The sequence below is a fragment of the Haliotis asinina genome, chromosome 1, assembly GCF_037392515.1.
Source record: "Haliotis asinina isolate JCU_RB_2024 chromosome 1, JCU_Hal_asi_v2, whole genome shotgun sequence".
Lineage (NCBI taxonomy): Eukaryota > Metazoa > Mollusca > Gastropoda > Lepetellida > Haliotidae > Haliotis > Haliotis asinina.
Window position 1 is genome coordinate 101116833 of NC_090280.1, and position 72089 is coordinate 101188921.

The 72089-nt window shown below is 41.4% G+C and overlaps 1 pseudogene; it reads left to right on the plus strand.

Annotated features, from left to right (window-relative positions):
* Positions 1 to 334: 334 nt before the first annotated feature.
* LOC137285164 (stromelysin-1-like) lies at positions 335 to 18320 on the plus strand (annotated as a pseudogene).
* The last annotated feature ends 53769 nt before the right edge of the window (positions 18321 to 72089 follow it).

The window sequence follows — 72089 nt, forward strand, 5'->3', positions numbered from 1 at the left end:
TTTTCCGACAAATATGTAACCCCCGCTTCAGATAACAAAGAATCATTTCCCTGGTTTATCCTGTTTGCTAGGTTGTGCCTCGGAAGAATTTATATAAATGTATTTTCTGTTATGATACTTTTAACGTAAATTAATGAAAGAATTACAGCAAATACTTATATACGACGGTAATCACACTGGCGAATAGTCTCGGCTTATCTTATATCCAGTATGGCGACGGATACACGCTGTTTCCTTTAATATGAAGAGCTTAGCTTCCTATACTTGAAAATCGTAGGTCTCATTGTTCACACTGCCATGTGTATCTATGAGTTTAAAACCTTCAACCATAACACTGGTGGACTTGGTCATGCTCCCTGCAGCAGTCCTAGTTCTCCTCTGGGTGGGGCAGGGTGTGGCACATCCCCATAATGGATCATGCGACATGATGCCGCTGAATCGGCACAGACCACGAAATACCCTTGAAGCAGTGGTAAGAAGTTATTTCTTTCAAGGCAATGAGAAAGGTTTCATTTTGCTTGAATCAGTAATTCAAATATGATGACTGGACAACATCCTGTAGGTGAATGCACGTGTTACCAGTTTCCAGTAACACGTTACCAGTTTGGTTGAATGCAGTGCAGAAAACACTGGTCATTTAATGATCCAGTGCTCCTGGTACATATCGGTGATGCTCATGATCAAATGGTTCTGGCACGTATCCATGACAATCATGATCAAATGGTTCTGGCACGTATCCATGACAATCATGATCAAATGGTTCTGGCACGTATCCATGACAATCATGATCAAATGGTTCTGGCACGTAACCGTGACAATCGTTATCAAATGGTTCTGATATGTAACAGTGACAACTGTGATCAAATAGTTCTGGCACATATCCGTGACATTCGTGATCATTTGGTTCTGGCACGCTAGGCTGAAATAACTCACCTTAGTATAGCTACTCATTTCGATTAGATAGGCTGGACAGCAGTTGTGTGTTTAATTACCTTAAATGTAACATTTATAATGCGACAATGCGTTTGCTGCTGTTGAGTGTGTTTATTTTTACGCCACCTTTAGCAATATCCTACCAATATCCCAACGGAGTACACTAGAAATGTGATTCACACATTGTACCAATATAGGGAAGGGAACCTAGGTCTCCGGCATGGCGAGCGAGGGCTGTAACCACTAGGCTACCCCGCCGTCCCTGTTTCTAACCAGCAAGGTATATTGAGAAGAAATACGCTAACACCAACTAGTTGTTTACTTGATAGCATGAGAATGTATGAACGTTAACCTGGTGGGAAATTTCTGTTGGACTGACAGTAATATAACAAACAGCTGTCAATTCACTGGGAAGTCGTAAAATGTCAGCCACAGCAAGTGTACGGTGTACGTAATAACATAATACGACTACCATTTTATCACACAGATTTCACAACGATTGAAAACGTGCCAGTTAGTAAACGCCTAATATCACAGTAATCTCTTTAACTCTTGTCAGAGACTGTGGGAAGATACGTCAGATCAGGTGAAGAAACGTCACGTTACACAAACGAACAGATTGATGGGTACCGTTAGCTGTGTTAGTGCAAACTGACAAAGATGTTTGTGTTAAGTACCTGAATTAACTCGCATATAATGCATAGCTCCTACTTAGCAGTCGCGTCACGGATATTTTATTCCGAACAAATCACACCGCTTTGTCAAACTAAGTCAACCCTTTCTCGCATGAAGACGTGACTGCGACATATCGATTTCACAGCCTCTATACGTGTCAGTGTAAAGAGCAACAGCGGTAAACAGATTTTAAGGTCTAGAATATAGATTGTATGCTTGTATTTCATGAATCTTAACATTTTACAGGAACTATTTATAGTTGTCGTCCTTTGGGAATAACCATTAATATATTATACCAGAAAACCGGGAAGCGGTCAAGGGTGTGATTATCTCCTTTGGGTTCTTCTTGTGGCAATGATGGACAAAGGATTCAATTACTAGGGTAAGGCAAGCGTAGAACAGACAAAACAAGTACCATCAACAATAACGATGGTCCCAGTGGCCTTGTAGTGCTATCTTATAGTTGAGAAACATTTCTCAAGACGCTCATCGATGAACAGTTCTTTCAACTTACAGTAACACACAAAAAAATTAACTGGATAATTTTTCTTTATTTCCGTTACAATATGCTAATCTGTCTTGTGTGTCAGGACTGAAATGCCAGTACACTAGTCTATCTGCATGTCCAAAGTGTCGGGGTATTTAGGTATTGGTTCTTCCTAGAACGGTGAGTCAGGATATTTGCAACCTATAAAGCTGACGCCATTCAGAGAGGCAGATGATTTCAAATGTCATTATAAATCCGTCACTGACATATAGAAATCTGCCTGTTAAACTGTTCCCAATTGGTTTATTGGCTGTTTCTTAATTTGTGCGTAGGAAAAGCCCCCAACATTGTTTGCCCTCGATAAGGGGTGCACAATGAAGCTCGCTGATTCTCACTCACTGAAATGCAGCATGTTTACAACTTTGCAACTTTACAAATACCACGTAAAAGATTCCCAATTGCTATCATTATTAATTTTGATTGTGGATGTGATTATATGTTTCGAATAATCACTCACGTTATATCAGCTTTGACAACACTTAATAGTCGTATATCGCACATGATAATATGCCTTGAGACAACGCGATGAGGGATATGCTATCAGGGGGCACAGGGATATTTTGGTTCGGATTCTTCCAAAAGCACCAAATGTGGCGCAGAGGTAGTTTCAGACATACCCAACTGATTTCTGACAGGCGTCAAGACAGCCGCAAACTATTTGACAAAACAACAAACACAACAAAATGGCCGCCACCCCGATTTAAGAAAATTGTACATAATCATGTTTTATAGCAAGTGAAAGACAGCAAAAAGAGCTTTTAACTTTGTGTGAATGATATTACAGAAGTTAAATGAAGAATATGATCTAGAGGGTGGAGCTAAAAAAACAAACATGTATTTTTAACATTCATTTAAATGTCAATAATACGAAGAAATGAAAAAGAATATCCTATTTTTTTCTAAGAACATGACTTTTTTTATAGTGAGTGAGTGAGTTAATATTTGACGTCAGGTCGACAATATTGCAGCCATATCGTGAAGAGAATAGTTAACACAGAAAAGTGCTATATGTTTATTATAAAAACTTGTCGACGAAGGACAGTGAAAGAACTAGAATATCACAGTTTAGCTTAGAACTAGTGTGGAAAGTTAAAACAGTTACTAATATCACAATCTGGACAATACAATATGAAAACAGGTTATAGATCGCCAACAAAAGAAGGTAGATCACCAGAATAGGGACCATGAGGACTTGCAGTACTTTTGTTACCTACATGGACCCTAGCTGGATTTACACCATCCCTCCAGGTGCTGGCAGTTTTAAGAAACGTTAGCCACAATAAAAATACAAGAATACTACGTCTAAAAATCCTGGTAAGTTTAAGTTTACCTCTCAGGACGACAATAATTTTACAATGCTTCAACCTCCTTTGAGGGCTAAGCCACTAACAATCTCAGTTATTACTCTAAATTTCCAATAATAAAATATTTATCTATTTACAAGTCAGTTAACAAATATAATTCTTTTTAAAACGCAACAACTAAATGAGAGCTGGTGTTAGTAAAAAGATCCTTCTTAGTTCGTGATTTGAAATACTTATCCCTTGTGATGGAGAATTCAACACAGTCAAACAAGACATGCTTGACCGTGATTCTTTCATCACAAGGGATACAGAGCGGAGGATCCTCACCTAGGTATTCATGGGTATCTCGTATCATCAATACGCATGATGACGTTTTCAAATCTGGACCGACAACCCAATATAAGGGGTGTTTTGCATATAATATAGTTACACCTACTTGGGTGTCCCACTTCTTCTGTAGTAGATCACGGATCTAAGATCTAATGGTAGCTTTGTAAGCAGTGTATGAAACAAGAATCGGTGTCACTGATTTGTTGAGTGCTGCTTTAGCGACTTTTTTATAGTTTCTCATCGGTTAATGAAGAAAATGTCATTTTAGAAAAAAATGCAACATGGTTCTAGTCATGTTCTGATGTTTTACTTAAGCGCAGTAAGTTGTATGATCATAGTAGTGCATAGTTGGCCATCTTGGTCATGGAGACGGTGCAATCAGAACTGTCAACAGTGATGGATATTTTACCCTTACTAATCATGGAGATGAAACAGGCATCGACCCCTTCTTCACTGGCTCTCCAACCCTCAGGACCATCCTCTAAGACAATGGCCCTACCTAACAATAAATAAATATGATATGTCAGTACTCAGAATGACTCTGACTATCTGTGTATTGTTATGTTTTCATCGTTTTCATTGTAAGTGAAAAGGAGGCTAGAAATGTTGATAATTACCGTTGTTGTTTTGCCTGATTTGGCTTCTGTTATGGCGTCACGGAAATTTTGACGATTATAAAGTATTATTATAAAGTATCAAATCTTTCCATTGTATCTATTTTTAATTTCCTCTTTCCTGCTATGAAACTCTTCCCATGCATAAAGGTACTGAGCCATTCAAAGCAAGCCGGTTTGAACTTTTTTATAAAGTGCTGCACACTGTAAAATCGGAATTCTTGTTTGTTTACATTTCACACCAAGTATGTTTCGTTTCACTTTATCTAGAGCAGCGTTTCAGATTTTTTCAGATCACTGGTAATATCATGAGAAACTGATATCAGTGGTCGTTAGCATGTTATATTTTAAATCAAATAATCATAGTAATTATCCGATTTTCAGAATTGAAATCATACTGTACACCAGTATAATGAATCATGATTTCGTATTGTGTGAAAAATGGTGGGTCTCTAACGTTCTGCACAGTTAGAAAACAACATGCCTGGGAAATCTTAAAAGCATGACGTTTGCATTGTTACTGAAACTGTACTTCTATTTTGAAATACTTTGGGAAGATACGCAGGTGCCTGTTTGGTTTCGCTGTATACGTTACTATGCAACAAAGTACCTTTTAAGCGATGTACGACATGGATTTAGGACCCCGTGGTACGACATGGACACGACGTCTTTGTGAAACAGTCGTAAAGGAGGTCAGAAGAGGGTCGTAAACAAGGTAGTATGGGCCACGACCTCCTAAATTTAGGAGACTTTTTAGACACGCAGCCCAGGGTAAAAGCGTAAGGGGTGGTCTACGACCTGCTATAGGTAGGACCTGTAAGAGGGCTTTGTGAAACGGGCCTCAGGTCCCGTTGATATCAGCGTAAAAGAACACAAAACCTCAACAGCCAAAGCAGACAGCATATCAACCCTGTCTGATCACCAGCAGACATTCCCTACCCATGAAATAAGTTTGACAAATTAGACATTCTAACCAACAAATCAAGACTTCACAAAAAGAAAGCTACTGGAAACCATCGAAATCCGCGTCCATAAGATATGATCAACAGAGACCAAGGACACTACATACCATTAGTCTATGTTGCACAATTATATATTGTTGTTAATGTTAATCTGCTCTTTGTCAAAACATACTATGTGTATAACTCTCATCATCTGGTAGTATCGAAACGTCGCTCCATGCGATAAATAAGACGTTGTCATCCAAACAGCTGTATGCGTCTTCTTTGCGTCGCCAACTTCTAGAATGACGATCAAACAAATGGTGACCAGTCGATCCGAACCACTGGTTAACCGACTGCCGAGGATGCATGCTTTTTCTCTGGAGAGGGGTATAAATGATTTATTCTCCCTCCAAGATATATATCCAGCATGGGAGGTGAACGACCGTACACCGAGCTTATATGGTAATGTATTCAAGCTTACTTCAACCAATCAGAGATGGACGCCGGGGTGTCGACTGTGTTCGTGATACTTGTGCCAGCACGAAATGTCTACACGATATGTTAGGGTATTATATGAATATGGCTTTTGAATATTTCAAATACTTATATTCTTGAGAATTGTGTGCGAAGATCATCCACCGACCTAATACTGGCCTTTGTGTTGCCTCTGACGTCCATTTGATGTTATTGTGGCTGATATGCGACTGTGGTATCTTCCTCACATCACATTCTTGTTTTGGTCAATTGTAGATTTGAAAGTTCGCCCTTTCTTTGTACACAACCTCCCTGGTATGATAACTTATATCACTCCCGCTTGTGCCTTATGTTAAATATCATTATGATATTCATTCAAGATATGGTGAATTTACTGACATCACGCAATGTTTCTACCTTGCATAGTATAGGTTTATGTTTGTATAAGGTATGGAAATTGATAGTCAGCACCATTAACCCATAAACATTTAGCCATGCAGTTACTCCTGGTACAGCAATGCCCCTGATCCACTGTAACTTTTCAAATTCTGTATACTATATGTATGCGTTTAAGTAAAGTATGGAAATGAGAGCCAACATTGTTAATCCATAAGCACATAGGTTTGCAGTTACTGCTGGTATATAGTCATGTCTCTACCCTGCTTAGTGAATCCCTGCACATGTATTCATATTAAGAATGGAAACACTGACCCACTACTATTAACCTGTTTCCATACTTGTGGCGGCTTCGTGATTATATATTCACCCACTTAGCATATATACATATGTGTATAATGTATGTATTATGGGTCGAAGGCCTCTCTATTGACTAAATCTGTCTGTCTGTCTGTCTAAAACCAGAGTGCATGGTACATGTAGGTATATATACGTGTGATACAATGCTTCAGGACTGGCTCACTCGGTATGGATACATCTCAACAAACACAGCCTGGTCTCAAGGTCCACTGTCTGTTGAAGCACTGGATGCAGCCATAGCTCTGTTTCAAGAACTGGCGAGAATACACATCACAGGTTGGGACTGTCTCTCCATTATTCGTGCAACATCACCCTACCCACATGTGTGCCTTTCGAAAACTGAAACTGTACATAACAGAATACTGATATGATCATTTGGTGGGTACAGTGGTGGCCTCACATGGATATAACAGTGCAAGACCAACGCCATCAAATAGTGTATTAGAATTCACTTGACAGTTCGTTTTACCCTTTCAGACTTCGTACACTAACTACAAGGACAGGTGTTTGAATGTATGCCATCGCACACTCACTGTATGTATTGTTCTACATCATGTCACCGAATAACAGCTGCATGAATAGATAGTTGCTTCAAATATGTCATTGTTCATCACGGCCAGGGTATATGTCGTCGTACACCCACTGCAGATTTGGGTATAGCAATATATGTCAAGGAACATACGCTGTATTTATTGTTGTTACCTAATAGCGTCGGTTACCATCTAGATGGATAGATGTTTCAGCTAGTTTCAGCCATAACTCGGAAGAGTCGTTTCAGCTCTTAACATCTGCAACATTTCCACTGCCTTGCCACTGCCTTGTCCTCAGGTAAACTTGATGAGTTAACACTGGAATGGATGGGGAAGGAGAGATGTGGCGTTCCAGATGTTCTGAGAAGGGAACGACCGGGCAAAAGAAGATACGCTCGGAACAAGCCAGGTAGGTAAGATTAAACCCCTTTCATCTCGTTCCGGTATTCTGATGATCACGAGGTCCGTTGTCTAAAGTGCAGCAGTTTCAATTGCAGTTTGTGTTCCCAATGTTGCCAGGACCATGCCGTAATAGACCTCACGTGCCAAACTTTTTACTGAAATCGGACTCAAATTTAGTAACTTTAAAACAAGTGTTCTTATTTCATACAAATGCAACATTTTTATGAATGCAGATATTTCTATTTCTACCGGTGTGTATCGCTGTGGGAATACATCGTAGTGTTACAAAACCAGCCTTATTCTTCAGCATCATGAGCACTTCTGCTCCAGGGAACCTAGAGCAATAAAATTCTAAAATAACACGAGACATAAAAAACAACTTAACCATAAAAATTCTGTATACTGGGGAAGGGAAAGGGGGGGGGGGGGGTGCTTCCAGTTAGTGAAAGTAGCCAAATAGTTTGAAAATTAAACTAGATGGTCATGTTTCCGCTAAGTTTCCAAAGATGGCGGAAAGCATCCGGAAAGTTTTCTGTAATATTAATATGTTCCTCTTCTTGCTTGGAAACAAGCTGTTTTAATTTCACAGGACCTGCAACACACAAAATATCTCTTTAACTGTTAAATTGGCAAACGTGACCAGTAAAGTTACCATTTGACTTTTGCGAATCTGTTTGAGATTGTACAATGCATGCAGTAGCAATCCAGTGGTTCAAGCATTCTCTCATCACGCGGAAGGCCCGGGTTCGATTCTTCCTCTTGATATTGCTGAAGGGGAGTAAAATTAAACTCATTCACACTTGGCAAAGGTATGTGTAATGAATATCCAAAAATGTTAAGACGATGTGCTGCATCCAAACAGCATCCCTTCTGACGGCGTCAGTATCCTGCTTAACTAAATATTAAAAGTTATTACGAAAGTATTCTTCCCAGTCATAATATGGGACCCATGAAGGTCCCGGGGTAGAATAGGCCTTCAACAACCCATGCTTGCCATAAAAGGTGACTATGCTTGTCGTAAGAGGCGACTAATGAGATCGGGTGGTCAGGCTCGCTGACCTGGTTTACACATGTCATCGGTTCCCAATTCCGCAGATCGATGCTCATGTTGTTGATCTCTGGATTATGTCGATTATTTACAGACCGCCGCCAAATAGCTTGAATATTGCGGCATTCAACTAAACTCACCCACTCACCAGTCGTAATATGGAGAGAATGGCCATGCTCTTCACGCCGCAGACGTGCTCAAGTGACCGAGGTGTCGTAAAATGCTGTCTTACAATCGTCCTTCTCAAACATTGCTCAGTGTCGTGTTTTCTTTAAATATTCACAGTTCTGAAATGGAAGAAACATAACCTCACCTATTTCGTGACCCAATACACACCTGATCTTCGAAGCGGTGACGTTGACCGTGTGCTGGCAGAAGCGTTTCAGGTAGGCTGTGTTGACGGACGACATGTTTGACACTGAATGTCAAAATCATTTGTGAAAAGATAAGTAGTTAAAACACATATCTGACCATTCTTTGTAACAACGTGAGATGCAGTTACCGGAATTTGAAGGTCAGGCTTGCTGGCTTGACATTAGTCTTGTCACCGTGTCCCAGTATCTTAGATCGATGCTCGTGGTGTTGATCACTGGACGGACCCGTGTATTTACAGACCGCCGCCATGTAGGTTGAATATAGCGGAGTGCGACATTAACCCCAAATCAACCAAATCTTAAAGGATGTCTACAACGGACTGTTTGAAGCTTTAAAAAGTTTGGTGCTCTCAGGCTGTAGTCAAATCCTTTTGAGGCGAGTAGATGAGACGAGGGTCACGTTGAAACAAACCTCGAATGTCCCTCGAGTAGTTCTGATATCGGCATAAACGCTTCCGGGAAGATCTCCGTTAGCTGTTTGGGCACGACATATAAAAGACGGGTAACTCACATACTGACACTACCTCCGGTATGCCCTGTACAGCCTTCAGTATTGTACGAGCGTTTCATACAACAATACACACCTAGCACCTGTCAACATCTCCAGAACTGAAGTGGAAGAATCAACCCTGACCAATCTCCGGTGACGTCAAGCAACTATACTGCCTGTAACATTACACGTGGGACAGTGTCATTCCTGGGATTAATACAAAATCCATGGGACTGTAATATCAACCTCCCTCGACTTTGAATTATGACATGTTTTCTAAATTGATAGATGTTTGTCTTGCTATCACTGAATGCGATCGTTGAGTTCCAAATTGTACAGTGCCGTTACCTGCATTTACCTACAATCTTTCACTTACTGGCCTGACGGTTTTATCCACCAGGGCGGATAGTGGCAGCGCACGTACAGGACTTGGTTAGTACATGTAGGGCCAACTTCAACAGTAAATACCAAATATTGACGTTATATCTAGATGATATGTCTAGTCTTCTGCAAGTCTGATATTCCAACAAATGGGGATTTATTGAAGATTGTTAGTCCGAATTGTTTGCCAAAATGTATTTTAATTTATACTGACACAAACTCCCTTCTACGTTTTATGAAAATACAATCCGAATTGCTTCATTTTATCATTATAAACAAAGTTAATTCAAAACAATAAAAACTATTTTCTGTAGATGAGTGAGTAGGAGTGTGTTAATATTTGTCGTCACATCGGCAATATTTCAGCCTTATCGTGACGAGAGCCAGTTAAACACTGATCAGGAATAATTGCATAATATCTGTTCCTGTATGGATATTCAGGTGTGGGCGGATATAGCTGTTCTGACCTTCACTCGTGTTTCCTCCCCTGATGCAGTGGACTTTGAAATCAAGTTTGTTCACGACGTGCACGGAGACAACAATCCTTTCGATGGCGAAGGAGGAGTACTTGCACATGCGTTCTTTCCACCTACGCACCCCAGTAATCTGATTGGAGGAGACACTCACTTTGACGAGGCAGAGACTTGGACAATTCTGTTGGATGACGATGCTCCTGGTCCGTATAAAATATGTTGGTTCTGATTAGAAGAAGTAATACATATTATAGGTTTTCAACACGTATCCCTAATATGAGTGAGTGAGTGAGTTTAGCTTTACGCCGCACTCAGCTATATTTCAGCTATATGGCGGCGGTCTGTAAATAAAGTTTGGACCAGACAATCCAGTGATCATAAACATGAGCATCGATGGCATGTGTAAACCAAGTCAGCGAGTCTGACCACCCGATCCCGTTAGTCGCCTCTTACGGCAAACATAGTCGCCTTTTATGCATGGGTTGCTGAAGGTCTATTCTACTCCGGGGACCTTCACGGGTCCCCTAAATTGAAATCTATACTTGCGTGCCTCAACATGAACAACATTGTGAGGCCCTAAACGACCACACCTATATGTGAGAGGTTATGTGACCTTTACTTAGTTATAATAGTTTCTTTAAGGTTATAGTTTGATTTATTTTGAGCTGTATATTAACTATCCCATAATTATTGAAATAGTGAGTGAGTGAGTTTTAGTTTTACGCCGCACTCAGTAATATTCCAGCTATATGGCGGCAGTCTGTAAATAATCGAGTCTGGACCAGACAATCCAGTGATCAACAACATGAGCATCGATCTGCGTACTTCGGAACCGATGACATGTGTCAACCAAGTCAGCAAGCCTGACCACCCGATCCCGTTAGTCGCCTCTTACGACAAGCTGAGTCGCCTTTAATAGCAAGCATGGGTTGCTGAAGGCCTATTCTACCCCGGAACCTTCACGGGTCAATTATTGAAATAACTGTCTGACGTCTATGGTATAAATCGCAGTCAAGAGTGTGACATACTTCAAGTTAATAGACAGGTAACGGTACTGTGTGAAACATGTCGTTTACCTGTAGGAAAGTCAATCATCCGTATCTTTACAATGCACGTACTTGCCTGTGTCATTCATCTCATACTTTTGCATTGCAATTCCACAGGGCGACGATTGTTCTGTGTAGCTGTACACGAATTTGGGCATGCTCTTGGTCTTGACCACTCTGACGATACCGATTCCATCATGTGGCCATGGGCACAAGGCTGTGGCAATGGAACGCTAGGGTCTTCGGATGTTGAAGCCATACAGAGATTGTACGGTAATGTTCACTGGTTACTTTGCGCAGATACATCCTCTTGCTGTCGATCACTGGTTTGAGTCCATTATTCACAGACCGCCGACATAAAGCTGATATATTGCTGAGAGCGGCGTAAATCTAAAGTCACTCACGCACTCAATTTAATGTAGTGCGTCTGTTACTGTTGTCACATCCGTATCGTCTCTCTCTATGTATTTGAGTGAAACACTTGCCAGTATTGAAAAATGGCTACAAGTTGTTTCAAAATCACTTCAACTACGTCTAAGTGCTATTGCTGTAGTTTGTGTGAAGGGCATGTAAACTGATAAAACAGTAGATGTATTTTCAAATACAATTACTAATTTATCGCGTTCTTGGACAAAGCATATATTTGACATTAATATCAACAATTTACATTACATGACGAAAGAATAATCTTGTAACTGAGACCCGTGAAAGTCCGAGGTAGAATAGGCCTTCAGCAACCCATGCCTGCCATAAAAAGCGACTATGTGTGTCGTGAGAGGCGACTAACGGGATCGGGTGGTCAGACACGTTGACTTGGTTGACACATGTCACCGCTTCCAAATTCCGCAGATAGATGCTCATGCTGTTGATCACTGGATTGTCTGGTTCAGACTTGATTATTTACGGACCGCCGCTATATCGCTGGAATATTGCTGAGTGCGGCGTTAAACTAAACTCACTCACTCACTCTTGTACATGAAGAGCTTCATGCGGATCTTTTCCCAGAAAGACTGAGTGAGTTAAAATTTACAGTCGGCCATATATCAGCCATATCGTGACCTGAAAGTAATAGGTTCATGATAGACAAAAATTAGACTGTAAACCACAACCAACAGAAAGACGTACCACAGCGCACCTTTTAGCTTTATAGCGTCACCTGTCGTTACTTAAGTAGTGGCATTCAAATTCTTACTTACGCATCTTATCTGTGTCAACATTTCAACAAGTAATGTTACTACTTTCACCAAAGAAATGTCATAGATTCGTTATTCTTGTGTCACACAATTTAATCGCTCTAAGGAAAGTACAAATTCCAGTAGTTTCGTTGGGTTGAGTCCCATCCGGGATTTGAACCCACAACCTCAAATTCAGGCACCTAATCACTAGCACAGAAGGTCAGCCTTCTAACCCACTCAACAGTTTTTACTGAGAAAGTGTAATCTCTATAACGTGTTACTTTTGATCACTTTCTAAATGGGGTTCTGTATTCACAGTTTTGTCGTTTTGTTGTTTAAAGGGGCACTGATGCGGAGCAATTTCTGTGGACTGGTGTAAACTTTTGTTATTGTTTTTCTCCCGTGAGTACCCGGATGATATCCCAAAATTCGTGACTGGTTCATGACCTCTGTTGCGCAGTCCGTATGCGCAACTGAGAGGTTAATTATAGACAGATCAACTAAGGTGAAGTCATTTTTACGTCATTACAAATGTATTATGAAAACAAATGAAACACTTTGAAGGTTAATCATCTGCCAGTGGTAGAAATGGTGAAAAAAACTGTTAGTATGGAAAAATAACGAAGCAATTGTACGTCTCTGTATTTTGTCTCATAACTGTAATTAGTTACCTGTCATGATTTGTATGATTTTGAAAATTAATAAAAGAACACACGGTCTGCTTATACTTTCTAACATGACAGCAACATTTATACATCGTATAGATTGCCAATGTGGATCCTATTTCACACACATACGCGATCTAGTGTGTGTTTTCTGTCATATAGATTCTGCTGAATGCTACAACAAAATAAATTAAAACAAAATGCAAATAATGAATGTAAAACAGACTAATTTTATAGCAACGTCAGGCTACTACCTTGTTCAGGAATGTATCCATCAATATCCACATAAAAGAACGATATTCCATTCATCTGCAGCTGGTAAATAATCCTGCTCTGTGTCGTGTGTCTTACAACAGTCTAATTTGCGAAAAAGTAACACATGGTTTCAGGTCTTTCACGATGCTGAAAACCTGATAAACCTCTCATTGGTCACCCAGATAGCACACCTGGCAACTGATTGTATGATGTCCGCCATTCTAAGTAGTGAGTGAGTGAGTTAATATTTAACGTCATATCGGCAATATCTCAGCCATATTGTGACGAGAACATTTAACAAAGAAAAGGATTGCCATTCTAAGTAATTTAGTAAACCAATAATGAGCAATCAATCAATCAACGCAATGGTGGTTAATTCTTTGAAGGGAGGATGTTGTTTTTACACTCGCACTTTACGACAGGGTGTAGTCAGTAGTGATTAGTACATCTACACACACTGTCTTTTAACAAATCCGCTGTAGAAGATAAAAATAATTAATCAATTAATGTGTTATCGGTCAATCCTTTGATCGATGTTTGTTTTTGTAACTCAACTGATACACCCTCTTGCATCACTCACATGCACATATTACATAACATACAATGCATTTGCCACTACAGACCTTAATTTATAATGTTGAGTATTTACTCCAGACAGGAGAAATGCCAAATGGGAAGCTTTGTTGAGTAACCTAGGGGCGTTACCACTAATTATACCTGGTATAAGTTCATTAACTGACCACCAAGAGAATGATGACAAATAGCACGTGTAGGTTTACACCATCAAACGCGAGTTACAGCACTGGGAAGATGTAATCTCTGTGTCGCATGCAGTCTGAAAACACTTATGGGCCGAAACTGTTTTGAGGATAGCAACGGAACTTCGTTAAATAAGAAATATTTACAGGCATTTGCTGTGTACTTGGGTAAATAGGTGTAATCATTTTTTTTACGTAAGAAAATTTTCAGATTTCTCTACCAATGGCAAAGTCATTGTTTTTAGTTTACGAATTCAATAAATCAGCTGAGTGTTTTTATTGTCATAGATAATAAACCAGGGTAGCTACCATAGTTACCGAAATTTACGTATGATATTAATTTTTGTTATCTGAGATGGGCCAACACTCAAAACTGTCTGAATATAAAGCTTTGTAACCTTTCGAACCGAAACTAATGGCTTGCTACGTGTCTGTAGACATCATATTTTCACACAACATGATTAAATATCGAGGTAAAAAAAAACAGCAATAGGATCAAATTGGATCAGTCACTATACCACCCAAGCATCCGAAACTATACTGCTGGGATATTTTGTTACGATCAGACAAAAAATACCATTGATATTTTTAAATAATGGCATATGATGGGCATCCGGCCTCCTGGCTGTTTAGGTGAAGACATTCTGCTAATGTGGACTGGAGCCCAGTCCCTTTGTCCGTCACGGTCGAGGGAGCGGACGCTGACCAATTTGCAGTTTGGTTTCGTAATTAGACCGTTGGCGAGAACATTATTCGCTCCGCATCAGTGCCCCTTTAACGACGCAATCAGTAAATTCGCGTGTTGTCTAGGCAACCAAATTATTACCATCATGTATATCTTTCCCATGACATCGATCTGTCTCAATTCAGTGAGTGAGTGAGTGAGTGAGTTTAGTTTTACGCCGCACTCAGCAATATTCCAGCTATATGGCGGCGGTCTGTAAATAATCGAGTCTGGACCAGACAATCCAGTGATCAACAACATGAGCATCGATCTGCGCAATTGGGAACCGATGACACGCGTCAACCAAGTCAGCGAGCCTGACCACCCGATCCCGTTAGTCGCCTCTTACGACAAGCTGAGCCGCCTTTTATGGCAAGGATGGGTTGCTGAAGGCCTATTCTACCCCGGGACCTTCACGGGTCGTCTCAATTCAGTAAGATGCTATACATCATGCGTGGCCAACACTCCAATTCCAAAAGCAGTAGGTCCTTACGAGAAGTATCGCCGATGAGTTACTAAATACTACATGTATTAGTCTGACCTGGAAGCTGATAATGCTCACATTACAATAAGACAAAACGACAAACTTTATGGAGGAACAACTATTTTATTTTTATTCGGATGATGCAATGTTTCGATAAAGATTACAGTATCGTTGTCAAGTATGTAATACCAACGATAGAAGAATATGTATGGGAAAGTCGTGTGACTTGTTCGAGAGGCATTCCAAAAGTTGATGGTACAGAGATGATAAAACCTCCATGTCACAAGCCGCATCACCCGAATATAGAAGTTTTTCATCCATAAAGTGTGTCCTTACCTTATTCACCAACTTACAGGAGCACCAGGTGTGTCCACCGTTTTCCTTAAAACAACCACAACGCCCACTAAACTAGTTACGCCAGCTGTTCCTACAACAAAGAATACGGCGTCAAAAAGAACCACTCCTTCTAAAAAAATCATCCCCGAAGGCAAAAGCAACTACCCCAACCTCAACGTCATCCCCAACATCAACAACTGTTCAATCCACAACAAGAAAGATTAGGCGCAAAACGTCGCAGCCCACAACAAAACGAAGATGGCGCAAAACTACACCATCAACCACAACGACACCGTCATTCTCAACGTCAACAACTCTGCAGACGACAACAAGAAAGAGGACTCGCAAGACTTCGAAACCTACCACAAAGCAAAGAAGGCGCGAAACTACCAATGCTACACCATCAACAAGGACCAGTACAACGACGCCACCTCAGAAGTTACATCCTAATCCAGTTTGCAGAGGGAATGGCAAAATGGATGCCATAGACGTTGCCGGAGATGACAAAACGTACGGATTCAAAGGTAAAAATTTGAATCTTGTCTCGTTTGCCTTGATTTGTCTGTCTTTTTCTTGAACCTCTCACATTCATTTCTAGAGGAGGGAGGGAAGCTAACGGAAGTACGCATTCGCCTTGTCATAATACTTTGTGAAGATGGTTTATGATTGTTTTGGAGATTTTTAAAGTTTTTTCCTAGAAAATATTGAGCCCCTGAGCCGTGTTCTCGTTATACCATGCACTCGGAATGTTATATTGAAACAGCTCGCCTGATTCATGCTTAGATTTCTGCATGACGAACGGGATGATGTTTTTTTTCGTGTTGGAAAATATTCCAGCAGTTCGCGTAATTAAGGTCTACGTTACAACGCTTTGAGGCATGTAATCCTCACTGAGTTTAAAAGTTGATCAGGGTTAAAACTTTCAAAGCTCCAGGAGTGAGTGACGCCAGCGCCTCTCACATATAGTAAGGCATGGAATACATTGCCAGCGATGATTTTTAGAGCTGTTGACTAACATCATCTACAAAATGTTCCGATTTTGTCACTTCTAACTCTTCCTTTATGCTCTCAAGGTAAGAATCATTGTATTAATTCATGTGCTTAATTTAAATTTTGAAGGTATGGAAGTATTCCGGTTCAACAAAAACAGTGTTGATCCTGACTTCCCAAAACCAATTGGTGATGTGTTTAACCCTGGACCAAAAACAGTGGACGCTGCTGTCAGTTACTATTTTACCTCTCGCTGGACAAGGAAGGTCCGATTCATCACATACCTCTTCAAGGTAAATGTCGGCGGAGATAGAAACTAGCGGCAATCAAAAGGTACACTGCCGACGTCTAGCCACACACAAAAGAACGCCATTTGCTCTTTAGGAGGGTTGTTCCTGTGTCAGGGCTTTGTAATTTATAAGGCGCAGTGATAGAACTGGAATAATGCGTGTTTTGATTTCACACATCAACCTTCCACCCTTATCGTACAAGCCGTCTATTTGTAACACTGTGAATCCTTTTCAGGATGACATCGTATGGAAGTATCAGTACAAAAGAAATAACCTTCTGAAGATATGGGAACCAAAAGAGTTTGTAGTGGAGACAGGCTATCCCAGATATATCACAGAAGAATTTATAATCAGAACCAGTGGTGTAGACGCAGCTTTCAAACTAATGAAAAGCAACGCGTTTTACCTCACAAAAGGTATGACTTCCAGAATCTGATGTATTTCACCGACAGCGAGTTGTACATGTGCTTATAGCATAAATTAAATGTTTTTTGTTTGTTGTTTAACGCCGCACTCAGCAATCTTCCGGCTACATGGTCGCGGTGGTAATAAACTAGTCCAGTGATCGAAAGCATGAGCATAGATTTTCGCAACTGGGATACGATGTTATGTATCAACCAAGCCAAAATCGATCTCCGTCTCCCAGCTGGCCGTGATTATTATGATGAGCAAACAAGGGACGACAAAACGCTTTCCACGTTCATAAGCCATTTCCCGATCACTTAATAACACCTTACAATTGCTGTTTATCGGTTAGTAATTGTATGGCTAAACCATTTCAGTCTCAGCTAAGTCTGTTGAAGTAAGGGAGGAACGATCGGTGTGGAGGAAAGATATCTTTATGGATCGGGGACAGGCTGTCGTCAATATGGCGTAAATGTGCGATGATATAACGATCAACGTAGCGCTGCGATCTCTTTATCTCTTTGTGGTATGCCGCCCTGGCGTCAAGCATCTTCCTTGAGTCGTTGATTTTCTTTTCCGCAGGGAATAAGATATGGGAGATTCAAATTAGCACCAGAGGACTCAAGGCAGAGAAACCAAAGAAACTAAGCAAACACCCGGCATTATCTTATCGTCCACCTCTGGATTCCGCCGGACTCATGAACAGCGGTGGATTCTACTTCTTCAGCGGGAGACTACTACCACCGCCTATTACCAATCGACCGTCATCGTGCTGTGTGGATGTTCCCTCGTCAAACTCTCACTTGGTGGTTCAACTGCGACTTAGGCAGTATGTACGTTCCACTGAACATAGCCAGCGATAAGGAAAAGGAATTTGTGAAGAAGGTCCGCTTCTGAAGACGCTAATGTCTCTAAATATCTAAGTTTAGCAACGTATTTGATCATTACATTTTACACCATACTATATATTTTTGACCGACAAAGGCAATATGATACACACAACAAATGACTGTGAACATTGAGGGTGTGCTTCAATTATGATGCACACAACGACTGACTGTGAACATTGAGGGTAAGCATGATGTGCCTCTGAAACCGTTATTAGGAAACAAATGAAATGGGATGACATTTGTTCCTATTTCTGTGTTAGTATATACCAGTAAGTTTATAACTGGATAGTTAGAGATAACCGAATGAAAACCAAAACCATATTAATAACATTTCATATTCGTTTTCCTTGTGTATACAGTTGAGACATACTTAAGTGGCATTCTTTCAAAAACGCCCATGCAAGACCATATGATGAGATTTGGTCGGCGTTTACTCATAGACGTACGAATGAAGGTTGTCACGAAGAGGTCGAAGAGGTGAATTTCTTGACCACTATTTATAAAATTATACAATTAAGCAATGCAACAAAGTGAAGTTGAAGTAAGTGGTTTATCCTCGTGGCACCGGTCTTTCTAAGCTTAAGGTCATTATACTATTACCAATACCGTCGTTGTTTTCTGTGGCCCGTTCATCTACGCGGCAGCAACTATCTGGCTAGAGTTGTGTGACTGGGGCTAGGAACCAATATTGAACGATGAACGATGGTTTGACGATACCAGCAATCATGGCATACTTGTATCCCTTGCTACATAGGTGCGCGTCACAAACACATGCAAAGACAAAAACAATTCCGGTCTCACTTGTTATTAAGTGCAGTATATGTGGCATTGTCAGTGGAATGTGGTTGTCTGTTTGGCGATCATTGTACGTTATCAGGTCATGTTGATATCCCTATTTCAAGAATGCCATAAGATGGACTAGCAATTACAAAAATATACTCTTCATGAAAAGTAGGGGAACCTGAATTTTGAAGTCTGGTAGAAAGAAGACCCATTGAGGAATGTTACAATGACATTCATCTTGTGTATGCATCATCATTTCACGTTATCACCACACGCAGACACAATGCATGGGAAATACGTGCACAACTTGGGAGCCTCCTACACGTGCAATGGGCGTCATTACGAATCTTGACGTTTTTCAGTCAGGTCGATAAATCACTGTAGATAATGTTTTCCCATGATTTCCTTGCATTGGTGCATGGTCGGGTTTTTAGGGTCAAATCACACCCTACTGACTGAAATTTGTAAACCTGAAATTGTAATGTCATACCCTAGTCACCGAACAAGGGGATAACTGAAGGAACAGCTTTGCTTTGAATGGAATCCATGTGATGATGCATTCTCAAAACATCAATCCCATATATCTCCCAGTTTCGATAATCGTACATTAAAGTACTGTTACCCTACTTTTTTAAGAGTATATAAATATTTAAAACAAAGCAGCTTCAGTCAACTGTCTTTCTGGTGGTGTCTTCTTTCCTGTTAATAATGAAAAACTCAGGGGATGTCTCATATTCGTAAGTTATAGTCTGTAACCATTTTTTTCATTTGGATTACACAAGGCTGTGGTGTTTTTAAGGGATTTTGAGTACTTTTTAACAGAGATGTAAATATACAGTGCTGCAGAATTGGCACGATGATATTGTAAACTCTTTGTTTTCGAATTTGTATTGTGGTATAATTGGCGTTGAAAATATGTATTAGAATCATCTTCTTCTAAGGAATTAATTACGTCGCCTTCGCTAGATTTTGCAGACGACACAAGATAAAAAAGATTTAGATTTATATCCCTTTCATCGATCTTCACTTGCAAGTGGTGTACACTGAAAATATAGAAGAGTGCTTAATCAATCAGAAAACGACATTTTTGTGTGTAAGATAAGATAAACATACATTATATTGTTCGTCACGCCGAACACCCTGTTTCGATTCCCCACATGAATAGATGCGAAACCGATTTCTGCTGTTTTGCCCGTGATATTGCGAGACGTGACGTAAGAGAGCACTCACTCACTCCTCAGTCCTCATTTTGCCATCGAAATAATATTCAAATATCTAACAACGGACATGTATACACTTTGCAGCTTTGAATTCTGTGGGAAATTCCCTCTTCTGTGATATCATCCTTATATTGTCATTAGGGCAAAAGTATTGAAAACTGCACCGTAAACATTGTCTTTTTTCAGTCATATGAAAGGAATCATCATTCACTCAATTATTTTGTGGATGTTCTGAAGTCTAAATATCGATCACATTCGCTCGTAGAAATATATGTAACAAAACGTATATTAGTGATCACAGGTATCACCAATGATCTCTCGGAAACGTTGTCGATCGCCTTACGTTCGCTTAAGACGTTTTGAAAAATGCAAACACACGAACGCCGAGTCAGTATTGTCGCCACATTGCGGGGAGTTTATGAGCTCACGTTACACTTTTGCTGATTATGTTCCGTCTAGGCGAGGAATTATTCAAACTCAGCTTCACTTACATGAGTTCCTGAATTCCTCATACATTTTGGAAGTGCATGGTATTTGTCACTGATGCCAAGCATCTGAAGTAACGCAATACGCCAGATGTGATCCAACGCCGTACTGGGAAAACGGCACAAGTATGTGATATGTAGATGAACTGATTACAGCGTTAAACCCATGTAACACGTACTCATATTGTCATGAGTTACAGAATGTATATGGAAAAAACATCAATGCCAGAAATGCGAAAATTAAAACAGATATATCTGTCATAGATCTTTCGTATTTTAAGTATATACTTCTTCACTGTAAATCAATATACACCAATTACGTCATAATATAAGGAAGGTTACTCGGACCTTTGAAAACAAATGCTTCATAATGTCATAACACTTACTTAAAGAGTTTTACTTTTGATATGAAAAAGAGGAGTGCATGTTTCCAAACATTAATATTGACTAAATCACATGCGAATGAAATTGAATATTCTATGCACCCTTCCCCTATAAATAGTGTTTGAGAAAATGTGTCCCTTTAGACAACCATGAAGGCGGAAGTAATTGGGTGAGCGAGCTGCATTTTGAAATAATCCATCGATGGTGTTGGACACCAGAAATGGACTTCACACATTGTGCCCATACGGGGAATCGAACCCAGCCATTCGGCGTGACGACCGAACACTCCAGCCACTCGGATGGCCTTGCATGCAGTGTAAGATCACAAACAGATTCCACTAGTGTGAGTCTGTTTCCGCTTGACAGCGGTACACTGTATCGACACGTCGCACTCGGGGAATAATAGAAGTTGTTATCCGCAGAGTTTTTCAGTATTATCAGTGCCTTAAGTTTGATACGTATCAACCTGCTGACGAACATTGAGAGAAGGACTCAGCTCAGCCTTCTTGCATTCGAAATAGGGTTCGAAGTATCGTATGCGACAATGAACATATCAATTTCTTGGAATAGTCACAAGAGTTCAAGGTCCACTGTATTTCTTTAATAAGTTCTCCAATGTGGGATTCAACTAAGGCCAGTTTCCTACATTATGCACTGAGAGATAAAAACATTAAACCATGTTCCAACATTGAGTGCACAATGCATAGACTGGTCTTGAAGAGGGCAGAACAGTATTTCTGTCGACATGTCAAAGTCCATAACATATTTACTAAGAATTTCACATGCCAAGTCTTGTTTGTTTAAACAGGTTTCACTGAAATTGTTTTTGAAATTAATTCACGAAAGCCAAATATTGATTATAAGGTCTGGAGTATGGTACAGAAACTATTGAAATAATGATGTTCACCTATATATATATAAGGCAATGTGACAATTTGTAGAAGAGAAACACGTTTGTGCATTTAGGAAACTGGAACATTTCGAAATAAAGGACAGTCTCAAGAAAATAACGCACATGGCTTCCACTCTAGATATCCTAAATAGAAATGAAACTAAACCATACGTTCCTCATAACAAAGATATCCACAAGATTATCTTCCTTATGTGTACCACATCTCCAACACCTTATGTATGGTGATCAAGCACTAATATGTATAGGCAAACGGCTGGTGACCAGCAGTCGACCGTGCCCAGTGAACATACTTAGGTAGGCAAAGTTTCAGATATTTTATGTATCACTTGTAGATGCTGAAGATTATATGTGACTGTTACCCATTGTATAGAAGAAAGTAAATGAAATATCATCATTTGTTTAGGTTTGAAAGTAAGCATATGCGTTTCACTTTGGAGACCTAAGAATTTAACACCAGCTCAGTTAACGAAATTAAATCTTCTAAACCTATCTTTCAACGAACCTCGGTAGCCCTCTATAGTAATATTTAGTGATATTAGTGAGCAATTAACATTAATATTCATATAAAGATACCATATTAATGGCATTGTCATCTAGAGCGAACTATTTCTGAAACTATAACCTGTTCTAAGTATATCTTCTTCACAGTTATCATGACTGACCTTTTGTTGCTGTTATCAACTGAGGAATTCTTCATTGTTATTGACTAGTAATGGTGATATCAAATATAAACATATATCATTTTACATAGGAAGGGCATCCCCGCAGAATACATGATAAATATTTAAAAGTCGTATTCCTGTCTATTGATACAACAGACAGTTTCATATACTTCTAATTTATGTATGTGTTTAATCGCTCATAACTACAATCCTTAATTTAATCTAAAACCCTTCTAGAAGAATGAACTTCCCCAGGAAATACCCATACTTGGTAGAACCAAGAATATAATTTTTTCGTGAGTCAACAAACTCAAGGTATAAAAAATCACATTAGAGAAACACCACTACAGCCAAAATTTAATTCAGTGCAATGAATTTCTACCACATACGATTAAGCTTTTGTCCAATATTTAGCTGGGTTGACATATAATTGGAAATTGGAAACTGATGAGAATTCTGCAGTTATGTGGATGAATTAAGTCTAGCAGCTAAATTCGGATTTGACAATAACTTCTCCATTTTTAAATATTACATTTCACGTCTTCTTTAAGGCTGGTAATAGCTAGGAGGTATGCACATTTCAAATCGAGGTACTGAGTGATGCTTAATGTCGCAATTACGAGTGCTGACATGCGTATGTGGATGTTATCATTAGTGTGGGGTTGTGCTTTGTTTGCACGCACAGTCTAGGACGGTGTGCCCCCACTGTGCCAACGTTTGGAAAATAAGGGATTAAGTCCAATTAAGATTAAGAGGATTAGGGTTTGGCACTTGGGGCACAAGGTTGTAGACACTAATGGTGATTGAACACATGTCGGTAAACTCTAATAGTGATTGAAAAAGTCAAACAGAAGATACTATACACAACGTAGGAGATATTGAGACGAAAAATATTCCACTGTGGCCCTACTACGTTTCCGTAGGTAACAAAAAACTAATGCGTCATATTAACTATTCACATCAGAAAAATGTCAAAGGAAAGGCTATCCACATACACAGATAAATGCATGTTGATACTCCTATTTCATTCAAAGAAAATGAAATATTAATGCTTAGAGGTTACCAGTAGACAGGTATGTTCGGACAGTCTTTTACAAGCAAGCATCCAGTAAAAGATTTATGGATTCAAGTTCCTCTTCAGTATTTACAGACCATGGCAAGTGTACTGACTTTGTGTTTCCACTTTACTGTGATGTGTCATACATCAGGGATTCAAACATGGAGAAGGAGCCCTTCTTCGGATGGAACGCTTATCCTTTCAAGTGAAGCACGGAAAGCTGATTACGTTTGGCAATGTTTTGAAATTGGCTCGATTCTTCATTGTTCACAGGGAAGTAGTTCTCTTCATTCAGAACCTTCCTCAGTTGGAGATTTTAATACAGCTGAAGTGCCCATGAACTGCTCCTGTGTGTTCCCTGACAATGCGGTAAGGGACAATGTTGTCCTTGTTGCAGATATGCGTAAAAAACGGGAACTCGAGTACTTGGATTACAACGATAAAACATTTAAACATTTGGTCAACCATACACGAGAGCTTGAGGATTGGAGTCTGGATTCGGAGGGCTGCATTGTTTTGAATCTTTGGCTTGAGATGGATCGTGATGAAGAAGCTGTGAATTTCCTTGACCGAATGTGCCTGAATGAAGATCACGAACAGACAGTACAAGTACCTGAAAGCCTATACCGTCTAATTCTTTACGACAAAAGTTCCAAAAATATTTATTGCTTCGATAAGATAGATAACGTAAACAGCCTTGTTGTACTAATCAATTCAGGTAATAAGTCGTTGTTGATGGCAGCAAACATTGCGTTTGACAATCGTTTGTACACGGGAAATCAGAATAAAAAGATGCTGATTTGGAGTGAAGGAGCACATTTTATAGATGGTAAGAGATATTATACTTTTGCGCTTGCAACTTACAATGGAAGTGTGTTGACTGCCCTGGACAAAATCACAGTGCCTGAAAAAAACAGGCTGATATGTATTTGTGTTGTGAATGACATATTTATTAGGGCCAACAAAAGGGGTGGCATCACAGCCTACAACTTTACATCTCGGAGAGAACGGACAGTAGACGTATGCGACAAGCCAAATCGTATCGAACAAGTTGGGAGCTATGGTAATGAATTCTTTGTGTTGTGTACGTCCACTGATACCGAAAACACTTTAAACATCTTTGACTTACAGTTATACAAGACCTACTCGATTCAAGTTCCATATGATGTAGAAATAAAAAGTGGCTAGCTATAATATGACAACGAATGGTTTGGATTTAAAACTTTAATACTTACAACACGGCGGTTCTGGACTATTTCCTGCCCACATTAGGTGAATGATAATAATGTGATAACGGGCAAAATATTTAGTATGTACAGGAAGCCAGTGAGTATTACAGACTGAGATGAACAGAGATCAAGGGATTAAGTGATGTGCTGTGATATACAGAGTTCAATGAGATTAATGGGAATGTTCATGCAGTGGATGTATAGAGTGTTTATGAAACCAGTGATAGTACAACATATATATGAAAGCACGTGTCAAGGTGTGTACAGTGATTAAGGTAAACCTATGTTACAGAATGGGAGTGACGATCATCTTAGAGCTACGATCGCTTTCAGGAACCAGGCCTTGGATTACAAGTGTAGAACAGTATACCTTTAACACATCAGAAATTATGTCTGTTTCTTAACATGAATATGACTTATATTCCACTGAAACGAGAAACGTAATTTACAACTTGCTCAATGTTGCTCAATTCAATATGTTTTCCTTGATGGCCTAGATTTGAATATTAGGTTTGAATATTAGGTTTGAATATTAGATCCAGTCTTGCGTAAGCACAAAACTGTTAACTGCAAATTGCATGAATGCTTCAAAATTCACATTGCTAAAATGACAAGTTAACTCTAACTCTATACATGTTCTGAAATGCTGACTGCTACTGTGTGCTTTAAACCACGTTGCAAGGTTAATGATGCAAAAATGCTTCATTTAAGAGGAAGTATAACGATCTACATTACATAAGTGGGAGGACTCCATTTCAAGGACAGCAGAATGAAACAGATACCTGTTTGTTTGTTTGTTTGTTTGTATGTATGTGTATTATTTGTTAAACAATGCACTCCACAACACTCTAGCGTATGACGGCGACCTGTAACTAATGGACCAGACAATCCAGCAACCGCCATAATGGCCATGTTCTCGTGATCCTGGGTAGAGGGGTTGTGTTAAGACATTAAATCGTCTAGGAGGGTTTGGATCTTGAGGATTAGCTGCTACAGCAATTACTATGATTAAGTGGAACTTGAATGTTGAAGTTGAACTTCATAGCCGCTTTACAGTTTTTGAAACAAGATGGCTCTCAAGGACCGTTCAGTGTTGCAAAGCAAGAGAACGAAGTTGTACAACAGTATCTAAATCAGAGCCATGTTAATTCGTTGCCCTACCGCAAGATCCCCTGATTTAACATCCACTGAATACTTCTGGAATGAAATGGAGGGACGTTTACGACATCATTCGAATCAGCCAACAATGCTGTAAAAATGCTGCCACATCTGTCCTCAAAGGTGGAATGATCATCACATGGATTTTCTTGGACGTTTAGAGGCCACGGTGAAGCAAAGATGGCAGGCCTGCATTAATTATCAAGCTGGACACATTGCAGCTGACCTTTTGAACCTGCCTGTGAACCCTTTTGAACTCTGATTCTGTTTCTCGTTTGTGTGTCACTGTTTCCTTTCCTTTTGAGTAAACACTGAAAAGAAAACAGCGATGTACCAAAGGCACTTGTTACCTTCCTGAATCGGTCGGTATTATATACATATTCGGAAGTATCTAACACTTAATTTCCCGGAATTTTCCCGAAGATCACTTTCGTGTTCCTTTCATTTGAAAACAATTTCCTAGAAACAGATACTGCCTACGATCTCAACTCCGTACAGAGATGAACAACTAATGAACAATTTACCAAATTCCAGAAATATAACCATAGTATTATCTGTTCCAATATTCCTAAAACGTTTATTTTAGATTTGGCGTTAATATATGTACGGATATTTATATTTCTACGTTACCGTGCAGTGAACAGCTAGGCTATATAATATATTGAATATTGATTATTGAATACAAAATTTTCATTATTATTCGGATGAAAGATATTAATGAACAGTAAATGCCCGTATAACCAATCAAGGCGTGGGCCAAGGACGTGTTCTCTCTGCCTGGCTTTTTACGGTGTACGTAAATGGACCCATAGAAACTGCTCTGGATATGGCTTACAGTAACCTTGGGGACACTACACAGGCCATCCCCGAGCTGACCACACAAGGATTGTTAGTAACTCTAGATCAACTCTTCAAGACCTAGAGGACATTTCAAACGTATATGCCTGTAAGTGGTAACTGACATAATGTAAGCAAAAGCTCTCTGCTAATTTTCTCAGGCAAATGTGTTATGTCCAGATCTGTATTGTGGAGATCACAACTCCCATACAAGTCGCCACTGACCTATGCTGGTGTATATCTATCATGCAATGGAAGGTCACTTGAACGCACACTAGTACCTTGTGAAAAGCAAAAAATGATTATCAATATAAGTCATAGCCAAGGTATATTCTTTGCAGGGCTAATCCCTTTTATCACCTGTTTGAGCATAGAACTACCTTGTGCACTATGATAGTTCCAACATATGGGGACAACTCTGCACGGAAGAATATGATTAGAAGTACCCGAAAGGTACAAGGTTTACCTGAGCATACTCCATCGCATATTGCCCGGGACAGCCTACAGCCTTCCACAACACAATCCTACCTTGATTGTCAGTCACTCCTATTTGTGGGCAAGCTCTGAAGGGTGAGCATTAAAAACTACATCAAAACTGTCTTCATTGGTGGATTTTGTCAGCAAAATGTGATCCTAATAACGCTTAACCATGCTTGTACTCACTCACCTTCAACATGTTCAGATTCATACAAAAGTATGGTCTTGACGTGGAGGCCAGGGACACCGTTATGCCTGTAATCCTCTCAGCACGCACGGCTCAGTGGATTCATTTGATCACAGATGGCGGTTTTAGAAACCTCGAAACATCTACTCGAATGGACAGAATAGCCCGCTGATTCAATCTTCCCTCATACATGAGTGTACGACATGAGAAAACTAATATACTCTGGCTACTATGGAATACAACTTTCTGAAATTCATTTCTATCATTTCTGTATTTATCAACATGCCTTAGTCTTTGAGAATTCGTATTAATAAAATGTTCTACAGCACAGTAAAATAATTTTATATTATAGTTTAGTTCCATGGCAAAGGATCTGTAAGAATGTATGTATGTAATAAATGTACCAAATACTTTATAACTGAAACTTATGTATATGTAAAGACTAACGGGATCGGGTTGTAAGGCACGTTGACTTGACTGGCACATGTCATAGTATCATAATTGCGTAGTTGGATCTTTATGGAGCTATCTGGTATAGACCCATGCTGACATATTGCGGAGTGTGGCGTCAAAACAATAACCAAACCGAACCTTTCTAAAACCATTTCCCCATTTGAAAAAGGACTGTAACCACTAGGCTTTCCCACCGCCCAGCATGTTCAAACATAATGTGGAGGGTGGAGTAGCCTGGTGGTTAAAGCGTTCGCTATTCACACAAAGACCCGGGTTCGGTGGGTGCCATATGTGACGTGTTTTATGTAATGTTTGTCTCGGTCATGTATAGTCGCTGAAGGTTCCTGTGGTATTTCTTCCATTAACAACGGAAGCAACGTCAAAGGACTTAAAATAGTTTCAATTCTGTCATCAACTGTCGTTATATTGCTATTTGTGTTGTAGTATTATTGGTTGTAGTTTGAGGAGCGGTACAATCATCATAGATACACTGTAACGTCATGGTCAGAGAGTCATATTGAAATGACAGTGAAGCTCGGTATTTGAAGACAGCCGCCAACATAGATATGCTGCAAATTTCAGTCTAAGATACAATATAACAAAGTCTGAAAATGGATATTGCATGCTGACTGGGCCCAGCTGTTGTTTGTTGCTACAGTGTCGAGAGTTAGTCAAGCAAATACTTGCTTTCTGTAAAAGCGAAGTCGCCCGTAATCATAGTAAACTGACATTCAAAAGAAAGTACACCAGCAAAATTTCGCTTAATAGCAAACAAATAACAAAACAATGACATACTTTCATATGTGTATTGGGGCACAAAGTCCCACAGTTCTTGCAACGAAATGCGGCATTTTACGTGAGGAGTGTTGGCGTGACGTACGGCGAAAAATGCATAATACATTTCATTACTACAGATGAATTGTTCATTCTCGATTAGCAGACATCCGAAAGTCACAACTAATGGTATCATACTCCATATTATGTAAGGCCTCCGTGACCATTGTATCCTGATGACTTCGTTTGAATTCTTGGCCATTCACCACGGAGAACCTACTCGAGGCATTGAACATGACTTGCAGCTGTTGTCGACGTCGCAGTTGTCTAGAGAGATGGTCCCATAGACCCTGTATCAGTATGAAATCGGATGAACAACTTAGCCTTGGCAAAAAAGTCAAAATTACGGCACTGGAGAAAGTCCGTGGTGAATCTGACAGTGTGGGGTCTGGCATTTTCAGACAGGAGACCGCCCATGGTAATCGTGACAGTGTGAGGTCTGCCGTTATCAGGATGTAGAAACTCAACAGTGATCCTGACAGAGTTAGGTCTGCTGTTTTCAGGCTGGGGCAAGTCTGTGTTGGTCCTGGCAGTGTGGGGTCTCGCGCTATCAGGTTTGAGAAGGCCAGTGGTGGTCCTGGCAGTGTGGGGTCTGGCGTTTGGAGGTTGGTTAAGAAGTCCTTGATGTTGCCCCATGAATGGCAGTACCATTGGTCACAACGCCCAACGCCGATATCATGGATACACCCTCAGTCGACCGTCAGCCTGAAACCGATAGAATCTGCTGTTGTCACTGAAGAGCACGTGCCCAGTCAAGACGTTGCCAGCGACGCACCGTCCTCGTCGACTGTAAACGGATTCTAGAGAGGCTAGGGCCATCCCGCCGAAGGGTCGACAATCTAGGATACCTGTGCCGGGAAGTCGTCTCTTCACGATAACCATGATGATGCAATGACCCAGTGCTGTCGCTGCTGATGACGTTACGGTCAACATCCGGTTGCGCAAATCAATAACCCCAGGGTAACGGTCCTCTCGCGGTGTAGTGACTCTCGGACGTCCCCTCCTGGGTCGATCAGCTGTCTGGCTGAACACGTCTAAACAGTCGGATTATGGTTTGTCGAGTGCGACGGAAGGTCCTCACGGGGCTGTTGGACGCCCCCATCTGTGACATTCCAATCACTCTCTCTCTCCTTTTGCTGGGGTTAGTCTTTTCTTCGTGAGCTTTTAGAAATGTACCCTATCAGCATTAACAACACTCTCTTTAATACTCTCTTACATGCTGAGTGCACGTGCAAGAGCTCAAAATCACAATTTCGAATAGTTTTGCGTTTTTCACTGTGTACCCGATAGGTGCGTTCCTTAGATCCATTTTCCGTGCAAATCTCTATGAATATATTATGGTGAGTACATTCATTTGCACGTCAGTTTACTTTCATCTTTCATTCATCTTTCTGTTATGTCTACAAAATGCCGATTCAATGAAAGAGTATTTAACAAAGAAGAATTGTGTGTAATGTTAGATTCTTGGCGTAAAACTGTAAAATTGGCTTGCAGTTGTTCTAGACCACTTTACGAAAGTAGGACTTGGGCGTGCGCTTGATGAGTGAGTGAGTGAGTTAATATTTAACGTCACATCGGCAATATTGCAGCTATATCGTGACGGGAACAAAACACTGAAATGGATTGCACGTGTATTATACAAAACCTGTCAATAAAGGACAGTAAAACAACTAGAATATCACAGAAAAGAATGTAAACCTAGTAACTATACCTAATACAATTATCTATAGAGGACAATACAATATAAAAATGGGCTATAGATTGCTAATAAATGAATTTAGATCACCATACGAGGGACCATGGGGACTTACTGTACATTTGCTTCCTGCATGGCCCCTAGCTGGATTTACATCATCCCCTCAGCTGTTAGCAATTTAGACAAATCTAGCCACACAATAAAAGAACACTTATTCTACGATTAAAAACCTGGAAAACTTAAATTTACTTCAAAAGTTTTGGGACTTACGTACCCTCTCAGGAGGACAATCTATTCACAGTTCAATTAACAAGTCTAATTCCTTTGAAAGTGAAATAATTAAACGAGAAGTAATAGTGCTAAAAAGAGCCTTCAAAGTTCGTGAATTAAAAATACTGATCCCTTGTGATGGAATACTCAACACAGTCAAGCAGGATATGCGTGACTGTGATTCTTTCATCACAAGGGATACAAAACGGAGGATCCTCACCTTTGAGCAAATATTTATGTGTATATCTTGTATGGCCAATACGACATCGTCGTAAAATAACCTCTTCAAATTTCTGCTGACAGCCCAAGTAGGTGTAACCAATGTACGGTTTTATTTCATGTAATTTATTGATACCTACTTGGGTGTCCCACTTCTTCTGCATCAGAGCATGGATGTAACTTCTAATGCTAGATTTGTAATCAGAGTACGGAATAAGAAGTGGTGTCAAAGATTTGTTGAGTGCTGCCTTGGCAGCAAGATCGGCCATTGTTCCCAGATATGCCTACGTGGCTGGGTAACCAACAGAAGACGATGTCGTATTGGCCAGTAGCAAGATTATTATACCATTCAATAATTTAAATTAAAAGTGGATGTTTGCAAGACAAGTTTAATCGCCTGAAGGCAAGAAAGACAATCTGAAAATATTACATACTGTTTACGTTTAGGGTGTCTTTGAATATATTTAAGAGCTGTTGATATGGCGTTAGCTTCAGCTGTAAAAATAGAGCTGTTATCCTTTAATCTACACGATATTGTCCTGGATCCAATGACAGTGGCACAAGCCACTGCGCCACCGTCTTTGGGTCCATCTGTAAATATATTTATAATTGCTACATTTATGTTTTAAGTGATCATAGTTTTGTTTATATTGTAATTCATTCGTTTCTGATTTTTTAAATGTTGTTAACGTTTGGTCAACATGTGGCCTAACCAATTGCCAAGGAGGAGAGGAAAGAAGACGGGAAGGAGCTATGTTTTCCAGCTCAATGCCGGAAGCAGCAATACATGGTTTAATTCTCAGTCCAAGAGGGGGAACAAGAGAAGATTTTGTGCTGTGTAAGTCCTCGTAAAGGGGATAGAAGACACATTTATTGGCAGGGATAGATTCATTAGAGAATAATTTAGTAATGTATTGTAAAGACAATCTTACGTTGTGTAAAAGATGGTTCATGGGCCTCAACGTAGAGACTGTGAATAGGTGTGGTTCTGAAATATCTTAAACCTTGGTGGTGGACAGAGTCAAGAAGTTTTGCTGGCTCCACCGTATACCATGGAGCCATAATCAAGCTTTGAACAGAAATATGATCTGCAGAGGTGACGGAGGGTCGCTTGGTCCCCTCCCCATTTTGAGTTGGAAACAACTTTTATTAAATCGAAGAAAAGTTAAACGGGAGTCGAAAATTATACCCAAGAACTCGGTCTCCTTGACCGGTTTTATGGAAGTGCCATTTAGAAACAGTTCTGGGTCCATATGTGGCTTATATTTTCTGCAGAAGTGTAGACAATTAGTTTTTGACGTTGTTGTCGTTCAATAGTGTGCATATTTTTACCACGACAAGAAATATTAAAATCATCCACGAAATGTGATCCATCTATTGAGTCATTTAAAACCTTGGATAAACTGTTGATCTTAATACTAAACAGTGTGAGAGACAACATACTGCATTGTTTGACACCCTGATCCTGATTATAATGGTCAGAGAAGGTTGAACTCACTCGGACTTGAAATCGTCTATCGTTTAAAAAGTTTGATATAAATTGAGGCAAACGGTCCCTTAATCCAAAATCATGTACGTCTCTTAAAATACCATATTTCCACGTCGCATCGTATGCTTTATCCAGATCGAAAAAGATCGACACTGCATGTTGTTTATTAATGGCATTTTTAACAAAAGATTCTAAACGTACCAAATGATCAATGGTACTTCTGTTTTTACGGAAATCACATTGTATATCAGTGATTAGATTATTGGTTTCCAACTACCAAACTAATCGGTTATTGATCATGCGTTCCATGCTTTTGCAAACACAGCTAGTGAGTGAAATTGGTCGATAATTGGAAGGATCGGTATTTTCACGTCCGGGTTTAGGAATTGGAACAATTACAGCATCACGCCATAAAGAAGGCAATTCACCAGATGTCCAAATACCATCAAAAAAATTTAAAAGGGTCTCTAAACACGATTCCGGTAAGTGCTTCCGAAAGTTGATAATGTATGTTATCAGCTCCTGTAGCAGTATCGTGAGCCTGTATGAAGAGCAGTATGAAGCTCATGTATTGAAAAAGATTCGTTGTAATCTTCCCCATTTTCTGAACTGAAATTAATAACCTTCTTTTCTTGCTGGTTTTTTTATTTTTTTTTTTTTTTGGTATTTTTTAAATTGGGGTACATAATTCAGTGAGGAAGAATGTTTTACCAATGTTTCACCAAGTGTATTTGCAATATCTGATTTATTAGTCAATAAATTGTTCCCATCTTGGAGATTGTGAATGCTAGATTTAGAACCCTTACCTTTGATTTTCTGGATCATATTTCACACTTTTGATATCGGTGTGCGAGAATTTATTTTTGATACATAGGTTCTCCAAGAGTGGCGTTTATTTGCTTGACAGTATGCCTTGCTTTAGCATTTAAAATTTTTAATTTGTCTAAATTGTGGACCATAGGATGGCGAGGGAAATAATGCTCCGCTCTCTTCCGCGCCTTCGTAGCCTGTTTGTATTCATCGTTAAACCATGGTTTTCGCACATGTGGAACTGCAGAGGACTTTGGGATACACTCGTCAGCTATGATGCGTCCGAGAATTTTGTTAGAGCTTCTGTAACTCAATAAAATAGTGAGGTATAAGTTTGGCAGCACGGAGAGTTTGGTATAAAGGCCAGTTAGCTTTCTTGAAATTCCATCTTGATAATGGAGGAGCATCAGATGGAGTTAAGGGTTTCAGCAGTGTTGGAAAATGGTCACTTCCAGATAGATCACTGTGGACTGACCATTCAAATTCATTTAGTAGGTTTGAGTCTGTAATTGACAAATCAAGAGCTGCATACGTTCCTGTACCAGGATGTAAATATGTTTTTGAATCATCATTGTATATGCATAGATCATTATTTATAGTGAAATCCTCCAGTATTTTGCCTATAGTGTTCGTATAAGTACCATCACAGAGAGGATTGTGATCAACCAGTTGAAGAGGCGACGAAGGTGAAATGTTTAAAGAGCATAAAGTAAATGCAACGTACAGGGTAAGTCGTACTGCTACGGCTTGGAGATTTGTTTTAAGTAAATCTGGGATATGTATTACATTATGCCTTACTAGTATCGATGATCCTCCAATGGCCCTATCGCCTGGAGGAGAAAAACAATGATAGGCAATATAGTTTCGGATATCAAAGTTGTTATTCTGCTTTAAGTAAGTTTCCTGTAAGCAGTGTGCTGACGGGTTAAGTCCTGAACTAATAGTTGTAAATCATTAAAATTAGCCATCAGTCCTTTACAATTCCACTGGATTTGTGGTGACGAAGTTATCGCTTGGGCGGATGAACAGGAGATCGACCTCTCACCTTTCTTGAATGGCCTGTGTCCAACACATCCATCTTTTCAAGTCATCCAAATTTATTGAACAGCTGGACCTGATTTTTAGCCCCTTTAGAGGTTCTACCACTCTTACACTGTTTTGAAGGTTCGGTTTTTTATTTAGATTTGTCTTTTGCAAATGTTTTACATTTGTCTCTGATCTGGACAGCCGTGCTGGCTGTGATGGCGTTTGTGTCTCACTTAAAGACAAATCCGTACCATAAGATTTCTGAGAAGGAATAGTTGATTGTGATGTAATAACGGTTTGTGAACTGGACGTCTCTTGTGAAGGCGTCACTTTGACTACAGCAGATAACAATGTGGGTGCAGATGTCTTCGCCCATGTCTAATCGGTCAGGCAACCTATGGTTTTGAGAGATGCAAGGTTTGGTTTTGGATGAGTGAGCGCACCTGATGCGCAACACTGGCAAATGTTGGTCCTGATTGCTCTTGCGCAAGACCAATTTTCTTTGCTTCTATAAAACCTATATTACGATCTTGTTTGACTTGAGAGATTTTAGTGTGCAGTTTCCATGAGGGATATACCTTAGACGAGGAGGGATGGTTACCCGAGCAGTTGACACAAGCAGGAGATTTGTCACATTGTGTACTATCCTCGCATGTTCCACCACAGCGATGGCAAGCAGATGGATTACGACAGGATTTTGATCCATGACCATATTTTTGACATTTGTAACATCTTAAGGGATTAGGGATGAAAGCATCCACCGTCAGTTTACAATGGCCAGCTTTAAGTGAGTGTGGACGAGTTGGGACACCAAAGGTGAGTGAGTGAGTGAGTTTTAGTTTTACGCCGCACTCAGCAATATTCCAGCTATATGGCGGCGGTCTGTAAATAATCGAGTCTGGACCAGACAATCCAGTGATCAACAACATGAGCATCGATCTGCGTACTTCGGAACCGATGACATGTGTCAACCAAGTCAGCTAGTCTGACCACCCGATCCCGTTAGTCGCCTCTTACGACAAGCTGAGCCGCCTTTAATAGTAAGCATGGGTTGCTGAAGGCCTATTCTACCCCGGAACCTTCACGAGTCCCAAAGGTGAATACAAATAAGTATTGGTATTTAAATTTTCATTGTTTCTTTTAAATGTGAAGCGTTTGACATCAGTGACTCCTTGTGATGTCAATTCTGACAGAATTTCCTTTTCAGTCATGTCTGAGAGGCAACGTCACGGACAATGTCTTTATTACAATTCAATGTCCTGTGAGGGAAAACCTGGACAGGAACATTAGCCAGTACTTTAGTTGAAAGGAGAATGTTTGATTGTATTTATGTCTTACATTCAATCAAAAGGAAGCCAGAACGGAGCATTTTAACCTCCTTTACTTCTCCAACCAAACCTTCAATACCCTTTGCTATAGCAAAAGGGTTCAATTAGAGAGGATTTCCATCTACAGCAAACATGACCAGAAATCCAGACCAATTCTCGGGACGTGATTATTTTGTGATGGTGAAGCATCATCATCCTCAGATGAGAATGAATCTTCAGGATCATGCGAACGTGTTTTGTAATGGGGTGCCATGGTTGTTTTAAGTATGATTCATCCTCCTGGCTCCCCACCCACCACAGAGTGTCAACAAATGATACCAGGAGGGTATACTCAAGTAGAAACATATCTTGAGAAGATATGTTCTTTCAGATCGGCCAATGCACCACCGCCTTCTGGGCAATAAGACTCTAGGCACAACGTAGTTCTTTTGAAAAGAATATCAAGCATTTGAAGATATTTTTTTTTTAAATTCTAAGTAGGGCTTAGCATGACCAGTCGATTGGTTGAAGCGGGCCCATTCAACCACCCGTCTAGGCAAAGTCAGGACCAAAGTGGTGTATTGAGCAAACGGAACACGGTTACATGACCCTATTGCCCTCAGCCACCACGATCCCTTTGTCCGTCGACACAGGGCTGCAGCCCACGGCAAACGGGTTGGCAGACCAAATATGCACCCGGGTCCACAACGGGGGTGTTGGCGAGCTCTTGGCGTTACCCAGCACCCACCACGAGGAGGTGGCTCGCCACGAGTGCCGTGTGCTTGATGAGAGCACATGGTTAGAAATGGTTAGGCACAGGTGATAACACAATTCATTCGAGTGAATGGAATGATCGACACACTCTAACGTCAATATGCGAGTATACAATAAGCTCAGATCGCACATTGGTCATCAGGGGCGGACCAGGATTTGGGATAAGGAGACTTGCACTTAAGTCCAAAGGTGAAATGAACCTCAGAGAAAATCATTTGCAGGACCTTCTGGAACCGGTCCTTGTTTCACTACGTTGTATAATCAAATAACCCGTTCCAAACCGTGTACAAGATGAACAGATAGTATTGTATTATTTATCGAATGTTAAATGGTTGTTCAGCCAAGATCAACATTGATTCCCGCTGTTGTGATTGTCCTTACACTACCAACCATAATACCCATCACAAAGCGTTTATGGCTACATGAGTGTGTCTAGGCGGTACTGACCGAACCAGCAATCCGGTATCATGTTAACGATACAAATATTGGACTTGCTACTTCTGGAAACTCGAACAGTGGAAATATATCTATTATTAACACAGAAAACAATCGCCCATCCAAAAACGTTTAGAAATGGTCCTCCTTCGAAGAGTGGATGACTTTCAAATGTCTGGTAAAAATTACAAGCAATCTTGAATTTTTCATCGCCCACTTAACGAAGAAGTCATTCGATAATGAGGGCAAACACATTTCACAGGTAATGACTGCATCGTTTTAGTGATTGTCGGTGGCAGTTCGCTAATAGATAGCTATTTTGGACCTCCTCTTCTGTAAGATGGTAACCCAATACAGGGATCACCTTCAGAATTCAGCACCACAATTTCTCCTGAGGACATTCTCAGCCGTAGGTCACATGTCAATGACAGAGCCAACCAGTTTGTGAGAACTGGTCGGCCGCGAACCTGCGACCTTCGGATTGTTAGCCCGACAGCTAACCGACTGAGCTACGTCTTCATTGTTGCATAATGTGCAGATTTAGCTAGTCATTCCTGTGACGTCACGGAAATGAATGGGAAAGAGTCGAATAGGTTGCGAACAATTACGGAGGTTACGGGTAGACTTACGGGTATTTCGTAATCTACAAGATACCATGTTGAGTGGAATGAGCCGATGTGGTTGAAACTGAAAACGGTTGTTGACGTCAGGCGTCAGACGTCGATTTCAAGGGGCATGCATGAATGACGTGCATGTATAAAAATCATTGGGTGCTTTCGTGACAGAAAAGTGTCGTAGGGAACACAGTAAGGATACTGTGGATCGCGCTAAGGAACGAGTGAGACATGGGCATGTCTGGTGACGACACGATGGTGAGTTAGAATCATTACTGAAAATATGTAGATCTAGAGGTGAAAGTGGCTGGAGTGCAAGTTCGAGACCGTTGTTTTTTTGTTGGTTTTTTTTTTTTTTTTTTTTGTGAACACAGTATTAAAAATGCAAAAGGAAAACAACTGGTACTCATGCATCTACCTACCATATTGGATTAGGATCTTACCCAAACCCTAAACCCTAACCCTAATCCTAACCCCTTGAAATATTTCTAATAAATACAATACGAAGACAACATCGATACGAAAATGGCTGATGTGTCCAGTGTAATACATTCTTACCGCATCGAAAAATATATACTCTATTTCAGTGTAATGGTGCAAATTACTGAATGACAAAGCTATATATGTATATTAGTTTACATTTATAATTCATTTGATCCAAACAGTTACGTATGATACCGAAATATAAAATATATTTACAACAGATTATTTATGTTGAACAAAACTGCGAAGAATAGAATATGGCAAATTGTGACCCATGTAAGGCATTCGTACTAAATTAAAAACAAAACAACAAAATATATAAATACACAAAATATATCACCTCGGCACCTCATAAGACCAAGACATTTGAGCATATCAGTCAAAAATGAAAAAAAAATTATTTGAAACTGGTGCTTACAAAAATTGCACATGCGCCGGTGAACTACTGCTGGAAACTCGCAACATCGTTGGGTTTCTGTAATGACATGGCTGGTAGAGATAAAACATCAGTGAGCGGAGCTTATACGCACTCGCTGAGCTTGTCGACCTTGTTGCTATGCCTGCGTCGTACGGTGTTGTTCCAAGAACGTGCCAGTGAACAAACACACATGCAATTACGTAAAATGGTATTATGATGTGTCTTTAACGTTTGTGTTGCTGTATTTTAAAGGTAGGCCCAAAACAGTAATACTTTAAAATTGGCTATTCAGTGCAAACGAAGATATCGGCAGTATTTCAGCTATATCGTGGCGAGAACAGACATGATTATATGGAATGTGTATATATTATAAAATCCGTCGTTAAAGTACGGTAAAATAACTAGAGTACCACAATTTAAGACTAGCATATGAAGTTAAAACCAACATCGTACACTGTGAATTCAGCTGTCGAGTGCAATGCCTTTGGTGGTGTCAAGCCTGCGGGATAGCTCTTTCATCTTAGAGATGAAACTGCCAGCATTTCTTGGTGTCTTTTTGTGAGTGAAGGCGGGGAAAGATAAGTATGATCGCCCGGATGTTACTCCAAACAAGTGTTCCTTCACAAGCATTTTCACGATGAGTGCAACGTTTTTGTCCCAGTTGACGGCACGTCTGCGATGACGGTAGAATTTTGTAATCTACAACATTGTCCATGGCCTCTCCAAAGGGACCAACAAGTTGGAGGTGTGGTGGTATCTTCCTTCCTGCAGCAGATCCTTGAACAATCTTTTGAATAGTTCGTTCATGAGATCTTCTGGAAGATTTCTTGCCATTCCGCTGCTGTAGCTATTCCTATTCCGCCTATTCCACCGAAGATCATGCCTCAACGTTTCAGGTAGCCACCTGTTAAGAGATGTTTGAGGTACTTTACAAGGCGCCTCCTGAAAACCTGCACAGGATCAATGATTCCGTGTGAGATCATTGCATCATCGTCTAATTCTCGGATGGCATCCCGGCGGCACAGCAAATTTAACCCACTCCAGAGTACAGCGATGCTGTATTTATACATGGAATCTGGTCGACTTGGAGTTACAGGTTCTTCGGTCTCTTGCTTCTTTGGTTTCCTCTTGCCTCTCTCCGGTCGCAAATTTTTGCATTCTTGACAGCAGTACCAGTCTTCCTTTGGTCCCCTCTCTGCCGGCTTACTTCCAATGATACCATTCCTTTTGGGTGCATTTGATTTCCGCTGAACAGCCAATTATTGGTTCGTCCTCTCCAATATTCTTTGAGCAATAACAAAGAGCATAACGACTTTCACTGTTATCTTGACACTCATTGATGCACTAATACCATGTGTTTGGCAGATTTTCTGGTCAGTAATGAGCAATGGAACCACTGACCCTTTAGACACTGTCCCCTCTTCTCGCACCCAATAAAATCCTCGTCCAAGTCTTCATTGCAACAGTACAATGAAACGTCATCAACTCCCGTTGCTTCTGCCTTCAGTGCATCAGTGTTCTGTTGATGTCACACGTGTGACGTTATTTTCTGGCATATTGCAGCCATATATTCTTTCTTCATTTCTTTCGACTCCGCCTCAGTGTCGACTGGGGGCACTTCTGGACGATCTGAGGTGTTCTCCATCCACAACAGTTCCATGGCCAGCAACGTGACGAATGCCTTAGCGTTTTGACCCTTAGAATCCCCAAGAATGCGAGAAGTTGTGACTAATGACTCGTTTCAAATTTCTGCACAGGTTTTTCAAGTAGAAGAGCATTCCCTTTTCACAAGTGATCTTGGAAAAAAACAATCTCCTTGTGAAATTCTTGGGCTATTGGCGCTAGACCTCCAAGTCGTGCCCATTCACCAAGACCGTTGAGTCCGGCTTTCGTGGCACCACAGCCCCGTTCACAACTGAGACCATCGCCAAAAACCAGAGTCTGAAGAGGCTTATTGTTCACATTCGATGGAATAAACGAGTCAACGGGAGCGTCACCTGCCGATATTGTTTCTTGTTCCTTTGGCATCAAGGTGAGCACGGGGTCCTCGGTTTACACTCATGTAGGCCAAAGCAAAGTTGATATAGGTGTTCGCGGTATCAGCAGTAGGATGCCTCGTTGCAAAAAGCGAGCCCCGGGTGGAGTGTCTCTGAAGATGTGTTATCCATGACTCCAGTGTCAACATCTTCATATTCGTCCCAGTCATTGTCCTCAACATTAACATCGTCACCGTCAGGATCCTCTTCTGTTGGATCTTCCAGTGATCCAGTTTTCTTTTAAAGCTAAAACAGGTGCTGATAGTAAAGTTAAGAGTAAATATTTAATCACCACTGTGTAATTTAGTAAAACATAACTGCATACCATATGACAAATTAAAGCAGAGAACAACAATACTGCCGAATTCGTAGCACGTGTTTCATACATGTGCAGAGCGGGGAAGGTTCAGGTGCTCTTAAGGCTGTGAGGTATATTGGGGATCAAGCTATTGATAGTCTTGGCAGTGGAGGATGGGGAAGGGATGCTTGAAGCAGAGAATGTTGGAACTGAACGTCTGTCAGCGGGCAGTAAGAGCAGATCACGTGAAGTAGTATATACAATGGGGGTTTTAAAACACTTTCAAGAAAAGTCTCTACAAAGCCTTATTTACTAACTAAGGCTTTGGTTGGGCCCTTAGCTCTTGCTACTATTACCCCTACTACTTAACGTGTGTTGGAGGTAACACTGTGCCGTACGGTACGATCAATAATTCTTCTCTTACAAACCCCCTACCCGGCCCATCCCTCAAGTAGTATAAGTTAGGTTCGTCGGCTTTCATATCCACTTTATCTATGTTGTAAGTTTTGACTGACCATATAGGATCGGTGGCCCGCTTACGGCTATCACCCTCGTGTTCCCCCGGCTGGTATAGATACCTCACTAGGGCCCTATCTGGTATCTGTTTCTCCTTCCCACGCAATGGAGCGGCCGACTCTGCAACTATTGATTTTAGTTTGATAGCGTCTGCCGGTTTCTTACCGGTGAGACGGGTGACTTCATGGTTGATTGCCGACACCACCTTGGGTAACCTCGTGACCCATTCAGTCGATCGTTTTCCAGGGGTGGCCATCTCCCTAGCATACTGATGGCCGAACAAGCGCTCAGCCAAAGTCCTATTAAATCTCTCAACTATGGCTTGGCTGCGATGGGCTCCGGCCGTGCCATGCCTGACCTTTGTATCGTGTTTGGCTAGCAGTTGTGACACGGCACCCATGAACTCCCGTCCGGGGTCAACTTGCAGCTCTGTTGGCCACGTCAGCGGACTGCGTTTGTATATGCGTTCGAATCCTCTGGCTACCTGGGCCGAATCTTTCGTGGTCAAGGGTTCGGCTTCCTTGTAACGACTGGCTACGTCCACTACGGTTAAGGCATACTTGTGCCTCTTGTCGTGGGGTAGGAACAGTAGGTCTGCCTGGTGAACGCTATTAGGTATGTTAATACCGAACCTCCTTCTAGGCACGTAGCGTGGTGCCGGCAAATAGATCTGCCACAGGGCTTGTTTTTCAAGCCACGCTTTGGCTTCCTCCGGGGGTACTCGCGCTATTTTAGCTAGCTTATCTACTGCGCTAGCTCCTTTCCAGTACCCACGCGGGCTGTAGTAAATAGCCTCAAATTTTTTCATGTCCATACGCGTATGTGTTTATCCCATCAATAGCTATCCAACGTTTCGTGTCCATAGGCGACAGGGACGTCTTGTTTATAGTCAGTCCGTATATCTTATGTCCATCACTTCTAAGTGTGTTCATTTTATGCCTAAAGGTACGGGTCTTGAACAGGGCTTCCTTGAATCTGGCGTGTTTGATGTGTTGTTTCACCACATACTTCTTAACCCCCTTAGCCTTCCGGATCTCACTATTGTCGGCTTTCAGTATGGAGTACATCTTAGGTCTCAAACCTATGTACTCGGCTATGGGCGTGCCAGCACACTCGTCCTTCATCTTACCTAGGACCTTTTTATTTACCGTACTGTGTATGGTATGGGTCTTAGGGTAGTCGCTGGTGTCGTATAAATCGAGGTGATTTTTCATGTCCTCGTACACGTCCTCGGTTCGAATTTCTAACAGCAGGGAATCCGTGTCAGTGTACAGCACTTCACACCTGTCACCGTACTGTTTCTTGAGCTCGTTGTAGTAAAAGTCGTACATCAGGTGTTTGGATAAATCGAGGATGCTCATCCCCACGTAAACAGGCCGGTTGAATTTTATGTGGCTTTTCTTCATGTGTAGGGCAACCAGGTTGTCTGTGAATATCTTACTACGGTTGAATGCCGGACTGGCTATCAATCTCCTGAGCTTGTCTTCCTCACTCGACCGAACCAGCTTCACGGTCACGCGTTTCCTCAGGTTCTCCATAGTCTTACCAAACACCGAGTTGTTCATGAGCTTGTAGAGATTTTTCTCAAAATCACTGGTGGCTTTTTTTCGTAGGTCTGTGTTCATTCTGATGTAGGGCTCCATCCATGGGCTCTGGTCGAACATGAGCACCCTGTGTATTTTGGTCAGCCTCATACCCAACGACATGTACAGCTGTAGGTTGCGATAGTGAACGATGTACTTGGTCTTATTCATTAAGTTAGGCACGAGTTTTTCAACGTCTGTCACACGCCCACCTAACAAGTTATGTTGGTACTCAGACATCCAGTCTGGGTTAACCCTCATACGTTCGGGGGCCAGGGGGTAGCTGTTGTGCGATGTGTGTAATTCCTTGGTATACTCTAAGTCAACCTCGAGGATATAACCTTTGTTCGAATCTGGTGCAACCCCCATAACATCAACATGGGGTACCCATTCGAATCCCCCTGTAGGTAGATACTGGCTCATGGCCCAGCTGTACAGGTTGTTTGCGTCGAGGTAGAGAATGTGATTGGTTGGCTTGTTAGGATCGTAACCTTTCACATATTGATTATTTGCTTTCGCGTATCGTTTGGATGCCATGGAAATCCCACCTCGCAAGCCTTTCTCAATGAATAGGTGCATGGCGTAATCTGTGAGCAATTCCAAATTAACTCCTGTCTTTTTAAGCAAGGCGTCCCACGACAGACCTGGGCTGGTGTAATACCATGCGGGGTCGAGTTTATACTGCTTGAAACACGTTCGCCTAAACGTCTCAAACACGTCGGCTAACAGCAGTACATCTGTCCTCAAGTACAGGTCGTGATAATCACCCAGGTTCTTACAACCCAGTTTATTCCATACGTTAGTCGCGTGCGAGTAATCATCTCGTGAGACGGACGCCTCATTCAGCTTGCTATAAAAGCAGTCAATAGGGGGTAGTCTGGTCTCGGTGAACTTGGCCCAACTATCCATGTACTCATAGGGGTACACACCCTTCCTCATAAGCAGGGGTCTAGTCTCGGCGTCTGTGTATCGATCGGTGATAGGGGAAGGTATTGTTGGCCTTGATCAGACTGTCGAGTGACGACAGGAGGAACTGAAACGAGTCAATGAACCTAAGTCCATTTAAGCTGAAGGAGATGTATCTCTCCATGTTGTTGGGGATGCACGTTATATTACCATCGATTTTCGCGATGGCCTGCATGATCAAGTGTGAGTCGTACCCTCTCAAGTTGTGAAAGACAACGGGGATGTTTATTGTCTTAGGGTTGATTTTAAGCTTGAGGTTGCACGCGCTGTGAGCGGCGCCTCTATACTTACCAGTTATGTGACAGTGATCTCTCACCGAATCACCGTTAAGTGGTGAGTCACACACGTGACAGTTAGTGCTACTAGCGTGAACTAGCCTGTCGACTCGGGTCATACGCATGGGAGCGATTCTATACAATGCATTCCTAATAATTTTTTCTTCCTCCTGCAAACACTTTAGAAACCTTTCAGCCGCGTCAGGGCCCCTATACACTACCGGGGCTTTCGTTTCCCCGTCACAACGGACGACAAAGTATCCAAACCCACAGGCTTTATTCTCTTGTGTTTTGTGGGTGACCAAGGCTTCGAAGTCGGCGTATATGATATAAGGCACAGACATTTGGTTCTTGTGGTTACCGAATTTTAGGATATTATCACCTTCCTTAGGCATGTCGACTCGTATGGCCGTCTGCCCCACACCTTGACAATCATCCCGGTGGGATTCTAATAAATCAGCTCGTGTGAAGCCATGTAGGCATTGTTCACAGAAGTGGGTCTTTTCTCTGTGTGCCGATTGGTCATACAACAGCCTGCTAAAGTGTTTTATCCATGTGTAGTGATACTTGTCACCTCGCTGGATCATGAATATATTGATAACTTGGCGATCCTTCACCGGGCTGACCCTGTGTACTATTGTTGTGTTACCTTCGTGCCCAAAGACATTTATAGCCAGATTATTCTGTTTTTCTACTTTAGTGATCTGGGATATGGGGGTGGGTTCATCTATACCATCCCAGTTGAGCCCATCATCCTGAGGATAATTAGAAGACCTGTTCGGATTAGTGTCAGCTGGAAATAAGCCTGACCTGATAGCTAACCTCAGGCAATCGTTTCCTCTATTCTTAACGTTTACTATGGCATGTTTGTTCCTATAGTAGGGGGGCAAGGCTAGGTATGATCCACCTCTGAACGGCACGTAGTTAGCTATGTCTAGATAGACATTATCGATTTTATCTACAGCCCACCCGGACCCCAAGTGTGTGTAGCGTTCTAGGTATTCTCGTATCTGCTGAAAACTGGTATCGATTGATGTGTCAATGGTCTCTGTATGTGTGACGACCTCTTGTTTACCTCGGAAGTAAGGCTGAACATACTCATCCTGCTTATCGAGCGACATTTTCACTGTGATCTGAAACTTGATACTTCCTAGGTTATCTAGTTCCTGGTTGACCTTATCAGCTATCAGAGGCTTGATAGCTGTAATGTCTATGTTTCTATCAACGTGCATGTGCCAACCTCTCAAATAGTTGCCTACAGCGCGCTCAGTGCGCACGAACTGTAGGTCAATAGCTCTATTCTGTCGTAATAATTCTAAAAGTTGTGGTTTTCTCATACGGGAATATCCACCTAAACCTAAATCATGTGCCTCGGCTTTCAGTTGTTTTACAGTGGGACGTGCTACTGGGGTATGTGATAACAATTCGACTAACCCGGCTCTCCCCAGTTTTGAATAACCCGTGTATCCAAGCTGTTTTGCTTGAGCTTTTAATTGTTTTACCGTAGGGGCTTCTAAACCTAGTAATCTCAACAATGCTGACTTCCGCATTCGAGAATACCCGATCACACCTCTCTGTTTTGCGACCCGCTTAAGCTCGCGTACAGTAGTCATAGTGTTTACACCTAACATAACCAATGTCTAATTGGAGTCTATCTTGAGCAGTCGCCTACGTTCTTTTATGTAGCCCTTTTTATTCTCGTAGATGAGTTGATGTCTGACTACGTTCGCTCCGTGAGCTTTACATAGACAGTAGTGCCCTTTAACCCCGATACCACACACAGAACACGTGTAGTTAGGACTTCCCATATGGAAACAACAGAACCTAGTCCTGCATTTCCTACCACAGGCCTCGGTCTTCCCCATAAGTATGTATTCGCATCGGTATGGAGCGGGTCTCATGTTTACTTATATAGGTATTTAATTTAATTGCTTCGCAACCAACGCAGTAGCTGCTATACCCAACACTATGAAGCCCAGTTCACGATTCATTTGTCCCTTGGATGGTGTGTAGTACTGAGCGAGTGTGGGTTTATTGAGCGGTTCCAATCGTTTACCAGTTAGTAGGTAGTATTGTTTCATTGCTTCATCAACATCGTTGAATGTTTGAACGGCATGGTTTTCACGCTGGAGTTGTTCGTTAATAAAATCGATCCTCTGGAGGCGTTTTTTAGCGTACTCGGCCTGTGCCTTTTGTAAGTTCTCAGTAGCGAGATCGTGCCGCTTCCTTTCTTCCTGTATTTCAGCCGCGTGGTCATCTCGTAGTTTCGAGAAGAGGAAATTACTCCCGGAAAATGCTCTAACGCCCCACCGACCATCATAGCTATCGTGGCCATCCTATATTTATTTCATTATATTTTCAGGTATTATCCCTTGTTTTACTAGGATGTCTTTTGTGGCCATCGCCATACCAAGGTTCATTATGAGCATACCCATATCCTGCAGGTTGAAATCTAGCTTGATAGTTGGTTGTTTAAGCACCATTTTAGTCAACCGAGCGTACCCTACGGCTAGACTGGCGACCACTGTGGCGTGGTATGCGTCGTTGACGAACGTTTTTCCCTCAGACATTATGTATATATAAAAATATTTAAATTATAACATGATATGCGGGTCGACAGTGGGGGTTACCTCACTGTTGGGGGGTACCACCTCACTGTGGGAGGGTACCCCCACGTATAACCATGTTATAACCACGGCAGCACCTACAGCCAACAACAGTCGGGGGTTGATAATTTTATGTTGGTTACACCACCGTTTTTTACCGGCAGCTACTCTCTTAGGATTCTTCTGCCTGGTTACTGTTGGGGGTTCCTGTGTCACCTCGGGAGGGGTTTCCCTCACCTCGGGAGGGGTTTCCCTCACTGTGGGGGGTATCACCTCGGGGGCAGTATCCATCTATACTATTATTATTATTTTTTCTCTCAAATTGACAATGCTTTGCCGTGATAATCACCGCCGTCACTGGAGCCAACAACATGCCATATTTGTGGTACAGCTCGCAGCTGATAGAGCTCACGGCGTGTTCGATAAAAGGGTCTTTCTCGAGGTCTTCCCACAGGTAAAGTCGGCGCTCTGGTGGAATGGGAAGGAAGTATGACACAATACCGGTGTATATCTGGGTCATAGCCGATCCTATTGTCTTTGTCATTTCTGCTCCGAGCCGGGACTCGTATCTAGTGTACAGCTTATCGATTTCTTCGGCTGACATTTTGTGAATTTTATCCGGAGTGTAGTCTCCAAAGTAATGTTTGGCTTTGCCGCCAACAGCCAACGCCACCAGTTTCTCTCGCTTATCATCAGTGGGGGAGACCCCCACATCCCCAGACAATTGTTCGAGCAATTCCTCACACTCCATCTTATAATATAACAAGTAAGATTTAGTATAATAAATAATACCCGATGCAGACAAAACACAGAGAAATGAAGGTTAAGTTGCACACGACAAACACTTCAAATATCATAGCTATACTTACCATTTGCTTAGCTTTAGCTTATCTTTGCTAAGCTTTGCTTAGCTTTGCTTAGCTTTGCTTAGCTTTGCTTAGCTTTGCTTAGCTTTGCTTAGCTTTAGCACACCCTATATGCTACTGGTTGGTCGGTCTTGAGCACGAGCTTAGCGTGTTTAGTTTCAGCGAGCTGTTTCTTCACCCGTTCCCGTTCTAATTTGCTCATCACATCGTTCTCTCTCAAACACTCCTCGAACGAATCCCTGTCCTTGCAGTGAAATAAGGCCACCCATCGCGTCTGCTCCCTGAGGTCTTTCAACACCGAGTTGAACTTCTGCGTTAGCACCCAGACGCTGTGATTTGCATGCCGGCCGGAGAAGGCCAGGTACGATAGCATGTCTCTCTTTTTTGTTATCTCGCGATTAGCGCTGCAGTCGTCCAGTATAAACAGCGTCGGTTCCCCTTTAAATTTCTCGTGAAGAGCTTTCAACCAGTCCTGCAGGCGTGTTCCAGGGTCGATTTTGTGTACGTCCGGGTCCGTCATCACCCAAGGTCGCGCGTACGTTTTATTCATGCTCAGAGTAGGGCACATGATAACGATGTTATCGAACACATCCTTGTAGTAACCCTCCAACATATCCAACACGAAAACGGTCTTCCCACAGCCAGTCTGCCCGCACACTATGGCGCAGTGTGGGTCAGTGGGGAGGTGGGGCAGTGGGGGGTACCCCCCATCAGTAGATGGCTTGCACGAATCTCCCATTGTCTATATTAAGTTGCGCGTCCATAATAACATACAGATATAATTTCAACTTACCAGCGGGTTGAGCCTTCTTAGTAATCTGGATGGTTATCCCTTCGCTGCCATTATCTATACGGCGCCCGCTACCATGCAGTTTATCATCATCCGTGGATCGCATGTCCAACCATAGGGCGTACTTGGTGGTCAGGTATTCACCGATCTGCACGGAGCCGAGGTCCAGGTCCTTTGTTATATAATGTGGGGTCCCCCCCACTGTCCCTGGTAGCTTTTTTATCTCATCCCACTGCTGGTGTGGTCTCATACCATGACTGAACAGCTGGTTGGGCACGCCCTCGATGGTCACTTCCACCTTTTCAATCTCGGGGTTGAAAAACTTCTTGCTGTCCCTCCGGAATGGCTCGTAATCCTCCACGGGGACGACCAGGATACCTTTCATCGATCGCGCCGGCACGTTCAGGTTGATATTCCACACAGTGTCGCTCTTATCTCGCACGACTGATCTATGCCTCAGTACGCGATCGTACAGGATAGCCATCTTCCCAGAGTACTGGCTTCGAACCTGCCTGGCCAGCTCCGGGCTAGTGACCATGTCGAACTCCAGAGAGATGTTGTCTATGGCATAACTGGCCTCATCACCGTTCGGCGTACGCACTACTTTGCTATAGTCGTTAAACGTGAGCTCGTATTCGAGCCTATCACCCAGCGCGGCCTGGTAAAACGGCGCGTGTCCCGTGAACAACTCGAAGTCGAGCGGCACGCAGAATCGATTCCCGTATGCTCGAGCGATGGCCTTTTCACCGTCCGATAGCTTGTCTAGCTGGTCTGGCGTGAAGGCATACCCTATGCGCGACCGGGTTGATTTGCTGATGGCCTGGTACACATCATTGACTCGTTCTCCCTCGCTTTTCCAGAGATCCCCGTAGCAGTGAAACACGTCGCTGTCGTCGATACTCAGCACCTCGTTACCGCTGATCTTGACGGTCGTTTTCTTGATGATAGCTCGACCCACGTTCCGCACTAGCTCGCGTTTGTCGTTGTCGGAGGTCAACGTGATATTGAACGCCAGTCGAACAGTGCCTGGTACAATGAGGTCATTCTCACCAAGGTTTGCAAATCTAACCAGCAGAGTTTGATTCTGGTCTATCTTGCTGGGATTGTTGGTGATGGTCACCGACTGGCGCACGGCTCTGGCTCCTAATGGCTCTCTCAATCTTCTGAAAGGATCTAATTTTCTGCCGTACATTGTTATATATAAATGAAATATATTTTTAATACTAAATAATGGCTGAAGACATACCTATGATGGATATGTTGGATGATACTATGGATGATACAGGGGCCGAGCAGGAGACCTCATTCTCAGGTGACGCACTCATGGAGGGCGCCGTCGACGATTATTACAACGCAGTTGAAAATAAATCCAAACTCAAGCCGTTGGGAAGGAACTATTCCAGGTTTACCCTCGATAGCAATGGCACGCTGCGTTTGAAGGCTCACCCGGAGATCGATCTCGTGCATAAACGCACGAGAGAACCGCTTGCTTTATCAACACTGAGCAGTCGACATGGGAGTAACTTTGTCCGCGATGAACTAGGCTTCATAGATTATGGTGGCGCGCGACCTAAGCAGTATCCTCCGAAGTTAGTTCAAAGTCTGGAAGGCATCAGGGACGCCACATCGGTTCAAAACATGACTTATGATATTGAAAAGGTGTTGGCCGACTACAAGAACAAGCCCTTCCCGGGTCTCGAACTTACCTTTCGGGAACTGAAGGGGTTGGACCTGTTGATGCAAACCATTCGTGGTCAGCTCTGGAAAAGCACGGCCAAAATGAGTGAGATAGACGACCACATCGCCTATGAAAAGGAAAAACTCGGTGAAACTGAGGACGAGTCTATGAAAGCCACCATCGAGGAACGAATACGTAATTTGGAAGATAAAAGGCAGGTCTGGTTGGAGACAGCGTCCGGCTACAAAGAAAAGCTTCGATCCCAGACCAACCGTGTGCGGGAAACCATCAATCAAGTCCTCCACCGAGACACCACGTTAGCAGACAGGATTCGGATATTGTTCCGGGAGCAAGGGATCACCATCGCCAGCATTCTGACTGCATTGGGTTTCATCATATCAACCTTGGTGGTGTCACTGACAGGGGGTACCCCTGTGGGGCCTGCCGGCGGCGGAACCCCAAGTGGCGGTGGTGTTAAAGACTGGATAAAAAAACTCGGGGAAGGCCTAGCTAAACTGGCTGGTAAAGCCGTCGAAGCCCTTCCCGGCATCCTGGGTAGCATCGTCTCGTGGTTGTTGGGTGCTCTGGCTAAAACTGCCACGTGGCTCAGTCAAAACCTGTGGGCAGCCATCGTCGCCGTGGCGGGTCTGGTGTACGTAGCGGCTAAGAAATTTTTAACCAAATAAGCCCCAAAGCTACCCCACCAACCACCAGGGCCATTTTATTATCGATGTGATTGGAGGCCTGAATATGGGGGTGTGGGGGGGGTACCCCCACATGAACTTTAGACTCCGGGGGCGGCGCCACTATACCCGTTTCACGTGGTGGGATGTGTGGGATAAAGGGGGTGTTAATATCGGGGTTGATACCCAACTTTTGATCCGCCGTGGCTATGACTATTTTGTTGTTATAACCCACCACTTTTTGTACTCTCAGTTGCATATCACTCGGAGCCATGTACAGCCCCACGCCGAACACGTAGTTGACTTTCGATCTGGCGTATTCTAACACGTTTTGGTAACGGTCGATGGCCCGCGGGAGATCAACTGGAGAATTGATAGCATCCTCAACGTTGGCAACGAACTGTTTCTGAGCGTCGTAAGCAGTTCCCTTACCGAGGATGTTGGAACGCGTCATCGACTGCGCACCCAACAGCGCCCACACGTACATTCGAATCGAGTCGTTCAAGCGTATTGTACCAGCACGAGTGAATTCTTTCGATGTTTTTGAGATCATTTTAGTCCAGGCTGTGGCTGCATCAGGATTGGTTTGCTTTATGTAGCTGACCTGGATCTTTTCATTCGTTGTGGGACCTGTAAATGTATGACGGTTTGGGTTGTATGTACCATCTGCAGAACCGGCTATATATGTTCCGGACCTGTAGAAGTACACGTAAACTATACCGAGACCATGGTTCACACCAGGAAGGTGAAAGTCTTTATTCGTTGGAATCTCAAACTTCCCACAAACACGTTCATAAGCGCGTTTATCATAGGGGTTATTCGTCATACTCCACGCTTTATCTTGGGGAAGAGGAGCACTTTTTTCCTTCAATATTCGTCTCGTTTGATAATAAATATGAAACAAAATGACTGCCTTACTCAGTTCGTCTATACCGTAGTCTAGTGTCACACCCGACCCTGTCGTCGCACACCACACAGCAAAGTTGAGTTGGTTCTGCCAAAACTGCATTGGGTTTTGATTCCAGTTTACCACCGCCTGCGCGTTATTAACGGTCACGATATAGTTTTCAAAGATATTAATAAAGGTTGCTTTAAACCCCGTACTACCTACCACCACGATTTTCAAGTGTGCTAAGTCCATATTATAATATATAAATTATATATTATAATATGTACACAACACTTCCAGGAATAACGAGCGGTGAGGCCGTTCAGCTGACGCACGCGATCGATAACACGTCAGGCCAACTCGAAGTCGCACTCTGCGATATCACCTACCTACCGCAATGGACTAACATCAACGCCAGCAACAATAAGCTGTTCGTCAGTGGAACTCGCAGCCAGATAACTGACGGCTACTACAGCGTGTGCTCTCTAAACGACGAGGTCTTCAAACCCCTGGGAGCCGAACTCAAGATGAACGACTCAAACGGCACAGTGGTGTTAATCAACAACGGAAGAACCTCCTTGAGGCTCGGCCGACCATTAGCGAGGATACTCGGTATGTCTCCTGACGAGATAAAACCAACATCAACCATCACAGGCACGAAGTTACCCGATCTAGTACCGTACCGAGAGCTGTACATTCATCTCGGTCAGGTGAGCACAACGTACAACATTCAAGGAGGTCACCCTTCCACTATACTGAGAGCAGTGCCGGTGAAAACTGAGAAATACAGCGACGGTAGAACCGAGTCGTTTTCACCACGGCAGTATAAGAGATTAACCCAGGGCAACATACCTGAGCTGATAATATCGGTGTTAGATATAAATCATAATGCTGTAAATATAGGATACCTCAGCTTAACGCTTCACGTAAAATGACCAGCGCACAAGGGCCCGGAGTGACAAAATGCGTCAATATCGGGATCTCCGACCTCGGAGACACTCGCAGTTTCGACGCTCCCGGAGTAGATGGTAAATCGTACGCCTTGCAACTGAAAAACAACATTTACAAACGCCTTGAAGTCCCCTCCGGTGGAACCCTAAGTGATATAGTAGATACCACAAGAGCAACAATCAACACTAAGTACGGCCTTGTCAACACCGGTAATAACTGGATAATATACCCATCGTTCGGGGGTAAACTGTTCGACTTAGACGATGTTGAGAGCACTACCGTCGCCCGAAACAAGCCATATATGCTCGTCTTCACCGAAGATGACAAGTGGGTGTTGTTACCCGATAACGACTGGTTTCTCAATATTAGACTCGGCTCCCCCTACGTGTTCACGGATAACAAAGACAACCACCTAAACAAAGTCGTGAACAATGGAACCCTGCTCGTGGCTTACGTCCCAACTCAGAGACGTAGCGTAGTCGTCAGCCCACTCGACACTATGGCAGCCCACATGCTATCGAGTAAACCGACCATACAAAACGTGACATTGCAGTTGGTGTCTGAATTCGAAGGCGTGGTCAGTATACTAGAGAGTCTACCGGCAAACTCAACACTGATCATCAAAGTCTACCTAGGGGAACCATCGGGGAATGATGTCGAGATCGTGAAGGGGATCAAACTCGGGTGGGGGAAACGACACCAGTATCAAGTTTGCAACGTTTACGTGCAGGTGGGTGTCGGCTCCAACACCAGTCTGCAGGGGGTCAACGTGATCGTGGAAAACAAGATATCACTAACCAAGATCTTCCTGCCTGACAACATACACTTCATGGGTATGAAGTTCACCCCTGAATTATTATCAGAAAACCAGTTGGAAATTATATCGTAATAGTATAATAATGACCAGTCATCGTCCCAACACTACGCTTAACGACCTAGGAGATACGGAGGGATTCGATCAGCCTGGTGAGGAAGACACCTTATATATCCTGCACTTCAAAGACAACGTGTACAGACTGGTGTCGTTATCAGATTTAAAAGAGCCCAAATGGCTGATCAACTTAACACTCGCCTCACCTTATATCACAATAGACGCAGATACGGGGTATATCTCTAAGATTAGGAACAACGGTATCTGGGCCGGGGATTTCATTCCGGAGAGGGTACCCATTGCAACTACTGATACCGAAAAAAATAGGTTAAAGACTAGTAAAAAATAAATTAACATTTATCAATTATTCTTTTAACATAAGTCTTGATATATTCTCCCCTTTCACACTCATCATAGAAGTCTTCTTTCATTCAGACAATGAAAACACCTCAAGAGTACACCAAATTTTACCTGGGGTGTCAATACACTGGTTTGACGAACACCAAGGCCAATATTGTCGTATTGTTATGCAACGGGATACCCACGGGGGTTCTATAAACCGCTTAATAAACCTCAGTGGGGTTTTTATTACAACAGGAAAGTCTATTAGCCTCTCACCTATTACCCTGACTACTAGTATAGAACTTGTAGACTTAAAATTAATTTATAGAGTATTAACTGAAACCCAATTAAAATATCTTTCAAAATATATATTATAGGATGGGTCTGTACCCAGTCGTAGAGGAAGTAGCGAAGACGCTGGAAACCGTAGATGGGTTCCGCTTGAGGCAGTTATGTGATGTGAAACGCCAACTAGAACAAGACCGTGACACGCGGAAAGCACTATGTAAAAAGTACCATAGAGCTTTCAATATCTTGGACGGGGCTGACACTACCCTTATGACAACCAGCATGGGACTAGGGGCGGCAGGTGTTGGATTGTTAGCTACCATCGTGGGTACACCTATAGTGCTAGGTATTGAAATAACAGCTGGGGTGGCAGGGGTGTTAGGGTTGGCACTTAAGTTGATATCACGCAGACTGCATCGTAAGGCATTGAAACACGACGAGATCAGGGTTCTGGCCGAAGCAAAGCTCAACACAGTGAGTGAGCGTATTTCCACGGCACTCTCTGACAGTAAGATCTCAGAAGAGGAGTTTCGTTCAATCATCTCTGAACTCACAAAATATAACGGAATGAAACAAGATATTCGATCCAAGTCTCGTAAGTCTGCTATCAGCGAGGACGAGAAAAAAAAGTACATAGAACAGGGGATACAAAAAACCCAGCAAGCCTTTATTACGAACACCAAAGTGATCGTAGGCGGTTCATGTTAAACTGTTTCATCGATATAAACGTGACATAGGCACAGTGTTACCTCCAACACACGTTAAGTAGTAGGGGTAATAGTAGCAAGAGCTAAGGGCCCAACCAAAGCCTTATTTAGTAAATAAGGCTTTGTAGAGACTTTTCTTGAAAGTGTTTTAAAACCCCCATTGTATATACTACTCGTGACCACTGTGTATTGTCAGTGTTCTAGAGTTTCCACGGTCTGACTAACTACTTCGGTTACCTTGGAAGCATCGGTGCTTGTACTGGTGCTTGGAAATTGTTCTTGTGCTTGTTACTCCGGGAACATTTGTTCCGATATATCCCGACAGAGCGGTTCGTCCCCAAGAATTGGACAAACTCTATTCATACTTGTTCACATTGACCAACAGCACCCAGCACTCCGGACATAAGAAAGAGGAACCTCTGGAAGTTTTCACTGGTGTGAATGTACAATCCATTAGGTTTCACAGAACTTCTTTCGCCGATTCATGTACAAGATGCAGGCAGAACTTTTTCTAAACTAAATCCTAAGTATCCTTTACCATCCGGTCTTGATTCGAAAAAGTCTCGGTACAGCATCAATTTTAGTGCTAAGGAGGAACAGCTGGAGACAGGCATTCATGTCATGAATGGACAAAACGTTCTCGGTCGGTCTTCTGCTATAGGACTGCGCGAAAACTTTGTGAATTTTGATACCACTTATGATTACCGAGAAAGATAATTTCACCTTTTAACAGCACTCATGGACGATATGTCAGAACAAAATAAAGAATATGAAATTTCAGTTGCCAGCCTTGCACCACTGGACACAATGGTGCAATCTGTTGTAAACGGAATGAAGAATGCAAAGTTTCAAGTGGTGTTAGCATCTCCCGAGACGGCTCTCAGAGGTTTTGGAAGGGTGTGTTTTTGTGTGATGTTTGGCAAGAACGAATTTTGTTATTGGCAATTGACAAAGCTCAACGTATTTTGGACTGGGGTGAGGACTTTCAAACTGATTACAGAATTATTCACGAACACAGAAGCATACTAGATTGTCCAGTTCTGGCACTCACGGCTACCATAACGTCAAAGTGAAGAGTAACAACGTCGAAGTGAAGATGTTGAGTCCACGAAAGTCGTGTCCAAGAATCCTGATAGGCCAAACAGTTTCATTGAAATGCAGACACTAAGCATACTTAATCATATGGAATCACTGAAATGTTTGACAGATAACATTAGAAAAAATACAGGCACTTGCAAAGAAGACTATTGTGTTTTGCAGAGGGGTGGACACTGTCTCAGACACGAGGGGACAGTTCTGGGACAAAAAATTCAAAACATGTACTTGTTGAAATGTTTCATAAATGTACAGATAGTGAACCAAAAACACGAATGAATGATTTGAGAACGCACAACAGCAACAACTGATGCCTTGTCGCCACTATCGCTCTTGGTATGGGACTGGAGATCCCAGATGTGGGCGTTGTTGTCCATGTCGGATGTCCTAAGTCTGTCTTATCTTACTGGCAAGAGTAAGGGCGGTGTGCCAGAAATGGGAGAAGAGAGTATGCCATTGCACTGCGTGACAACATGACACCGGTGATGGCATAAGAAATATTCCTTGTGGACAGTGTGCAATGGACGACATCTGTCCGTGTACGCTATGTTAAGGTTGCACCTAAAGCAGATCAAACTGTCCCTGTCAAGACGTTGTTAATTACAACGTGGCAAAAGTTGTAGTATAAACAATGCACAACTTGTCAGCTTTAACTTGATATAGTTATGGAAAAGCAGTAAGGAACTTTTATGTGGTGTATATATAAACACTGCGTGTGCAGACTTGGTATGTAGCCGCCGATTGGATATTCTGAAAAAAGCAACAGGTACGAAAACAAGGTATAAAACTTACCAAAAGCACTACATAATAACAGTTAAAACCAAATTCAGTCATTGGTGAGACAATAGTAGACCTTAGTTTAAACATAAGACAATATCTTTAGACAAAAAGGAAAATATAAATGATAGACATTGGTATATTATTTAATCATTCATCTTCCATAAGTACATTAATATGTCATTTTATCCATTTGAAGCACGTACAAATCGACCCCCGGTAGTACCAAGTCCGTTCGTGCATTTGTTATAAGTATTCAAAGGATGCTTTGTTTTGTTTCCCTTTTCAACTCGAGAAACAGTGAAACCATCAAAACGAACACGTATCTGTTTACTTTTTCATGTCCTAATGCTCCCAAATCAGTGAAGGCAGGCTACTGTAACATTCCAGTTGATACCTACATCCCCAACCCGCTCAGGTGTTTTAAATGCCATAAAAAATATGGACATGCCGTAAATACGTGCACATTGTCTGTTGCGTGTGCTCACTGTGGTGAGAAGACACACACAACAGAAGATTGTGACAGTGATTTTAAAAAATGCACCAATTGCTCAGGCGACCATTCTTCATTTCCTAAACAGTGTCCAATCTGGAAAGAGCAAATGGAGATCAATAAAATAAAATTTACACAAAATATCTCTTTTTCCGAGGCCAAAAAACTGGTAAAGAGATCTGAACTTTCAGAATGTTATGTTACAGTAGCAGAAACATCATCGGGGTGTAGCTCTAAAACAACATCAACCACAGGCTGCCAAACTACCTTGACTTGGGTAAATTGCGATTCTCCGCAGCGTTTGTACCCTGCTATATCATCACAGACTGAGGAATCACTTCCTAGTACATCAAAGTCTTCTTCTGATCACAAATCATCATCTCAGTCACACTCACAGTCTCAATTGACAACTAATAGTCAACAAACTGTGAGAAGTAAACCGAAGCCAAAGCTTGATGCTTCAAAACAACAAAGTGGCAGAGCTCCTACAGGGTCACAAAACAAAATTCAATTGTTCAATAAATACGGGTCTCTTGAAGACATGGAAAACGTCCATCCTAGGGCACATGGCTTGTCGCCCTCCAAAGGAGTGCAGGGTAGATCCCAATAAATCCCCCCAAAAGATAGTTTATTCCAATCATATTGGACAGTGGAACTGCAGAGGATTGAGGACTAATTTACATGAATTACAACTATTAGTCCATGATTTTACACCTTCAGCGATATGTCTCCAAGCGACATATTTAAAACAAACAGATACATTTGACCTTCGTCATTTTAATGCATATCATTGTTTTTCACCACCGGGTGATAGGGCCACTGGCGGATCATCCATTCTAGTCAGACAAAACGTTATTCAAAGCCCTGTTTCACTTAATACTGATTTGCAGGCTGTTATAGAGAGAATTACTTTACATGTAGCGTTTACGCTGTGCTCGCTCTATATTTCGCCGTCTTCGTCTTTTTACCAAAACTGATCTTCAAGGTCTATATGACCAACTCCCGAAGCCCTGTATTATAATGGGGGATTTAAATGGGCACAACTCACTCTGGGGTAGTGTAACTACAAACACTAAAGGTAAATTGTTGGAGGACTTTTGTTCTGACAATGATTTATGTATTTATAACGATGGTTCTAGCACTTATTTACACCTTGGTACAGGGACTTATTCTGCTCTCGACTTGTCACTCACAAATTCAGAACTACTAAATGAATTCGAATGGTCAGTCCACGATGACCTCTGAGGAAGTGACCATTTTCCTACTATATTAAAAGCTGTAACTCCACCTGATGTTCGTCCATCATCAAGGCGGTATTTTAAAAAGGCTAACTGGGCTTTATATGAAACACTGTGTGCTGAAAAACGTAAACCTGAACGTTTTGTTGACGTTCTTGGTGCTATTAATTGCTTTTCTGAGGAATTGCACTCCACAGCTGATGAGTGTATACCAAATTCATCTGCAGTTCCACGTATTCGGAAACCATGGTTCAACGATGACTGCAAACAAGCTAGGAAGGCAAGGAAAAAAGCAGAACATTATTTCCGTCGCCATCCTATGGTGCATAATTAAAATAAATTTAGAATTTTAAATGCCAAAGCACGGCGTACTTTTAAACAGAACAAACGCCAATCTTGTCAAAATTATGTATCGAAAATAAATTCGAGGACACACATGTCCAAGGTATGGAACTTAAAGGTCCAGAAAATTAAAGGTAAAGGTACTAAATCTAGTGTCCATCATCTTTAACATGGAGATCAACTACGTACTGATAAATCAGATATTGCGAATAAACTGAGTGAAACGCTCGCTAAACATTCTTCCTCTTCTAATTATATACCTAAATTTCAGCAATATCAAGAACAACAAGAAAAAAGAATTCTTAATTTCAACTCAGATAATGGGGAGGATTATAATGAAACATATTCTATTCATGAGCTCCATACTGCTCTTGATCAAGCTCATGACACATCTACAGGAGCTGATAACATACATTATCAACATTGTCTATCTTTTTTTATCTTGAAAAAGCATATGACACAACCTGGAAATATGGCATTTTGAGAGATTTACATGACTTTGGCTTGCGAGGTCGTTTGCCTGAATTTATTGCCAACTTTTTAAATGACAGACAATTCCAGGTCTGTGAGGGTTCTACCCTGTCTCATCATTACAATCAGGATCAGGGTGTTCCACAAGGCAGTATTTTGTCTGTCACTCTTTTTTGCATCAAGATCAACAGTTTGTCAAAAGTTTTAAACGATTCAGTTGATGGATCTTTATTTGTGGATGATTTTAATATTTCTTGTCGCGGTGAAAATATGAATACCATTGAATGACAATTGCAGTTGTGTTTATACGAGATTAATAAATGGTGTCTTGAAAACGGTTTTACATTTTCTAAATCGAAAACTAACTGCATACATTTTTGTCGTACATACAAACCACATAAACACCCTGAACTGTCTCTAGATGGGACGCCCATTAAAGTTGTGAAGGAAGCCAAGTTCTTGGGCCTAATCTTTGATTCACATTTAACGTTTTTACCACATATTAAATCACTTAAATGTCTGAAAGCATTAGACTTGTTGAAAGTGGTTTCAAATTCAAAATGGGGAGGGGATCAAGCTACCCTTCTCCATCTATATCGATCACTCGTGCGTTCTATACTTGATTATGGCTCCATCGTCTATGGTGGAGCCTGCAAAAGCAATCTTAAACTTCTTGATTCTGACCATCACCAAGGTCAAAGACTTTGTCTTGGCTCCTGTAGAACTTCACCTGTTGACAGCCTGTATGTCGAGGCTGATGAACCGTCTCTTGAGCAGCGACGTATAAAATTAGCTTTACAGTATGTAACAAACCTATATTCCAATGAGTCAAACCCTGCATATAACTGTGTTTTCAATCCTTTGTATGGGGATTTATACAGTAAGAAATCTTCTCTTGTTCCCCCTCTTGCTTTAAGAATAAAACCCCTTATTTCTGCTGCCAGTATTGAGCTGGAAATCATAGCTCCTTCCCGTCCTCTTTCTTCTCCTCCATGGCAGTTGGTTAGGCCACAAGTCGATCTAACATTAACCACATTTAAAAAATCAGAAACTAATGAATTACAATATAAACAGGAATATAATCAATTGAAACATAAATATAGTAATTATAAATCCTTATTTACAGATGGCTCCAAGGACGGTGGCGCTGTGGGTTGTGGCACAGTCATTGGATCCAGAACAATATCTTCTAGATTACGAGATAACAGTTCTAATTTTACAGCTGAAGCTAACGCCATATTAACAGCTCTTAAATATATTCAAAGACACCCTAAACGTAAACAATATATGATCTTATATATGACTCTCTTTCTTGCATTCAGGCTATTAAAAATATTTCTTGTAAACATCCACTTTCAACTGAAATTATTGAATTGTATAATAATCTTGCCACTGGCCAATACGACATCGTCTTTTGTTGGTTACCCAGCCACGTAGGCATTTCCGGTAACGCAATGGCCGACCTTGCTGCCAAGGAAGCACTCAACAAATCTGTGACACCACTTCTTATTCCATACTCTGATTATAAAGCTAACATTAGATCTTATATCCGTGATCTGATGCAAAAGAAATGAGACACCCAGGTAGGCATCAATAAATTACATGAAATAAAACCCTGCATTGGTTATACCTACTTTGGCTGGCAGTCCAGATGTGAAGAGGTTATTTTAAGACGATGTCGTATTGGCCATACTAGATATCTCTTCTCATGCATACCTTTTAAAAAGTGAGGATCCTCCATTTCGTATCCCTTGTGATGAGAGAGTCACAGTCAAGCATATTCTGCTTGACTGTGTTAAATTCTCCATCACAAGGGATAAATATTTCAATGTCAAAACCGTTAAGGATCTTTTTACAAATGTTAATTCTTATTTCATTATTGTTTGGGTTTTTTTTAAAGAAATTGATTTTTTGGTTGAATTTTGAATGGTGTGTTCTGTAGATAGACGGACAGTAAAAGTACTTTATGTATATAGATTATCACAGATATGAACTTAAAACTATCACGTGAAACTCAAACAGTGTAATTAAACAAGACAATGCAATATTCAAATCGGCTGTAGATCGCTAACAACAGAAGGTAGATCACCATACCAGGGACCATGGGGACTTAAGCTAGTTGAACTATGCAAACCTATGTGAGTGTAGTTCTAGGTGGTAAAAGTATGTGTGAGAGAGAGTACATGAATTTGATGCGATTTGTTAGGAGTCACAGTCGCCCGTCGCAACGGACCAAGCGAATGGAATGCCTGAGTTACCATCTCCACTTACTGCTTGACAAGTATTAGATGAGCAAGCGCAGTGAACGCGTTTGTGACAAGCAGGCGTGGCAAGTAATCTGGACGAAAACACTTGGCTGCAAAAGGTAGACTGTCGATTAAGCACTTGTAATACATGCTAACCACGTCTTGAAATCAATGCCGCTACTGTTTAACACGTGTCTCGAAGAGCGATTTAGTTCGACAAGACACCATCACGACTCTAGTCAATTTTTCAGTGTTTGCAGATTTCAGTTAGATTAACATGTCCAAGTTAGGGAAGCATGGGCAAATTGTTCATTCTCAGACAAGGGAGTTAGCCTACAATGTTATCATTCATATGGAAAAGACGTGCGCAAACAAAGCAGACGCTATGTCAAAAGGTAGCGTGCTACTGCTCTTTCCATGGCAACTTTAAAACACATTAAAGCGGAAGGTGATATGGGTGCGAGTTGCGCACTCCCAAAATTTTCAAGCACAAGCTTGATGATTTTGACCGGTGTGCAGTCCATCAATTTGCACAACGTTTATATGGAGTACAAAAGCAACTGCCTACTCTAGATATGATATATGATATGGCAAGAAGCCAATTTCACTCCCAGGGTTCAAAGGAAAGTTTTCGAAAAAAATCTGAAAGACATGGGGTTTAGATGCCGAAAAACGCAATCAAATCGTAAGGTTTTAATGGAACGAAAAGACATCGTACAAAGGATTTGTATGCTTGTCAAGCAGTAGTATGATATAACAATCGAACTTTGAACTTTTCAATATTTAGACGACATCCTTTTTCCCTCTTGTTTCAAATGGAATGTTCTGGGGAGGATTTCCCATATATGCAAATTGGGGTCATTTGTCAGGTCGTGGCTCATCTAATACTTGTCAAGCAGTACAATCTGGAACGGCCATAATTCGTAGGCAACTCTGATAGGGTTTACTAAAACCCAGTTGTCACTTAAGACAGTGTCCATGGCCGTAATGTCACTGGAATAATTCTAAAAGAGGAATAGAGCTCTACTCACTGACTCAGTTAACATCGGCAATAAAACCTCAGCTGATTTCAAACAAAAAAGCGCGGCTAGCAAATAGGTTAAAGCGTTCTTTTGTCATACCGAAGAGTACACATTTCCGTAGACCTGAGTGTGAACCCTCGTATGGCTACGGCACCCGTGAACGGCCACCTCCTCGTGGTGGGTGCTGGGTCACGCCAAGAGCCGTTCAAAGCCCCGTGTGGACTCGGGTCAACTAGGTCCATAGCACCCCATTGCTGGTTGCAAGGAGCAACCGAATTGGGCAACCCGTTTGCCGTGGGTTGCGTCCCGTGTCGGTGGAGGACGGTAGTCTGGTGGTTGAGGGCAGCAGGAGCCTGAACCGTGTTCCTGTTGCCCAACACACCACTTCGGCCCTTACTTCACCTAGACGGGTGGTAGAATCGGCCCGATTCTATCAATCGGCTGATCACGCCAAGCCCTGTGTGTATGGACTATACTTATTTGTCATCACACAATTTGGATTTGTTCATGTTAACCATTGGGTCTTGTTGAAATTGTTCATAACAGATGTTTAAACTTTTGAACAATGATGTTTTGCACTTTGCCTAGAGTCCTAAGCCAGAAGGCGGTGGCTCATGGGCCAATCTGGTGGATTTGTTATTTGTAACTCTTCTGCTGGAGTATATCATCCGAGTATCCTTGGTGCTGCAAGCTGGAGATCCGCTTGCTCTAGCATTGTCCCTGTGATACTCCATGGTGGGTGGGGAGCTCGGATGATGAAATGGAAAAACAATAACCATGGCGTATGAAACCCCCTACAAAAAAACAAAACGTCTCCTTGAAGAAGATCATACTGATACTGACCTTAGACTGTCCAATCCTACTGAATACTGGCCACGTTTTCTAGTTGTTGAGACTGAAGATAGAACACCCTTGAAATTAAACCCTTTTGCTGTGTCGAAGGGTATCCAAGGCATTGCTGGGGACGTAAAAAATATCAGAAGATTACGTTCTGGTGCACTCTCGATTGAGTGTACCAAAAAGCAACAGTCAACAAACCTGTTGAACACTAAGACATTTGTCGGCATTCCCGTCACAATCACGGCACACAAAACGCTCAACACGAGTAAGGGAATTGTACGGGACCGCGATAGATTACTCGCTGACATGTCAGAATTAGATATTGCCTCTGAAATGAAAGATCAGGGTGTTCTTTATGTGAAACGATTCTCAACTCGTAAAAATAATGAAACTGTCACAACCAACACTTATCTGTTTTCCTTTTCCCTACCTTCTGCTCCAAGATCACTCAAGGCCGGCTATTGCAATCTAAATGTTGACACGTACATTCCGAATCCTCTCAGATGCTTCAAATGCCAAAAATTCGGACATGGTGTAAATTCTTGTACATTATCCGTTGTGTGTGCTCGCTGTGGTGAAAAGACACACACAACAGAGGATTGTGACAGTTCTGTTACAAAATGCACCAACTGCTCAGGGAATCATCCGTCTTATTCTAAAGAGTGTCCTGTTTGGAAACAGCAAATGGCAATCAATAAATTAAAGTTTACACAAAACATCAGCTTTGCTGAAGCAAAGAGACAAGTATTAAACTTAGAACAAACAGAAAGCTATGCTTCCATTGCCAGAAGAGCGCCAGAAACAGCAACTAGAGTATCTACAGTATCCACTAGCTGTCAGACAAACTTGACTTGGGTCAAAACGGATTCCCCAAACCTCTTCTCACCCGCTACATCTACTCAAACACGAGAATCACTTACTGGTACGTCCCAAATACAATTAGAAACATCCCCTGATCTAGAACCATCTTCTCTGTCTTCGACAAAGTCTCAGCAAAGTCTCAGTAAAATTAAAGGTAAACAGCAAGATTCTTCAAAGAAACTGAGTGGGAGAGCCCCGAAAGGGTCACAAAATAAAATTCAGTTATTCAATAAATACGGATCGCTTGAGGATATGGACGTGTGTGAAAACGTCCATTCTAGGGCTCACAGCTTGTCGCCCACCAAAAAAGTGCGGGGTAGATCCCCAATAAACCCCCCAAAAAGATAGGTTATCAGAATAATCTTTTACAGTGGAATTGTAGAGGTCTAAGGACTAATTTTAATGAGTTGCAGCTCTTAGTCCAGGATTTAACACCATCAGCTTTCTGTCTGCAGGAGACCTATTTAAAACAGACAGATACTTTTGACCTGCGTCATTACAAGGCATATCATTGTTTTTCACCTCCGGGTGACAGGGCCACGGGAGGGTCTTCCATCCTAGTCAAACAGAATATTATCCATAGCCCTGTTTCACTTACTACTGATCTTCAGGCCGTCGCAGTGCGACTAACTTTGCATGTTGCGTTTACACTATGCTCTCTCTATATTTCTCCGTCATCAACGTTTCACAAAACCGATCTTCAAGTGCTGTATGATCAACTCCCGAAGCCCTGTATCATAATGGGAGATCTGAATGGACACAACCCACTCTGGGGTAGTGTAACTACAAACACTAAAGGTAAATTGTTGGAGGACTTTTGTTCTGACAATGATTTATGCATTTATAATGATGGTTCCAACACATATTTACACCCTGGGACAGGGACTTATTCTGCTCTCGATTTGTCACTTACAAATTCAGAACTACTAAATGAATTTGAATGGTCAGTCCACGATGACCTCTGAGGAAGTGACCATTTTCCTACTATATTAAAAGCTGTAACTCCATCTGATGTACCTCCATCATCAAGGAGGAATTTTAAAAAGGCTAACTGGACTTTATATGAAACATTGTGTGCTGAAAAACTTCAACCCGAACGTTTTATTGACGTTCCTGATGCTATTAAATGTTTTTCTGAGGAACTGAATTCCATAGCTGATGAGTGTATACCAAAGTCCTCTGCAGCTCCACATATTCGAAAACCATGGTTCAGCGATGACTGCAAACAAGCTAGGAAGGCAAGGAAAAAAGCAGAACATTATTTCCGTCGCCATCCTATGGTACATAATTTAAATAAATTTAAAATTTTAAATGCTAAAGCACGGCGTACTTTTAAACAGAACAAACGCCAATCTTGGCAAAATTATGTATCCAAAATAAATTCTCGGACACCCATGTCCAAGGTATGGAACATGGTCCAGAAAATTAAAGGTAAAGGTACTAAATCTACTGTCCATCATCTTAAACATGGAGATCAATTACTTACTGATAAATCAGATATTGCTAATAAACTGGGTGAAACCCTCGCAAAACATTCTTCCTCTTCTAATTATGTACCAAAATTCCAGCAATATCAGAAGCAACAAGAAAAGAAAACTATTACTTTCAATTCAGATAATGGGGAAGATTATAATGAAACATTTTCTATTCATGAACTCCATACTGCTCTTGATCAAGCTCATGACACTGCTACAGGAGCTGATAACATACATTATCAACTCCTTAAACACTTACCGGAGTCCTGTTTAGAGACGCTCTTATATATATTTGATGATATTTGGACTTCAGGTAAATTTCCTTCTTCATGGCGTGACGCTATAGTAGTACCAATACCTAAACCTGGACGTGGTCATACGGATCCATCTAATTATCGTCCGATTTCTTTAACTAGCTGTGTTTGCAAGACCATGGAACGCACGATAAATAATCGACTTGTTTGGTACTTGGAAACAAATAACCTTATAACTGATATACAGTGTGGTTTCCGGAAAAACAGAAGTACTGTCGATCACTTAGTGCGTTTAGAATCATTTGTTAAAAACGCACTAATTAATACACAACATGCTGTGTCTATCTTTTTTGATCTCGAAAAAGCATATGACACAACCTGGAAATATGGTATTTTGCGAGACTTACATGACTTCGGCTTGCGAGGTCGTTTACCTCAATTTATAGCCAACTTTTTAAATGACAGACAGTTTCAAGTTCGAGTGGGTTCTACCCTGTCTGATCATTACAATCAGGATCAGGGTGTTCCACAAGGCAGTATTCTGTCTGTCACACTTTTTAGCATCAAGATAAATAGTTTATCGAAAGTTTTAAACGATTCAATTGATGGATCGTTATTTGTGGATGATTTTAATATTTCTTGTCGTGGTAAAAATATGCATACCATTGAACGGCCACTGCAGCTTTGTTTAAACAAAATAAATAAATGGTGTCTTGAAAACGGCTTTAAATTTTCTAAATCCAAAACAAGTTGTATACATTTTTGCAGAAAATATAAACCACATAAGGACCCTGAACTATCTCTAGATGGCACTCCCATCAAAGTTGTAAAGGAGGCCAAGTTCTTGGGACTTGTTTTTGATTCACATTTGACCTTTTTGCCCCATATTAAATCCCTTAAAACCAAATGCTTGAAGGCACTCGATTTATTAAAGGTTGTTTCTAATTCAAAGTGGGGAGGGGATCAGACTACCCTCCTTCACTTGTATAGATCACTCATCCGCTCAAAACTTGATTATGGCTCAATCGTATATGGTGGAGCCTGTAAAAGCAACCTGAAACTATTAGATTCTGTCCATCACCAAGGTCTAAGACTTTGTCTTGGTTCCTTCAGAACTTCACCTATTGACAGTCTCTACGTTGAGGCTGATGAACCATCTCTTGAGCAGCGCCGTATTAAGTTAACTTTACAATACATTACTAAATTATACTCTAATGAATCTAACCCTGCCTATAACTGTGTTTTCAATCCCCTTTACGAGGATTTATACAATAAAAAATCTTCTGTTGTTCCACCTCTAGGACACAGAATTAAACCATTTCTTGCTGCTGCCGGCATTGAGCTGGAAAATATAGCTCCTTCCCGTCTTCTTTCTTCTCCTCCTTGGCAGTTGGTTAGGCCCCAAGTGGACCTAACACTGACCACATTTAAAAAATCAGAAACCAATGAATTACAGTATAAACAAGAATATAATGAATTGAAACATAAATATAGCAGTTACAAATCCTTATTTACAGATGGGTCCAAGGACGGTGGCGCAGTAGCTTGTGCCACTGTCATTGGATCCAGAACAATATCTTCTAGATTACCAGACAACAGTTCTATTTTTACCGCTGAGGCTAACGCCATATTAACAGCTCTTAAATATATTCAAAGACGCCATAAACATAAACAATATATAATCTATTCCGACTCTCTTTCTTGCCTTCAGGCTATTAAAACTCTTTCTTGTAAACATCCACTTTTAATAGAAATTATTGAATTGTATAATGATCTTGCTACTGGCCAATACGACATCGTCTGCTGTTGGTTACCCAGCCACGTAGGCATTTCCGGTAACGCAATGGCCGATCTTGCTGCTAAGGCAGCACTCAACAAATCTGTGACACCACTTCTTATTCCTTATTCTGACTACAAAGTTAGCATTAGAGCTTACACTCGTGATCTGATGCAGAAGAAGTGGGACACCCAAGTAGGTATAAATAAACTACATGAAATAAAACCCTACATTGGTTACACATACTTGGGTTGTCAGTCCAGATTAGAAGAAGTCATTTTGCGACGATGTCGTATTGGCCATACAAGATACACTCATGTATACCTTTTAAAAGGTGAGGATCCTCCGTTTTGTATCCCTTGTGATGAGAGAGTCACGGTCAAGCATATTCTGCTTGACTGTGTTGAATTCTCCATCACAAGGGATAAATTTTTCAATGTCAAAACTATCAAGGACCTTTTTAGCACTGTTAGTTGTCATTTAATCATTGGTTTTTTAAAAGAAATTGATTTTTTTGTGGAATTTTGAAAATTATGTTGTGTAAATAGATGCATTTTAATGATTGGTAGTTTGAATTAGTAACTTGAATTGTTGGTGGCTGTACCCTCGAAGGGGGTTGAAGTATTGTAAAATTATTGTCCTCCTGAGAGGGTACGTAAGTCCAAAAGCATTTACAGTAAATTTAAACTTTCCATTGTTCTTAATCGTAGTATATGCGTATTTTTAATTTTTGGCTAGATGTGACTAAATTGCTGACAGCTGAAGGGATGTTGTAAATCCAACTAGGGTCCATGCAGGCAGCAAAGGTACCGTAAGTCCCCATGGTCCCTAGTATGGTGATCTACCTTCAGTTGTTGGCAATCTGTAGCCTGATTTTATGTTGTATTGTCCGAATAGTGATATTAGTTTTAACATTCCACACTAGTTTTAATCCAAATTGTGATACTCTAGTTGTTTTACTGTCCGTCGTTGACAGGTTTTTATAGTATCCATATATTTCATTTCAGTATTTAACGTTCTCGTCACGATATGGCTGAGATATTGCCGATGTGACGTTAAATATTAACTCACTCACTCACTCGTATGGCTACCATGAATGAAGCCTATTTCTTGTGTCGCCAGCTGTACTGTTAGAAGTGGCTGCAAACGGAACGAAGCCACTCACAGCAAACACTAAACACCGAACACTTAACAAATGCCTGTCCCGTTCTTTATTATTTGGCGTATATGAATTTTCTCACGGTTGAAAACCTTTGTCCATGAACTACTCTGAACTGAAAAGACCTAACCACTTGATAGGACATATATTATTCATTGCCATCAGACCTCTGGCATTTTCTTTGCGGAGTCAGTCATGGTCACAGACACATGCTATCAAGTCAACGTGTTGTAGTGCGTGTCTACGATGCGATAAACAAGAAATTCCTTATTTCCGGAGACACGAGTTCCAAATATAAGGCTTTTATTTTTGTGATCCATGCCTAAGTCTGTAGATACATGCATTAGCTTGAAATGCGTGTACGTTGTATAGGAATATATGCAACGGGCAATGTGGAATTTATCTTGATACTGGCTTGTGTGTTGACCTCCTTACACCCCATCCAGCACACAGCGTTTTCGTAAGGCTTTGTGAAGGTTGTAAAGTACTGACAACAATGCTACAAAGACGGTTATGGCCTTTCTCATCTCAACTCTCATCAAAAGGCTGATATGAAATATCAGCTAAGGTAGACTTAATTATGCAGTTGGCCTTGCACCCAGGTTAGAATTGAACAGTAGGATAGATTACTATTTGAAACCATAACCTGAAATCAGTCTGCATTAGTGAGTGAGTGAGCTGATATTTAACGTCACATCGGCAATATTTCAGCCATTTCGTGGGGAGGACATTTAACATTGAGATGGAATATATGTACATTATATAAATCTTCCAACGATGGACAGTAAAAATACTAGAATATCACAGACAGAAACATGAAACTAGCACGAAAAACTAAAACAGTGTAATTAAAGAATTTTAGCCAAAATTAAGGAAACAAAAATACTACGATATATATGGCGCTGTCATTGGGTCCAGAACAATACCATCTCGGTTACCGGATAGTAGCTCTATTTTTATAGCTGAAGCTAACGCCATATTAACGGTTCTTAGATATATTCAAAGACACCCTAGGCATAAACAATACATAATCTATTCAGACTGTTTCTTGACTTCAGGCCATTAAACATCTTTCTTGCAAACATCCACTTTTAATAGAAATTACAGTATTGTTCTGGACCCAATGACAGCGCCACCGTCCTTGAACCCGTCTGTAAATAAGGATTTGTAATTGTTACATTTGCTTTTTAATGGATGATATTCTTGTTTATATAGTAAGTAATTTGTTTCTGATTTTTAAATGATGTTAATGTTAGGTCAACTTGTGGCCTATTCAAATGCCTTGGAGGAAAAGAAAGAAGGCGGGAAGGCGATATACGTTCCAGCTCAATGCCGGCCGAAGAAATAAATGGTTTCAAAAATGCCCTAGAGGCGGAACAAGAGAAGACTTCTTGTTGTACAGATATTTATAAAGGGGATCGAAGCCACAGTTATAGACAATTGTATACGATGTTCTGTAAGAGATGGTTCATCGGCCTCAACGTAGAGACTATCAACAGGGCGAGAGAGAGAGAGAGAGGGGGGGGGGGGGAGTGAGAGAGATCTATATATATATATATTGATGGGGCAACACCAATTCTAATTCTAATAGAGTGACAAGACTTTAGGACGAACATTTAGAAAATCTTTTCTCAAATCCAAGACATATGACCACAAGAAGTAAAATATCAAATTCGTCAGTCATTCTTCGAAAGTAATGTGCATGACTAAACAGGTAACCATTGGTAACTTACACCCGATTGCTTAAAACAGGGTGGTTAAAACAGGGTAGTTAAAACAGGATAGTTAAAACAGAGTAGTTAAAATGAGCTAATCGACATCTGACAGAACAGTGATCAATAACATGAGCGGATATACATAACTGGGATATGATGAGATGTGTTAACCACGTCAGCGAGCCAGACCACCCACTCCCGTTATTGTAGTGCATGGATGTAAACCACTTTCTGACTAGTTCGTGGGTGAGCTGGATGTAAGTCACTTTCTGTGTGGTTTGTGATGAGCTTAGTATAAGTCACTTTCTGTTTTATACAGGGTACAATCAAGTGTCAGACAACTCTTTAACTTTCTATACTGTTGTAGTCTTTAAGGTGGGCGTGAAAGTCGATAATGTCTCATAATCATGGTCAGAGAGATTTTTCTATTCGTGACCTGGAATACTGGTTCCTGGTCCGTCTAAAGGACAGAAATTTGCGCATGAAGGGGTCTCACACCGCGCCAGCTCTTTCTCTAGTGTCCTCTGGTTAATTACTTATTGCCGTATCAACTAATTAATGTTGTAAATTAGCTATGCGTTACAATGATAAAATCCACCCCATGCGAAGGCGATTCACTTTACACTGCTATGTACAGTCATTTTCATACAAATATAAATATTTCCCTGGATTTCCTTGTTCAAAGTGATGTTAGTCCATAGGGTGTCTGGCATTAGCTGCAATGTGTTTATGGACAATAATGCAGAATGTATAAACTGATCCTGTACGGGCCCCCGCAGGTCTGGGCACTATTTCCACCACAGCCGTGATTACATTCTCCTTCTGCTACTTTGGGGTTCTTTGAAACGTCGAGTGTATCGCCACAGATACTGTGAGTAGTAGCCTGAAAACAAACAAGCGGATATGGACATAGTGAGACAAACGTGAGACAAGGGCAGTGAGGCAAACTTGAGCCAATACCTAAACTGTTTATGTAATATTTACAAAAGACAATACAACATGTGAGCCTGGCACGCTGGCGGGGTGTGGGTGAGTGGGTGTTGAGTTTTTCATGACGGACATCGCAAAAGTGTGTAAGCGCAGAGATTAATCACCTTTACAAGATAGTGATGGGCCTACTTATTTAAAAAAACGTGTAATGTGAAGGCATGATGAAATAAGTACAGCTTTAGTATTTTTAAACACAAATAATTGCCCTTGGTCAGTTAATCAGAAATGCGAGTTTACCAAGAACAATGGACATAATCTTCCCTAGTTTAATATTCAATACATCACAAATACATTCAATACATCATCAATATATTCAATATATCATCAATACATTCAATACATCATCAAGAGTTGTACATGATAACGTAATACGTCATTCGTCACATATGATATCATGTTTACAAACTGTAGATGGTCAGTATTATCAGTCAATACTAGACCGTCTGGACCGGTTGTTAGCTAACCGAACGTTAAAC